The following is a 72,089-nucleotide window of genomic DNA, read 5'->3' as shown; positions in this document are numbered from 1 at the left end:
CGAAACCTGCATGACGGCGATGTCTTTATCGAAATAAAAATAAAATATGGATGCAGCGACAAAATTTCTGTTACGCACGAAAGACACATCTGCGTACAAGTAACGTAACGTGTCGCAGAGTGGCATCAGGCGATACAGAAATTCCCTATTGCTCGAAAAATCAGTGAAACTGAGAGACTGGTTGCATGGTTTAGTAGTAAGGGAAGATGGCACCTGGAGTTCCTATAAACGAACGACTACGCACTGTGCACTTATAGAAGGCGTACATCGGCGGGAAATTTGCCGCCAAACCATTAGAAGAACTGCTGTTAATCGGATAATCGAGGCTTTCCGCGAATACGGTATATATGCTGAGCGCACTTTGAGTAGAAGGGTCACAACTGAGCACGAGGACTGCCTGATTATAGCTGCCGTCGTGAATGATCCCTTTACAAGCGCGGAGGATATCCGCGAACAGCTCTCTATCTCTCTCACGGTATCATCGGACACAATAACAAGAAGGCTGAGTGACCTTGGGCTATAGTGTTTCAAAGCAGCTCAGAAGGCCAGCCTCTACGAGAGGCACACTCCTAAAACAGTTGCACCCTTTGCGGTATGTATTTCCCCCCCCCCCCCCCATAATAATTGTCCACGAGGGTTGCAATGTGGGCTTGTTGGTAATGCATCTTCAAGGGGAGTCAGGTAGCGGGATGAAAAGACGGGACGAAAGAAGACACACAGGGAGACACACAGCGTTAACTTCCAACAATGTTCACTATCGAAAACCAGCTCGAACTTGTACAATCAGCCAACATGAGTCAGCCACGTGAACAGATAAACAATCAGAGCGAAACATTTTTCTAAGTGATATGTTAAGCCATGCGCAAAAATTTCAGTTCTTCAAAGAGAGCCAATGACGGTTTGCTGATACATTAATCCCCTAGGGTATCAATCTGCACTGCTATTATTGTAAGTCTAGTGAGTTCGCACTTCTTTCTACCAGTAATAGTTGTTGATTCGAAGAGAGGGGAGCACTAATGTTGCTTACAATGAAGGGAAAGAAACCGATCTGATACAAGTTTGTCGACTTTATTTTTGTGTTCGTGCCGTCTATTATTAATGCATGTGCCCGAGTGTCCGACGTAATACTTCCCACATGATAACCGTATACGATATATAATTAATGTCTTACAATCTCTAAACTTCTTCCTGTGTTTAGCTTGGCAGCTAGGAGCACTTTTATTCTGCTCTTGTTTTCCTGCACAAGCTGATTAGTTTGTTAGGTGCAGAAAAAAACCACATCAGTGTTACCTTGGCGGGCAATTTTCTTTAGGTTGTGCGACAATCGGTGCATATAAGATATCACTGTTGGTCTTTTTTTTCTCACGGTTACTATTTCCTTCCGCACGTCTCAGAGTGCTGCACTTGCCTAAATATTCCGTCTGCAACTGATGCCAGGACATGACTGGAATAACCTGCTTCATGTAGCCGCATGTCCTGCTGTGTGAACGCTTTGTCAGTGCAGTGATGGCATGATATAGTAAGTGCGTTAGTAAAACACATTTTCGCAATTGCTCTTTTTACCAATTTAGAATGGGCTGAATGATATGAAAACAATGGTTTATTTGTCCTGAGACTGTAGCACCAGCAAGTTAGATATCCTCCGAAGGTAAATTTAACATCAAGAAACTTCATCATTTCTTCTATGGGCACTTAAATGTAACTTCCAGTAGACAACCTGTGTGCAAACGCGTGTGCGTGCGTACATTTTTGTCCATTTGTGCGTGCGTGGGCGCGTATAAATGTTAATTCGGGCGAGCCTATGTCATATCACTCCGTGCGAGTGTGTGCGAACGCGCGGGCGTGCGTACATTTCTGTGCGTGGGTGCGTGCGTGGGCGCGTATAAATGTGAGGCCGGCGCTGGGTGCACGCACGTGGCAGCAGACGACCCCAAGTGGGGTTCGCTGCTGACACGCATGATGACGTCACAAAAAAAAAGTTTAATATAAGAGACATGAAACGCTAATATTTTGGTTTTATTGTTAATTATACTGCGTTTAAATAGATAAGTCGTTTTACTTGACGCCGTGTTTTAAAATCGAAAATGACTGTCGGCGTTTAAACGCGCGTGCACGCAGTGGGGAATCGCTGTGGTTCCTAGTGGCCGTGTTGTGCGTGCTTAGTACTGTGTAGGATCTGCTAGTACGAATAACATTGCTGTTACGAAGATAGGCAAGCTTTCAAGGAACTGTACTGTATCCATGAAGTGGCACTACATATCGCCTGCTATCGATTGGGGGTTTCGAAGAGTCGTGGTGGCACTGCGCCGCCGACTGCATGGTGCCGGCACAGATAATACGTGTATTGCGGCGTGTGTTGCTCGTTTTAGTTGTGAGTGCGTCTTCTGATAAAACTGGATGCTATTTTGCGCTTAAACACTACGTAGAGACATTGCTCACGATCCACTGCTCGAAAATGCATAAGTCGCACACCAGTATGCATTGACGGTCGATATAGCATGCATATATACGTTTCCTCGCTATCTTTCTGTAACCAAGGGACCTTGCAAAATAGGAAAGCATTTTGTCGATGAACAAATTTCAATCATGCATTTCGTGCCTCTTTGGGCACGCAGAATCCTAGTAATTCGGGCAAGCCCACGGTCAGATACCCGTGAGAATTGTGCACAAAATACAAGTACCATACGGGTAAGGAGTGGATGACACCACCATCATCCGTCTGTTTTCGGCGCAACTAATATGAATTGTGACCATTTGGCCCATATTTCAGTTCTGGTGTCAGCAAGTGTTCGTGACGAATTTTGAAGTGCGTGACATGTATACATCACAGTTGACTGCAGTGTAGGTTGCTATTAGGTTTTCGTGCACTGAGACAGAAAATTACTTGTAGAAGGGATACTGATGCGATGGCTTTTTCTTTTTTTTTTTGGAATAGTGATTGTCATTATATAACATGAATGAGAATGCAATACCACTTCACTCTCTGCGCGTGTAAACGTAGTTTTAATATTTTCCGAGCGTGATATATATATGTCATCGTACCTTCGGTCGTAAATTATTTTCTGTGAATGATACCCATTCAGCAGCCATGTCTTCATTAAATTTGCAGTATTTGGGGTTAATAAACATTTAACCCTTGAAAACAAGTCTTATTTGTTGTCCTTTCAACTTTACAACGTCGAATATTAGAACACAAATGCAAGAAAAGAGATATACACTGAGGTAGTGTTTGTCATCTTTCTTGTTTTTTTTTATTGTTCTGCACAATGTTTTCTTAATTATCACGCAAGACCAACTAGCCCGTTCTCATAGAGCATGCTTAGCTGCAACGAAATATTAAAAAAAAAGTTATTGAGCCCTTTGATGAACAACTTCTGCTATAAGAAAAAGAAAGGGGAAAGAAAGAAGGAAAATTTCATCTATAAAGTGACCTCTCTCAATGTAATTAGAAAGTAGGATTCAGGTACTGAATTAATTGCATCAAAATTATATTTTTCTGGTACACAAGCAAGTGTTCATTGCCAGACCTGTCTGTAATTCACATATTTCCTGCATGACATATACCACAATGACATGGTCACTCAGACAGTGTATGTGCATTAAATACAATGTTAAGGCTATTACACAGCAGTAAATATTAAGAATGACCTCTGTTATCATTATGTGGCACATTGTACTCATACTTCTAAAATGTGTAATCACTAATAAAGTTAAAGAATGGCCAGGCTTAGCTTGGTTAAGCCAAGAAAGCGTTGCATATTGTGTTGGGGCCCAGCTTTTCCTCCGGCTGTCGTGACGTCACGTCACGTGGTTGCGCTAAAGGTCAATGGTGGCTGCCCGGCCGCGCCCAAGGGCTGAACTGAGTGATTGCAATATGCAATGCATAAAACTCTAGTGTAGGGGTATGAGCCACCATAGTGGCTCATACGCCCAATGGTGGCTGCCCGGCCGCGCCCAAGGGCTCAACTGAGTGATTGCAACATGCAACGCATAAAAGAAAGAAAAGTATAATCCACATCTGGCAGTGCTCCTAGTGATCTTAAAGGGGCCCTCAAACCATTTTCCAACGAATCATAGGATGGCCTCATTATTAAAGGACATATCAGGAATCTCTTGCCACAAAATTTGTTCAAATCCTTCACATATTAGTGGAGTTAACGCATCGATACATGGCTTTCTCTCTCTTTTCATCTCGGCTAGCAAGCTGGAAGCTACACAGAGAAGAAGCCTAGAGGAAAAAGCCGTGCCCTAAAGTTGAGTGTCTCAGTAGTGAAAGGGCTTGCTGTGGCACCCCATAGCGGCTGCCCTAGTCTATGCCATGCAAAATGCCACTGTCCTCTTGTACACCACGTGTAGACCGGCAGTGCAAAGAATAAATTATTTTCCTCTGTTTTTGACGTGTCATACATGTATAGGTTTTAACTAAAAATAATCAGTAATGTATTTCTGAGAATGCTCTCGCAATCCCAAAATCAGCCAATATGAAGTGCTGGTGGGATCAGCCGCTTGCACTGACGTTGCTTGATGACAGTGCAAATGCAAGAGCAACCTATTTTTTGCTGTCTTTGACATGAGATTTTAAATTTCCTGCTGTGTGCAATGTTATAATACTTGGCTCACATTTTAACAACAGCCTTTACAACAGATTGGCAATATTTTTTTGCTATTGATACGGAACAGTTGTGTGGTTGCACTGAACAAGATGAAGACGACATCTTCCCGATTGATAAAGGGTCACCATCATAGGCTTATGTGTAAATATATTGTAAATAGCCTAATGCATCAGCTACACATAACACTATGTTTAAAAAGTCTCAAGACCCCATTAAATGATCACTTCATCTGGAAGTTTAAAGTCATCAATTGGAATGCGGCCAGCCCTAACAATTTCAGGAGGATCCGATAAACATGAAAATTGTCTGCAAGATAATTAGATGCATTAATGTTAACAGAAAAAATAAAGAATTCGGGAAAAGCTGCAATGAGCAAGCCTGCTTGTTACTGGAAAGATCGCATATAATAAAGACTGGGGAGCACTGTGCTAGTGGGCTTTCCATTTCTATGTATGAAAAAGAAATCGGAGTCCTCAAGGCATACATCAAGTAATGAAATCCTTTTTTTTTCTCTTTCTAATAACGTGTCTGCCCATGTGCATATCATATACATATTTCATGACGACATTGTGGAATAAACAGCTTACATTGGTGCTTGTCCCATGTCTACCCTTTTATTTCATGCCATGCCTGCTTTTTGCATTCATAAATCACGTCATATATGCACAGATGTGTGCATACTTGGTCAGCATACAAGGCTTATATCATCTCGTTTTCTGTTTCTTTCATTCGGCACAGAGAGTGTTCGTGTATATATTGGCAAGTATACCCGCTGAGATAGCGACTAATTCAACAGTAGCCTGCAATCAGCCACGTGAAACCCAGGAAAGCAGGCAAAGAAAGATTCTTTTTAAAAGTCCAAAAAAATAAAGTTCTAGCAGCATCAGTGCTTGAACTTAATAAAGCGGTCAAGCACATGCACTGTAGGAAGAGCAGATTATGAGTGAAAACATTTGCTTTATTTGATAAATCGAATGAACTAACATTTTTTTTTTGCATAGTTATTAGGTATACACTTTAATCTGTACAAAGCATCAAGCTTGAGATTGGTGAAAAATAAAAGTATTGTAAATGTAATCACTCTCTATTATGAATAGAACATTTAAACAATAAATTTGTACACCATCACAAGGTATTGAAATAACATAACTAATTCACATACACCAATGCCTGTCCTATAAAATTTTAATTGCTTGATGTTCGTAATTTGATTGTATTTAGAACCTTACAGTGGGCTTTTTATGTAGTAACCAGGCTCAACAGATCATTTTCATATTGATCATCAGCCTATTTTTATGTACACTGCACGACGAAGGCCTCTCGCACCAACCTCCAGTTACCCCTATCTTGCGTTCGCTGATTCCAATTTGCGCTTGCCAATTTCCTTATTTCATCACCCCGCCTAGTTTTATGCTGTCCTCAACTGTGCTTCACTGCCCTTGGCATCCAATCAGTAACTCTAATGCTCCACTGGTTACCTACTCTATGTATTACATGGCCGGCCCAGCTCCATTGCTTTCTCTGAATGCGAACTAAAATATTGGCTATCCCCTTTGCTGTCTGATCCCGACCTCTCTCTTCCAATCTCTTAACGTTATGCCTAACATTTTTCATTCCACCTCTCTTTTCATGGTGCGTAAGTTGTTCTAGAGCTTCTCTTTAACCTCAAAGTTTGTCCCATATGTTAGCACCAATACAATGCAATGATTGTACACTTTTCAATGGAAGTAGTAAGCTCCCAGTCAGGGTTTGGTAATGCCTGCTGTATGCACTCCAACCCATTTTTATTCTGTAAATTTCCTTCTCATAATCAGGGTCGCCTGTGAGTAATTGACCTGGATAAACGTACTCCTGTACAAACTCCAGAGGCTTACTGGCGATCATGAATTCTTGTTCCCTTGCCAGGCTGTTGAACCCAACCTGTCTTCTACCGATTAATCTTCAACCCCACTCTTACACTTTGTTGGTTATGTCTTCATTCATTGGTTGTAATTCATCTGCGGTGTTGCTGAACAGGACAATGTCTTCTGCAAGGGAAAGGTTGCCGAGATATTTGCTGTTGATCCTCACTCCTAAGCCTTCCTAGTCTAATAGCTTGAATACTTCTTCTAACCATGCAGTGAATAGCACTGGAGATATTGCATCTCCTTGCCTGACCCCTTTCTTGATAGGTAACTTTCTATTTTTCTTCTGGAGAACGAAGGTAGCTGTTGAATATTTGTAGATATTTCCCAAGATATTCACATATGCCTCCTGTACTTCTTGATTACATAATGTCTCTATGACTGCTGGTGTCTCTACTGAATCAAATGCCTTTTCATAATCTATGAAAGCCATCTACAGGGGTTGATTATACTCTGCAGATTTCTTGATTACCTGATGGATGGCATGGATGTGATTCATTGTAGAATATCCCTTCCTGAAGCCAGCCTGTTCTCTTGGATCTCCATCCTAAGGATCTGCACAAATGATCCTGAAAAGTGCTCCATGTGAAACACCAAAAGATGGATGCACCAACTAGGCCTTTCTTTAGATGTCATTGGGACATTAGTCAGATGTCGAATCCTGGCATAGTCTTGATGTTAATAATCACTTGTTTGTTGATGCTACAGTCCCTGTAGCTCTCCAGGCATGCAATGTGTCATAGAGTCACTGTGAAACTTTCAATGCTTTATTGCAACTGCTTATAATACAATGTGTCAATTAGTACCTCCAGCAAAAAATAATGAATCTATCCCTACTTTACAAACCCTAGACAATCTTCCAATAAAGATCTCTATTGGTCTCATATGAAATCCAATAGGAAAACCTACAAGTCCCATATGGCCAAGTGTACAGGTCCTATAAATATTCTTGCCAGTGCTGTGCCAGGGCAGTACAATGTTCTATAACACAAATAAAATGTGTGATAGTGATACAAGCAGTGATATGAACTTGTATTGGACAAATAAACTGCTTTATAGATCCCAATAGATGCAATAGAATTAGTGATCATAACATAAACTTGTATAGGTAGCAGTGCTCGGCAAGAAGCAAACCAAGCGGACGCGCCCAACATAGAGAATGGAGGCACAGAAGGTGTCGCTTTAATAAAGCAATTATATGCATTCCAAGCTGCATATTCGTTGTACTGTAGATGTTGGTACAATTTGTTGTTTCACTGTGTAATTTCCTAGAGATCAGAGCTGGCTGCTAGCACATCTGTAGGAATGTACAGATGGGGCTATGTATAGGCCAAGATTCGTTATGTAAGTGTGGTCCTATGTGTCAGCTGTTTGGCTAGGCAGCAGCAGCAACCACGATGAGCAGAGGCCAGGAGGGTTTGCCTAGAAAACTTCGTAAAACAATTTGGTATACATCATTCCTGTCTACACCAATCTAGAAGTTGAGCTAATACACAAATACAGGCTATTAATTTTATCAGTGTACTAAGTCTGTTTCATAAACCACTACAGGCTATCATTGTATCAGGTCTAGTTTATACTCCAATAGATCAATACAGGTTATCAGCATCATTAGTGTATCAGACTTATCATTTCATTATCCAGTAATATGAAACCTATAGAAACCAACCAAATATTTCTATTCCAATCTTTCCTAAGGAAATATAACACAACACAAGCAGAATTTAGCATAAACACAGCTGTCCAATGTCTTTTGCGAGTGTTTACAGAAGACATTCGCAGTCCATGTGGTAGACACTGAACACTGTGCATTGCATCTATATCTTTTTATTTATATTGTTTATTTAGACATACATTAACACAGATGAAGGGACTAAAGGCAGATGCAGCTGCCTAAGCAAGGCCCTCCTACCTGTACATTACACAGAGGTGGAAAGCAACAAGAACACAGCGAAACAATACAGAAACAGAGAAAAACCAAAATCTGTGCAAAAGGCAACTAAAAAAAATTACACAAGAAGCTACAAATTGTTGGAAATCTATACTTGCATCATTCTCAGTAAAGCCTAAACAATTAGGAATAATTCTGACAAACAACAATGCTGAGCAATTGTGCAAGAGTTTAAACAATAAATAAGGAATATAGAAAGTGCTGACATGACCACAGCAGCACTACGTATCGCACGACAAGCATTATTCAACAGCTTAACAAAAGATAAACTTTTTTTTTTGTTAAGGCTATAAACAAACCTGCATTGGCGAATCATATTAGCACTTTCACGATTTTTGATTGCTAGGTAATCAGGTATTAGGATGAGCAAGTGCCTGTGTCCCATATTTACTTCTGAACATTGGTGTCCTAAGTCAGCTATGCCTAAGATGGTACTGTGTATTATTGTCAGGCAGAGAAGATGAGGAGGGAGTAATATACTGGTCACATAGAATGTTCTTCTGTCTATGCATAGGAAGCATTATTTGGAACAGCTAGTTAACTTTGAGTATGTTAAGCTTAGGAAAGAATAGTGCTGTGTTGGCATTTTGTTCTAGATTTTTTATAATGCAGTGCAAATCTCTTTTTTGTAGAGCTGTGCACTGCACAGCTCTACAAACCTGTCTAAATTTGTCTCAGGAGCAATATCCCAGATTAGTAGCCAGTAGTAAACATGAGAATGAACAAGGACATAATATAACTGAAGTTTTAACCATTATGGCACCAAATTTCGAATATTGTTCATTATTGATATTGCCCTACAGATATTTTCATGGAGCTTGTTTATGTGAGGTGTCTAGCTCATGTTCTCTTCGAAAATAACACCTAACAATCTTTAGGTATGTACTCATTCAATAGCACAGTTAATAAATTTAGTAGAAGCATTGTAATTTGAAAATAATAAAAATAATTTTCCTAATATTCAATTGAAGTAATTTAAATATAACCAGTTTCACAATTCAATCAACAGTCTAGTAGCTACCTTTTCAAGATAGAGTAAGTGCATGTTTATCTGCAAAAAAATGTACTAGTGTCTTTTGCATACAGTAGCATATATATAGCATATAGTAGTGTAGTTTGCATGTAGTAGTTTGCATATATATTGAGGAAGTTGCAGTATATTCACAATATATTTTGTTTATTTATTTATCAAATACTTCAGGCCCTCACAGCAAGCCCTAGCAGGTGTGGCATAACTATACAACAATGCATAATATGAATTCAGCGTAATGACAGCACAAAACATAGGAGCTCATTTACAATGGGACAGGTTGTACAGTAACAGGAGAAAATTTATACAGTGTGAAACATGACTATGAATAAAAAGCAATCAATTTGTCAATAGATTCAATGGTCATAATCACATCAGAAGGCAGCTTGCACCATTCCTCAATTGTACGGGGAAAAAAAGAATACTTAAAGGTGTTTATTTTGGCATGGTGTGGAGTTAGACACTGATCATGATGATGCCTTATACGACGAGTAGTAATGGGCATGAGATAAGGTTGAGGACTCATAGAAAGTTTATTGTTCTTAAGTAAAAATACAAATTTTAGTCTTTGAATTTTCATTCGTGCTTGCAGCGATGAGATGGCATGCTCTTTCATTAAATCAGAGGGCGAGTCTGTACTGTGGTATTTTGAAAAAATGAAGTGTATGACTTTCCTCTGGGTCAACTCCAGTGCCTCAACATTCTGTTTAGTGTAGGGGTCCCAAACTGTACAAGCATACTCTAGTTTTGGTCTGATGAGACTATATATAGTATACTAAATGCTTTATCCTGGGAGGAACATTCTTTAGTTTGTGGTGAAGAAGACCAAGTTTTCAGTAGGAAGACAAGAAAACATTGGTAACATGATTGTTCCAGCTTAAACGGTTTGTTATGGTAACACCGAGGTATTTATATTCATTAACTCCTATATAGGGGATGCGATGGAAGGGTGTATGGAAAGGAATGCACAAGTTTTTTGTTGGTAATCTTCATAAAAACTGTTTTTTTCAGCATTAAGCTGCATATCCTAAATGCTGCACTGTGTGTGAATTCTCTGGAGTTTAGAGTTAAGCAGAACTTTGTCACTAGGACAGTTAATTTTGTTAAACAGAATGCAGTCATCAGCAAACAGTTTAATTTGAAGCGGTTCAGTTATAACACTAACAATATCATTTATATATATTAGAAATAACAATGGGCCCCAGTACACTTCCTTGTGGAACACCTGAAGTAACTGGTAAAGTATTTGAATGATGACCATCAATGTTAACAAACTATATGACGAAACCCATGCGACCACAAATTTAGGAAGTCCATTTAGTTCAAGTTTGCGTATTAATTTTGCTTGAGATGCAGCATCAACTGCTTTTCGGAAGTCTAAGAAAATGGCATCAACCTGCCCTGAGCGGTTAAGCACTGTTGCAAAGGTGTGTGATTTGCGTCACAATAGGACAATCCTTTCCTAAATCTGTGTTGAACAGATGAGAGCAAACCATTGTCATTTAGAAATTTAGTTATATAGTTACTTAAAATGTACTCTGCTAACTTACAATAAGTGGTAGTGAGCGAGATGGGATGACAATTAGAAATAAGCGTCCTATCACCCTTTTTAGGCACAGGCACAATGCAAGCTGTCCTCCAATCAGAAGGCAGCTTTCCTGTGGCAAATGAGGTGCGAAAAATTATGTAGAGATTAGGTCCTATAATAGAGCCCTGTGGTACACGCGATATATATATATCATGTGTGTATAGCATATGCAATATGTATGTATATTGCAACCAGCATGTGCCTGCACACCCACATGGAAATGCAGTGGAGAGTTCCCTTATTTAGGACCTTCTGCCTAGCATAGGTGGGATATTCAACCAGCTAAATTTTTCAAAGACAATGCTATCCTAAACTATATGCAAACTAGAGTGTATGCATATGAGCTTGAGATTTCATAGTTTTGGGCTATAATTTGAACATATCAGAAAGCATTTCTTTTCTCGAAAATGGAAAGATTCAACCTCTAGAATGCCGACCATTAATGTGTGGGCAAAAAAATGAGGCCCAGATGTGGGACATTCCTGGTAGAATAACCTAAAGTCTTAGGTAAATTTAAAGAGAGCATCTATTTGAGAAGAGGACTTGCAGATATCTGACACGCCATCTCCTGATGCACATTCACCGAAAATATTTTGCATGCTGATTCCTTATCCAAATTATGCCCATGATGCTTCATTTTGAAGACCTCACCGAGTACAATGTCTCTTCAAAGTCCACCAGACGTTTTGATTTGGATGTGGGACGTGTGGATCTTTTTGGGACGTCCATGGGGACTTTTTGTGTCATCTCGCTGGAATCAGTCAACCTTACAAACGAATTAAATGACAAGTCATATTTAGTACATCTTTTTTGTACATGTCTGCACCACACAGAGTGTAATGCCAGTAGTGCAAATATTAATTTTCACTTTGAAAATTATTTCCGCCCAAACACATGGTGCATTTATGCCAGCATTAACTCTCACACTTCTGCACTGAAAAAAAAATCTATACTGTTACTCACAACAAATGTTAACCTAGGTATGAACAACAGAACTTAACAAACAAACCTTTTCAATTTCTGAGCCTAAGCTACACTCACCCAATTTGTCCAAGCCATATATCTCCTTTCAATTTTGTTGCAGAATTAGCAAATGATGTTCATTCAACACTAAATTGTGGAGCTAAATTAAGGTGCTCAAGCAGTTTTGGGGCAGTTAATTGCTATATTCATGCTGAAAACTTGGTGGAGAAGCAATGAGTAAGAGAGAGACAATACAAATACTGACTTTTGATTGAAGGTCTGTTTTTGAAACATTGGTTAACATACCAGAAAAACTTGCACATGTTAAGAAAATCAAGACAAATTTGGGCCTCTGTTAATATAGAGGTCTAAAGCACCTCAATGTCTTCCCACACCAAAATTATTAGAAGGATCGCTTGTCACCATAAAAAACACTAGAGGGCTGGCTGACATACTTTCCGCACATTTTCTTTATGTGGAATTGCTCACCGATTTCCTCATCAACATATGTCTCTATGTTGGAAATGCAACAATGTATGTGCAACATGAAACACTCTGCCTTAAGGGTGTGCACATTTTCTTTATGTGGAATTGCTCACTGATTCCCTCATCGACATATGTCTCTACATTGGAAATGCAACAATGTATGTGCAACATGAAACATTCTGCCGTAAGAGTCTATGAGCCATTGCATCTTTGCTTGCTTACAGCGTATGAGCCATTGCTGATGATAATATTTTTTGTACCACTCGACTAGACGCCACATTCTTTAGATGTGAGCCATTGCCCTGAGCCACTTAAGGCTTTGCATCAGGGAATGTGCAAGTGTGACTGAACGAGGACATAGAAAGAAACAGATAGACAGAGACAGCACTACTTTCAACTATAGATTTTATTTTCACAAGCATCGATAAATATATACTGAACGAGCAGAAACAAATGAGACAGCAAAAAAGAACATTTAGTCGTGCATGTCGATGAACCATACACATGTCCAAGGTATGGTCAAAACATAAACTGCAATGGTTACTACGATAAACCGAGGAATCATATCTCTTTTTCAGATATCGACACTAATGGCTTGCTCATGCACCTTTCCTCTAATTTTCCGATTTCATAGGCCTCCACAATCTCCCTTGTCATCCTACTATGAGCACTATACAAAATAGAAGTTCTCCCTAGGGAAAATTCTGACAGAAATATTTTATTGGTTTCTATATAGGTTTCATCTTACTGGATTATAAAACGACAGACCTGATACCCTAATAAAGCTGACAGCCTATATTGGTATATTGGACTACAAAATAGTATGCCTGAACACTGGCAAAACTGATAGCCTGTATTGGTATAGATGTAGATATCGTATCAAGGTGGTTTGTTCTACAAAGATGCATTAATTGTTCATTCTAAAGCGAATCTTTCTACGTGAACAACGTGAACCCTCCCAGATTTTGCTGTTCTTGGTTGCTGCTGCTGCCTTGCCAAATAACTCACACACAGGACACAACTTATACAATGAATCGTGGGCTATATATATATGTATATATATGTTGAAACAGGCATGTTCGTCTTGTCAACATGGGCACAGCATCTGGAAAAGGGCCACTAACACAAGGCAGTCACAGCCCAAAAAATCGACAGAGCAAGACACACACGACCGTCAACTTCTTCCTCCATGCTGGCACAGAACTGGTGCCAAAGTGCTCCGGTACAACATATACATGTATATATAGCCACCGCATCTTTTCTACCCCGACATGTCTGCTCGAGGCCAGCTCTGATCTCTACGAAATTACGCAGTGAAGCAAAAAATAGTACCTAAATATCCTCAGCACAACAAATAAACAGCTTGGAATGCATAAACACTTTATTAAAGCAATGCCTTTCCCACCCTCATTCTCTATGTTTGGCGCATCTGATTAGTTGGCTTCTTGCCAAGCAATACTACCAATACAAGTTTATATCATGATCACCACTTCTATTGCATCTACTGGGACCTATAAAGCATGTTATTTGTCCAATACAAGTTTATATCACTACTTCTATTGCTTCAATTGGGACCCATAAAGCATTTGGTTTGAACTCTCTATTGCCTTGATAGAGGACTGTAAAAAATGTTTATGAAACCTGTATATTTGCTATGGGACCAGTAGATTCTGCTATGGAACCTGTAGGTTTTCCTATTGGCCCTATATATTTCGTATAAGACCAACAGAGGTCTCTGTTGCAATTTTCCCTAGGGCTTTCAAACATGGGTTTGCAGGGACAATCTCGCCAATGAATGCCCAAATGACCCGAGATTACTCTAGTGACCTTATACATTGATGCTCTTTTAGTATCTCATTGATGCATCTGCCAGTTTGACCAACACATGTTCTTGCACACAAAAGTGGAATGGCATAGACAAAGTTATGAGTGCCGGTTACAAATTGCAAAATTAGAGGAAAAGTTCGTAAGCAAGTCATCAGTGTCGCTATCTGAAAAAAAATGATTCCTTGGTTTATCATTGTAAGTATTGCATTGTATGTCTGGACCAAGCCTTGGACATGTGTACAGTTCATCGACATGCACTAGTGAATGGTCTTTTTTGCTCTCTTGTTTGTTTGCGCTTGTTTGGTATATACTTATTGATGCGTGTGAAAATAAAATCTGTAGTTGAAAGTAGCACTGGTGCTGTGTATCTGCTTCTTTCTACGTCCTCATTCATTTGCACTTACACATTTCATCATGGAATCAAACCAACTAGCCCGCCAACATGTTTTAAGGCTTTCGCCTTAATATATTGTAGAATGCCTCTCTGACCACAGACATAGCACTGAAGCTGTTCACTACCTGGCCCAGGTTTTCATATCTGGAATAAAGTCAGAGAGTGATACGATACACATATATCAGGACAATAGTGTGCACTCGTATGCATGTACAATATTTGTCGGGCATTATACATATGTGCTAATGAACAATGCTGCAAAACAAGGAAAGAGAAGAATGTTTGTGCCCTCATTCTTTTGCATCTTTGCACATTATTTACAATAAACGCATTCCAGCTGGCCCAACTTGCAACTGTTCTACCTTTGAAGCCACCGCATGCACAAATTGTGCTGTCACCAGTCTATGCATTTTCCTTACTCCAAAGCATCAGAGAGGATCCTCACTTTTGTGGGCATTCAGAGTGCAAAGCATTTCACAAAAGCCCTATATAACGTTGCCTGATCATGGCAATTGCAGCGTGGCTTTGAGACTTTTGACAAAGGTTATACTATGCTTGGATATAACACTTATCTGCTTGCACAACTAGGCCAACTCACATACATTTAAATACTACTGAGTAAGCACATAAAGTTCAGTGGTTTTGCTGCAGCAATGTGGTGTGAAATGTTGGAGCATTCATTTTGTATTGCTACTAAGATAATTCCTGCACTACTGGTAGTTTCATTTCTGTAAACACATACAACAACAACAAAAAGGTTAATCACTCCCCACCACAATTAAGTCTTGTGTGATTACATGCAAAATATAAGACTATGCTAGCACCTCGCTGTGCAGAAATAAGGCACAGCGCTCAAGTATTACTATAAAAGCGTCCTTCACAATAATTTTTCAACTGCACGAAAAAAGACAAGAGGGGTGGTTTATTTCAACACACATACTTGGATGCAGTAATCCTACTTTTTGCCTTCCTTAATGTAGCCTAAAGAGATGAACAAATGCCAACCTGCCCAACTATTTATGACAGTTCATGATTATGTGTAGGAAAAACAAGAAGGGAGGGAAATAAATAAATAAATAATAAAAAAATAAAGAGATGTATTATAATAATTGCCGTCGATGCCCTGCCTTATTATATGCATCAGTTTATCAATATTTATAATCAGCCTAAGGTAACTATTATAAATGTGCTCTATGTTTAATTATCTTCCTAAGCCACTAAAACCTGAAAAAATATTTGCAGACAATTTCGTTGGCTCCCTAGCACATCTTATTTTAATTATGTAATAATTTTCGATCGTCAGGAGTTCTCTTATTCTTGGTAAATTATCCGTTAATACGCTCACAACTTGCGGCTATCGGAGATTATTCGCACACCTACACATCGAGAGCAATAAAAACGCCAAAAGAACTCACAACAGCTACATATATCCACTGCAACACATAATTGTCTGCAAAGGGGCTTTACAACAACCTTAGTTAGCATGCAGTGAAGCGCTATCGGTCATCCTTTTAAGCGCAGTGAAAAACTTTGTACCGCCTCATACATTCTTGATATTTTATGTCTCACAGGTAGCCACTAATAGCTGTTTACCTGCGAAGTAAGTTTTTGCGGCATATTGTGATGAGTTTCAGGGGCTGTGATTGTATCGGCTTCACCGCGACAAACTTGTTGGGCAGCGAGGGATGCCGTTGGTTTGAACTCTATTTCTTATTGCACTGTACGATGACAGATCATTCGCAACTAAATATAGGAACGATTTACGTAAAGCTGCAGTGTTGTAGTGTCTTCATGCCGGCGAGAAATTTCAATTTCGCCTTTTTTCTTTCTTTTTGCGCACGTAATATTTGTTACGTGTACTGCAGAGAAGCTGTATGTCAAACATGCACGTTTTTTACTCGTTACACTATTTCTAAGAAATGAATCGTTTTAACAATGAACTGCTGCGCATAGTCACACTAATTTCGCAAGAAATCCTTGCAAATTGGTGTTTGTACTACATGTCTTTTGGTGTGTGCAGCGTTATCGAATCCTTTTGCTGTATCCGTATCGTCCGTCAGCTGCAGTTGCCGTTAAAGCTGCGTAACAATGCACCAGTATTCAGACACTAAAACAATGTGAAATAATTTACGCTAATATTTTATGTAACATTTAGCAATTTATTTCTTAGTTCTTTCCTTTCTGTTTATTGATATATCAAGTGCGCTGCTGGTGCAGTTTACCAGTGCGGGACTCGTGAAAAATGGCGCTTTGTGTGCCGTGTTTTGAACGTATGAAGTCATGTTTGAATGTGGTCAGCAAAAACTGGAAATCTTTTTTGGTAAGGTGTTCTGGCTGTACCAGAGCCTGTATCTGACTTTGTTATAGCTTCGTGATTTCTCTGTACCGCAGTTCTTTAATAATTGTATGGATAGCATCAATACATAAGCAACGTATCCACTGGCATGGTTCCTCGGCAAGGTGCCAGCAATTTTTAACGGAGTGTTTCCACGCCTCAAATTCAGTAACCGTTGTGTTGTGGCTTCCTGCTTTGCGTGTCTGACATTCAGGTCGCATACGCTGGCATAATGGGTAAAGACCGCAACTTTTTCGAGATGGGTTATGGTCTGCGTTTTTCGGTGGTTGGAGTCGTCAGTTTTTTTTTCCTACTGTTACTGAAACTTTCACAATCCAATTCACAGGACGTGAAATTGGCAGTTTATTTGTAGCGTGAATCAAACATTGGCTCAATATAAATCTTAGTTTACCTCAAGAAAGAAGTGATTCATGCTTTATAGTATATTGCAGTTCTTCAACCAGCTGATCGACTTACAAAGGCAGACCTGTCAGAATAGCTTTTCAAAAAATGCACCAAACGAATTGGCGGAATTTTGTATTCACATTTCATGCCCATTCGGGCTACTCTGAGAAGCACTTTAATCAATAAAACACGTTGCTTGGTAGTTGGTGCATGATGTTTTACCAGTATTGGGGCGCCGCAAGAGACCAGAGACGACAGAACCAACTGTTAACACCAACCAACTGGTAAGTGAAACTTATATTGTTATCTACTGTAATGAATGCAACTTTATGGGATATCGCTATTGATTATGCCTATGGGCATGATATTATGCCTATACGTATGTGCAGTATGTACGACTGTCTATATAGTCTTGTGTTCTGGAAATAAATTAGTCGGAAATGTGCACCACACAACGTTGGTTCTGTCGTCTCTGGTCAATTGCTGCGCCACATTTCTGGTAAAAAGAACACCTTGGCTTAAATTATGTCACCAGCTCTCAGAAAAAAATTTAGGAATCAAATCTCAGTGTTAAAATTTTTGTTTTGCACAGTTAATTAGGCATTTTAATATGGCTGAGCTATTAAAACAGCAGAGATACATTTTTTTTTAAATAAAAAGGTGCCAAAATATGGGTGTTAGGCCAGCAGTAATAACTACAAACCTAAAGGTATAAAAGATTGATTTGGTAAATATGTAGAAATATTGGGCTGTGCAATGAACTACTATGATTGCCATATTGAAGCGTGTTTCATAAAAAAAATTCTAAAATTGCACCTTTATTGCAAGTTTTTAACAAACAATTGCCCATTTTATCAAACTTAAGTGCACTTTTCAAACTATGCTGGTTCATTGCACAGGTTTGTGTACCAAGAAACAGTACACACCATTTATACAGAAATGCATATGAGAAAAAAATGTCACGAGTGTTCGCATAACAAGATATTATACATAAAAATCAAGTTCTGAAAGAAAAACATTAAATTTTTGAAACAAATGTACACGTACAAATCCACCAGGCTCGTAGCTTGGGGCCTCCTTGGAAGTGACACGGTCTGATTTTACATGAGCTGCAGTTCTTTTATTTTGTACCGATGTACTGCCTTCTTTTGGTGGTTTTGGTCTGCTAAGAACTTTCACAAAAACAGTCTTTCAGCGTAGAACTTTTCCATGAGTCAAGAAATACTACAACTTCGTCTTGAACATATTGTCACAGGTATAAAACTATTTACACGGTGTATTTACAAGGTGCATATGAACAGCAGCCGAGAATCCCAAGAGGCTGTTGCCACTTCGTCGTCTTCACCATTGACGACCTTTCCTCTTTTACCATTGTAACACAACCCCCGGCAGAAAAAGCACCATCCCAGTGCTTCAGATGGGGCCGTCGGTAAGGGCATAGTAGGGCTTAAGCTGAGAGACATGTACGACGTCAGGTGATGTGGAACGGGTAGCGTGACGGAGGTCTCGGGGATTATCTCATATGTGACATTGGTCACTTGACGTAGATCACGGTAAGGGCCTTTGCAGCATGAACGGAGTTTCTCGGAGAGCCCCACTAGGCGGCAAGGGCACCAAAGTAGCACGAGAGAGTCTGGTGAAAAATATTTGTCACGATGGCGATGATTGCAAGTGTGCCGTTGAGATTCCTGCGATGCCAAAAGAGGAGTACGGGCAAACGTGGGCGATGGCGTCGCAGGCATACTTGGTCCTCGAATCCTGTATCAAGGGAGTGAAGTGTCCTATGGTAATACAAGGTCACGACCGAAGAGTAAGTTAAAGGGGGAATACCCAGCAGCATTGTGGTGGGCTGAAATATAGGTGAACGTGACATAAGGAAGCGCCACATCCCAGTCCTTGTGGTCGGGTGAAACGTATTTCGATAACACGTCAGTAAAGGTCCAATTAAGTCGCTCAGTAAGGCCGTTGGTCTGGGGATGATAGGAGGTAGCCAGTTTGTGCTTGGTAGAATATGAGCGTAGGATATCGGCGATGACTTAGGAGAGGAAAGTGCGGCCGTGGTCAGTAAGGAGCTGTCGCGGGGCACCATGAACTAAAATGATATCCCAGAGCAGGAAATCTGCGATCTCGGTCACGCAGCTCATGGGAAGTGCCTGAGTGATGGCATAGCGCGTCACGTAATCAGTAGCGACAGCGATCCACCTGTTGCCGGAGCTGGACTCGGGGGGAAAGGGCTAAGGGGCTAAGGAGTTCCAAACCCATGCGAAAGAATGGCTCAGGTGGAATGTTGATCGACTGTAAGTACCCAGCAGGAAGCGTCGCTGGCTTTTTGCGATGTTGGCAGGGCTTGCAAGGAGCTACATAGCGCCGTACGGAATGTGCGAGGCCGAGCCAGTAAAAACGGTGGCGCACGCGGTCGTAAGTGCAAGCAAACCCAAGGTGTCCGGCAGTTGGGGCGTCATGAAGCACGGTTGAGCGGAGGTGTTGAGGGACAACAAGGACAAGGGGAGGACCGTCCGGATGAAAACTGCGTCGGTACAATATGCCGTCGTTGAGAACGAGCCACCGTAACGATGGATCAGTAGCAGCAGATTCCATTCGGTCAATGAGGGTCCTCAAAGTAGCGTCATGGCGTTGCTCATTGGCCATTTCCAAAAGCTGGGAAATGGAAAGAACACTTGCGGAAGGGTCCATGTCAGCGTTGGCTGGCGTGTGTACAGGGTAACGGGACAAGCAGTCGGCATCCTTGGTTAGGCGACCAGACCTATACACCACCGAATAGGAATACTCTGTAGCCGCAAAGCCCGTCGTCCAAGCCTCCCTGTGGGATCCTTTAAGGACGAAAGCCGTGTTGACGAGAGCATGTTGATCCGTTACAATGGAAAAGGGCCTGCCATGTAAATAGGGGTGGAATTTCGCCACTGCCCAGACAACTGCCAAACATTCGTGCTCAATAATAGAGTAGTTCCGCTCCACAGGTGACAAAAGACGGCTAGCGTATGCGATGACACGTTCATGGCCGTGTTGAACTTGTGCCAAGACGGCACCGATTCCGTGGCCACTGGCATCGGTGCACACCTCTGTAGGGGCTGAAGTAGCGAAGTGTCCTAGAATCGGTGGGGTCAGGCACAAACCCAAGGGGGGGGGCCGGGGGGGCCCGGGCCCCCCCCCGAAATCAAGTGGCATACCCCCCCCCCCCTCCCCACCCACGCCAGCACTCCTTACACATTCCTAAAGCGCCGCCAGATCAATGTTGAGACTTGGCAGCTGTTCATCGGTCAGCATTATGCTACCTTTTTCACTCCTTTTAGATGGCGGTAGTTATCGGCATCTCTTGTAATGTGAAGGACGGTTTTCTCATAGATTCCGCACCCGCGCGATTAACTCGAGATGCGTTCAGTTGTCACCATCTATTCAACCGTCACGCGCATAGCTGTTGCTTTTGTTAGTTCAACCTTCTTTGTTTAGGCTGATCCTGGGACCAGGAGAGGGATGCGGCTGTTACTCAGCTGGTCTGTACTCTCATGGAACGAGTTGCGGCCGGAGAAAACGCCAGTTGCGTTTAACTTATCCCTTTGCTTCATTATTTCCTTGAGTTACGGCTCGCCGCGACGCTGGCAGATGCGCCGGAAGCGCTGCCCGGAGCCATATACACGTGATATGGGTTAGATAAGGTGGGAAATAAAATAATGTGAAAGAGCATCCATCATGAAACCCTGCAATAACCCTTAAACCCATAAGCAAGATGACTGTCGCCCGTTACCTCATCTGTTTTTCCCTAATTGTATAGCACTTTTCGTGTAAAATTGGCAACTGGAAACAAAAATCGCAAGGAGTTGAGAAATTAAGCGATCTACTAAGGAAGAGAGCCAAGGCAACAACCAAACTGCGAGCAAAAGCGAATAATAAAAAAGTTAACCGTTGTTTATGAGAATATTTGTGGATCAACATCTTTTTATTTAAAAAGGAAATAGAGAAAACGCCGCCGGTAGTGGAGAACAATTGCTTGTTTTGAATGACGCTTCTACAGTTATCGGTCGAACCACCTCACGTAGCCGCTTCTCTGCTGTGCTTATGTGGGTGTTTTTCTAACCTTTCGCGGTGAGCGCAGTACGTCTAGAATCGCAGAGTTCTGAGCTCTACGCGGTTGTATGGGACTGGTGGCCGCACAGCGTTACGCAATTCGCGGAACTGTCAAAACTGATCAACAAGGCGAAAATAACTGATGTTCGAAACTATAACATGAGAAAGACGGAAGAAGCCGTAAAAATGGAACGCAGCCTGAAATCAGTAAAAAAGAAACCTGGCATAGGACAAACCATGATGTATGCACTAAAAGATAAGAAGGATAATATCATCAGCAATCTCGAAGATATAGTAAACGCAGCGGAAAAATTCTAAGCTGAGCTGTATACTGTACCCAGAGGAGTCACGATACCTCACTTAGACACAGTAATGAACAGGATACAGAAACTCTCCTATAACTAGCGATGAGGTCAGAAGGGCCCTGCAAGACATGAAACGATGAAGAGCGGGAGGAGAAGGTGAAATAACAGTCGATTTAATCAAAGATGGAGGAGACATAATGCTTGGAAAACTGGCGGCTCTTTATACGAAGTGTCTATCGACTGCAAGGGTCCCATAAAACTGGAAGAATGCAGACATTCTATTAATCGACAAAAAAGGAGACGTTAAAGAATTGAAAAATTATGGGACCATTAGCTTGCTCCCAGTGTTATAAAAATATTTACCAAAATAATCTCCAATAGAATAAGGGCAACACTGGATTTTGTCAACCAAGGGAACAGCCTGGCTTCAGGAAGAGATACTTTACAATGGATCACATCCATGTCATCAATCAGGTTATCGCGAAATCTGCAGAGTACAATAAGCTTCTCTATGTGGCTTATATAGATTACGAAAAGGCATTTGATTCAGTAGAGATACCAGCAATCGTAGAGGCACTACGTAATCAAGGAGTACAGAACGCTTACTTAAAAAGCTTGGAAAATATCGCTACATGCGTGTGGTTTTTGTTTGTTTGAACGAGGCGCGTAGGCGCCATCACTCCAGAAAAGAGGAGGAAGAACGAACTGGGCTCGCGCTGTGAATGTAACCGGTCAGCGCTGCAACCGTTGTTGTAAATATAATCTGTAAATAGTTTCTCGTCTTACTGACTCGTCCTTCGCGTAAGGATATCTACAGAGGTTCTACAGCTACCTTAATTCTACACAAGAAAAGCAGGGAGATACCTATAGAGAAAGGGGTCAGACAGGGAGACACAATTTCTCCAAAGCTATTCACTGCGTGCTTAGAATTCAAGCTATTAAACTGGGAAGGCTTAGGAGTGAAGATTGACGGCAAATAGCAACCATCGGTTTGCCGATGACATTGTTCTATTCAACAACAATGCAGACGAGTTACAACAAATGATTGGCGACCTTAACAAAGAGAGTGTAAGAGTGGGGTTGAATAATAATATGCAGAAGATAAAGATAAATAGCCGGGCCAAGGAACAAGAGATCAGGATCGCCAGTCGGCCACTAGAGACTGTGAAGGAGTACGTTTACCTAGGTCGATTAATCACAGGGAACCCTGATCATGAGAAGGAAATTCACAGAAGAATAGAAATAGGTTGGATCGCAGACGGCAGACATTGCCAGCTCCTGACTGGAAGCTTACCATTATTATTGAAAAGTAAGGTGTGCAATCAGTGCATTTTGCCAGTGCTGACATATGGGGCAGAGACTTCAGAGCAAATTAAGGACCGCGCAAAGAGCGATCGAACGAAGATTGCTAGGCATAACGTTGAGAGAGAAAGAGAGCGGTTTGGATCAGAGAGCAAACGGGCATAGAGGATATTCTAAATGACATCAAGAGGAAAAAATGTAGCTGGGCAGGTCATGTAATGCGCCGGTTAGATGACCGTTGGACCATTAGGGTTACAGAATGGGTACCAAGAGAAGGGAAACGCAATCGAGGACGACAAAACACTAGATGGAGCGATGAAATTAGGAAATTCGTGGGCGCTTGTTGGAATCGGTTGGCGCAGGACAGGGGTAATTGGAGATCGCAGGGAGAGGCCTTCGTCCTGCAGTGGACAAAGAACAGGCTGATGATGATGATGATGATGATGATGATGATGATGGAGGTGGTGCCCCCCCCCCCTCCGAAAAAAAATCCTGGGTACGTGCCTGGGTGGGGTGGTGAGCATGGTGGTAAGGAGTGAAAAGGCGGTGGCCTGAGAGGATCCCCGTGAAAAACTGCACACTTTCCTTCAGGAGATCTGCAAGAGGGCGTGTGATGGTAGCCAAATTTTTAACAAAGCAGCAGAAGTAAGAGCAAAGGCCCACAAAACTCCGACATCTTTTGCGGACCATCGAACAGGGAACTCTTCCGCGACGCGAATTTTCTCTGAGTCTGGTCGGATGCCAGTCGCATTGACGACATATCCAAGAACAGTAATCTCAAAATGACCAAAGTTACATTTCTTGGAGTTGAGCTGTAGACCGGCCTTGCGAAAGACGGCAAGTACAGCTGAAAGACGCTCATTGTGTGTGCTGAATGAGGGCGAGAACACCATAACATCATCTAGGTAGCAGACACAAGTCGACCACTTGAATCCTTGGAGTAATGAGTCCATCATACGCTCAAAGTTAGTCGGAGTGTTGCATAGCCCGAAAGGCATAACATGTTACGGTGGGAAAAGAGGACAAGGTCGTCGATGGTGAAGACAACGAAGTGGCAACAGCCTCTCGGGATTCTCGGCTGCTGTTTATATGCACCTTGTAAATACACCGTGTAAATAGTTTCATACCTGTGACATTTTGGTGGAAATGCGGGGTACGCATCTTTGCCACGGAGCTCTGCAGCGGACGTCTCGCCCAGCCTGCGACCGTGCTTTCAGTGGAAGGCAGCGCATCTGCAGCAGCAGTGCCAACTACACATACCCAGTACGTTGCTCTACCTCAGCCGCAAGACCCCGGCAAGTTCACCGGCCTCGGTGGTGTTGACGTAGAAGAATGGTTGAAGATGCATGGGCGCGTCAGCAAGGTGAACAGGTGGGATCCGACCATAATGCTGGCCAATGTCGTGTTCTACCTTTACGGAACACTGCGAACGTGGTTTTACACACACGAGGAAGAGCTAACCAGCTGGGACTTGTTCAAAGAAAAGCTGTCCGAAGTTTTTGGTAATCCGACCGGGCGACAACTAGCTGCCAAGCAACAACTCGCCACGTGTGCCTAAACTGCTGCCGAGTCGTATGTCTCCCACGTTCAGGATGTCCTAGCTCTAGCATAAAATCGACCTTGTCCTCTTTTCCCACTGTAACAATATTACATTGACAAGTCTGAGCTCCAAAAGAAAACAAGCAAACTACTGGCAAAATGAGGTGTGCATGACTAGTTTGGGACCTGCCATGATCACTGTATTATGGAAACAGTCTTAGAGAGCCTAAATTAAATTGAAAGAGACATATTGACCATGAAGCACAAGCTAGCAGGAGTTGGTGCTAGAGTATTCAAGATGTCCGAGTTATTGAAAAGGCTTCACGAGCCAGAGCACTAGCTAGCCTCCATTCCAGTTTTGTGTAAAACCAAGGATCTCGACAAACCTAATTGCAACAACTTAGTCATTCCAGGCATTAGTGAAGTATCGAATGAGACCGTCTGTTCAGATGTTAGTCTTTTTTGCTAAAATGTTTGGGTGTCTGTTCAATTTCTACTTTTGAGCCCATAAAGGGGCAAATATTTTCCAAACAAATTATCTGCTTTGGGGGCATTTCTACCTCTTGTGGAATTCGGCTTGCTGGATAATTTAACTAATTTCATTGGTCCCTTCAGCGTCGAATCAATGGAAGTCAACTGCATTTTCTTTTTAGTGCATCACAAAAAAATTGCAATGTGGCTTGTCCACAGCCACTGACAGGCTTATTTAATCGCCATTGCTATCCTGGAGCTACACACAACCAAGTCGTGTGACCATATCGTGCTACCATTTTGTTTTGTTCACACAACAGCCATCATGTCACCATTTACGAGCCTTATTCTCTTGAAATACTGGTGGAAAATAACTTTGAGTCATTGTCATTAACTCGAATATGTTGAGCTGAATGTTGACACTGCTGTCATGCCAAACGGCATTTTACATCATTACAATTGGAAACTTTTTGAAAAGTGATCAAAAAGGCTTGAAGCGTGTCAAACTTGGCAGCTGCTTAGCTTCAAGATTTCACTACTTTTCAATGTTTCCCCTCCTTGAATTTTGTGTCAGATGTTCTGTATGAACCCTGCCTGCTGTTTGCTTTCTCAATGCTACAATACATACGTGTAAATGCCAAAGAAAGTGGAAAGAGGAAAGCCCCTGGCACAGTTCTGTTGATAAACCACTTTATTTGAACAATCTGAAAGAGCTAAGTAACATTTTCTCAGTGCAAATGCATAGCTGTATTTGGCAGACCTCTTGAAGATTGAAGCAGCAGCTACTCTTTCATGGCACCTTAAAGTGGTGGGTTTTCATTCCTCACTGGACAAAGAAAGGAAAGAAGAGTGAAATTTTGCAAAAAATAATCACTGTACAACATGAATGCAAGGATATGCTTTAGACTAATGAGAGCATATGGTATCCGTCACCAAATAATTTGCATGCCATCATGAAATACCGTATTTATTCAATTACAATATGGTCACGATTACAAGGTAAGGGCACAGTTGGGGGACCCAGGAACAAAACTTAAGTATGCACACTAATATACGGCGATATAGAGTAGCCAACGAATTATTTAGACATGGCGTGTATCGCCTGAAATACTGTTACTAACCCAGCCAAAGTGCAATATAGCAACCACAAAATGGGGGAGAAGGGAGCCTCAGGACTTGGAGTGCGAGATTTTGCCTTTAGGTGTGGCTTCACGGCAGCGCAAATTCTGCCTTAAGGTGTAGCTTCACGGCAGCGCTGTGGCAAAGCTACACTATAAGGCGACATTCGCACTGCCGTGAAGCTACACAAATAATGAAAAGCAAAATTCATATAAGCCGGGCGGAAACTTCAAAGCTAAGGATTCTAGGGGGAAACCTCGCCTTATATTCAAATAAATACGGTATAGAAATGCCTGTTGGTCCGCGGGCATAAATGCCTGCCCCATGAAATGAACTTATATGGCATTCATAACATGGAACGTTTCTCTATCCGCCACCCGAGAACGCGCTCTGTAGCGGTCAGGCTCCGCCGAGAGATATGCAGTAGTGCAACAGAAATGCAAGTGTTTGCAAGCTATATTACAAAATCAAAATATGATTCTTTTGTTCCTGGTCAAAACAACCTTACTCAGTGCAATATTGGTGCAATTTATCTTATGTTTCTATACAAAATAGATCCTGTTTACACAGTGTGCTTCTACTTACATTCACTATCGCAGTGCTGCATATAAAACAAGTTGTTTTTTCAATGGCCAAACATATATCAGGGTCACTATAGAATTTAAAGAAATAAAAAGGCATATGAATGAACTAGTTGGTAATTCATAATGAGGTGACAGCACAACACGCTGACAAGGGCTGCACACAAGCACAATCTGATACAATGTTTGCATCTATGCCTGTCACTTGTCCCTTGTCGGTTTTGTGCTGTATCGCTTTCTTGGATAACTTTGTCAAGCCGAATGTGCACATGTTCAGCTTGTTCAAGTCACACATTCTTCCAAGTTGTTCCCTAAAAACAAATTTTGTCCATGGCAAAGAAAGCACAGGAGATATAACTGTGCTTTTTATTGTAATGTAAAATAATAATGAAAGGGTATTTACTTCAGGTTGTGAGGCTGAGCTTGCATGGTTATACAATTTTAGAGCTGTTTATAATGCTTTCAGTATAGGATGGTTAGGCAGTTTTATTGAAACCTTGCATTTTGAAGAAAAGCCTTTTCTCAACAAATTAAGCAGTTTTGTGTAAAACAAAAATTAGCAATATTTGTTTCTGAAGCTGAGAAAATACCAATAATAATTCAGCAAGATTAAATATGTGCAGATCTTTCGTTCATTAGGAAGAATATGGAACTTAAAAGGTTATCCCACGGTTTCACAGGCAAATTTAATGGCATCAAGTACTCACATGTTAACTGCAAATGTCATTTGCATGCTACCTGCATATACAAGTAGATTTATTAGTTATAAATATTAATGCCATTAACAATGTAATGATTTTTGATAACTCGACCTTTTAACCCCCTAAATTATTGCAGAAAAAACAAATTTCCTGAAAATTTTTTTAGTTGGAATTCTTTTTCTCTCATTGTGATCCTTAACATACATTTCTCAATTCGTTTTTGGTTAGGAATAACACAAAAATTACAGAAAAGGGCAGCTTTCCCTCATTGCCAACAGTAAGTTGTCTTTGGCAATGGGAGCAGCGCAGAATGGGCTCAACAAGTGACTCTTCATTGGCAATATTGGTACAACTTCCATGGTGCATAGAGCACCGGATTGAGGGTTAAAGGGCTAAGTGATCAAACGCATGCCTGCATAACTTGCTCCTGATGCTTTACTTTCAGTGGCATGCTTCGATGACAAAAAAAAAACCGTTACGGTTCAAAGTAGCGCTCTAAAAGTCATTATTTGCACTGTCTCCATTTTGACACCTTCAGAACTACAGGCACCATTCTGCTTCAACTTGGGGCCCTACACATTTTGCAAGCATGCTTCCAGGCACAATAAAGAATGTTTTGGAGAAAGGAAACTCTCTTTGAAGTGTACTTACTAATGCCGTTTTGTGACATTTCTTGCAGTTTTAGCCAATAAAAGCAATTTTTTTTTAAATTCCAATTTCAAGCTTGCTACACTGACCTCATGTGTGACACTATTATACCTTCCAGTTTATACAATTTTGTAGTGAAATTCCCGATATTTAGAGCTTCTTTACAGTTTTTGTCACTACAAGTATTCTATATTTGATTTCACAGTTTAAAGCATAATTAATTTAAAATGTATACCATGTGTCCCACACAACTTGTGCCGAAGCTTAAAAGAAGTGCCACATAGCTGGTCAGAACCAAGGTAATGTTTGCTGTTGCTTGGAGCAAGTCAAAAAACTTTTTTTGTATATTGGTTAATTACTTAATTCATTAATTACTCAACTTCATGAAATATTCACAGCAAGAGTGTCAATGAGAAAATTGTAGACCATCCTGAAAAATCTACAATCCAGCTTTCTGCTGCAAATATATGCTACATAATATAAGTTTTTTTCCAAGCCTGAAAGAAAGCCTGCAAAACACGAAAGTGCAATGCAACTAGTCGTGTGGCACTTTCCACTGGCTTCTTTCGTTGGTCCTGTCAGGGTAGAATTAATAGAAGTCAGCTGCATATGGGGCAGATAATTCTAGCAGTGACTGAAGGGCACACATGCTGGATCACTCTATCTCACAGAATAAAGTCCTAATTTTTTTAAGAGCACTGAATATTTAAGTAATAGAAGTGTTTACTATATTTCCCAAAATTTTAGCATTTGTTAGCTACGACTGAAGTATATTCAAATTCTGAGGTTGGTTGGCTGGTCTGCAATGTTACGTATACACATGTGGTCACGCTCTAAAAGTAATGGCAATAAGAAATGTACCTTAGCCATTTATGCCATTAATTGGAGCTAAGTGCAACACAGGTATTAATGTGACCTGACCTGGTACACTAGAGCTAAAATACTGTGAATTATGTGCAAGACCAAAATCACCTCATGCAATCAAGCTACACAGGAGCACAACCACAGCTCATACTCTTTTTGACTGTTGGACTAGTGCAAGGCTTCTGTCAAGAGTATGGAAACACTGACAAAACGAAATGCAGGTACGAAGCAAAATGGCACAACTTTTGTGTCTGCATAAGAGGATTAAACACACCATAATGAAAATTAAATGTGCAGCAGATGAAGCAGCACAGGACACGTCAACAAACTAAGACGTGCACTTCCCTACTAAAGATTGCAAAGCCATCATTGATATGCTGTTCTAGATTAACAGCTTTCCTACCTGCTGTGGAAAGACACTCTGGACATATCTTTTTCGTTATGTAAACTAACAAAATGCAGAAAAATGATAAACAATGGAAAAAAGCTGAATTTACACTAGTTGATGTCACCATATGCAAAATATACAGGCAATTCTACCACATAAAGCAATTGTCTTGCAACTAAAGCTTTTGAAGGGACTGACAACCACCTGTTATGATGCCTATTTTCTTGTATGTAACAAAGTTTTGAGTGCCCAATCCTGCTGCAGTAATGCTGAAAACATATTGGAACACTTCTCTTTAATGGTAATTTTTAGGTCCAATCATTATTATGTACCACTGGAAACAGCGGCAAGCACAATAGTAATTGTATGCTGCTGAGGGAGAAGCCAAGTGTAGCCTGCCCAAAAGAAACTGTAATTTTTTTATCAAAGCAATCCATGCGGTTCATGCGTCCCAAGTTGTTTGGTTATTACTGTCAGCATGCTTTCGTATTTTCTGTCGGACTGTTCAGGCTATTTCCAAATCAATGTTTTGAAAATGAAACATCACACGCTATTACTTCCGATGGTAACAAGCGGTAGGAAATGCCAATAGTGCTCTTCTAGCAGTGCTTGGTGCACCTTCACAACAGCCCCATTTTGTATCCCAAAGGGAGACAACAGAACCTGGGGAGATTCACTCACTAACATACAAAAGCACCCATGCACACCACCGTGCAAAGAGGAATGCCACAGTGCTGAAGGTCCACTCGTCGCCATGAGAGCAGCACTGATTGCAAATTTGAACAGTGCTTGCATCGCTAAATACATGAAAAGAAAGAAAGTGCAAATGCCTATGACCTATATCGACATTATTAAATATAAGTATGTTACAGTTAATGACAGCTGCCTTATGTGTATCAACACTTTGTTAATTTGGTCACATGCTGGGACTGCAATGCAGGTTCAGAGCTTGACAGTCAAGTGCTGTGGCATGCAGCTTTTGGCAACTCTCAGTGCATATTAAAAAAAATTTTTTGCAACTAGTACTTAAACTTCAAACATCCTGTTGAATTCTCCCCATATAAGAACATTCGTATCTTACACCAAGATCTTATGACACATTTTAGTTGGTTGTCAGTCCCACTAAAATGGTGGAGCGCAAAACACATTAAAAAACGCTTAAACAAAGAAACATGAACTTTATGCACTCTTCTCTCAATGAATGTGTCTCCCTTAATTAAAAAAAAATGCATACAACAAAAGCTTGGGATCTTGAATGGAGAAGTAGTATTGTATTCCTCCAGCATCACCTCAGATTCATTTAGTTAACTGCTTTAGCTCTCATTTTTTCTTTTACAATATCTAGGCATGCCTTGGAACATAGAGCTACTTTCCCATTCAAATTTTCTGCCCATTTTCCAAGACAATGTACATGGTAAATTTTAGAACATGCTCCACAGTTTATAGTTTTGCCTACTGTTGTGTCTGCTGGCTGCCTGCAGAGACAATGCAAATTGTATGTGGTATTTCTTTGTCGCACATGAACAGTTAAGGTATTCGTTACTGGAAAATCATCTATGGTTCCTTTTTGTAGACATTTAAGCAAGTGGCTCCGTAACATGAACTGATTAATATTTAATTGTGATGGGTCTTTTCCTGATGCTATGTAATACATATTAGCTATGGCAAACAAACCGCAGTCAAGTGTGGTGCCCTGATTCTGTGCCGGTTTCGTCAAGAAAGTTATGGTTGGAGATGGCGATTTTAAAATATGACAAACCTGTTTAATGGCATCAGGAGGAGTGTCTTGATCTATGGAATCATAGACAAAGATTTCATCTTGGGAAGCGCCTATGTTGGTAACTGTAAGCTAATGATCTGGATTCCGAACATGCAAAATTTGAACAAACATACCAGTGACCTGAGAGAAACGTAGCCTTTGGCCTAATAGAACATCTTGGAAACCTTGCACATTGGGAAACTTTCTTTTTGTTAGATACTGGGCGATGTTAATTACACTATCCGACAGTGAGCCACCTCGCATCAGAGCATTTAAGTCGTCTTCAGTAAGTGAATAACTTTTGTAAATTTGCAACATGTCAGCTTTGATAGTAGCAAGGGTTATTCTGCTCTGCTGTGGTTGGAACACACGCTTGACAGCTTTTACCTTTTTAGGGCGCCCTCTTCTCGCCTTAACCACAGGAATAATAAGCTTTGTATTCACTGTTTTGCCTACTACATTAGCAGGGCTCGCTTGAACGGTAGGCTGTGTTTGGTTAATTTTTGTTTGCAATGTTACAGGAACTTGATTTTGTGTGAATGTGTTCAAATTTCTGAAAAAAGCCTCACATGAAGCTAGCTTTTCCATTAATTCCTGAGTGCTGCAATTTGCCAGGACGTTCGCTACAGCTTCTGACATATTACAAAGTGTCTCGTAGGCATAACAGTACTTTTGCTGAGGAGTGTCAAGTTTAATGGAAGGTAATGGTTGAACGCTGCTTGTTACTTTAGATCCTGTCAGGCACGTACCCAGGGGGGCGCCCGGGGGGGCCCGGGCCCCCCCCCCCGAAATCAAGTGGCATACCCCCCCCCCCCTCCCCACCTACGCCACCACTCCCAACACATTCCTAAAGCGCCGCCAGATCAATGTTGATACTCGGCAGCTGTTCATTGGTCAGCATTATGCTGCCTTTTTCACTCCTTTTAGATGGCGGTAGTTATCGGCATCTCTTGTAATGTGAAGGACAGTTTTCTAATAGATTCCGCACCCGTGCGATTAACTCGAGATGCGTTCAGTTGTCACCATCTATTCAACCGTCACGCGCATAGCTGTTGCTTTTGTTAGTTCAATTGACCTTCTTTGTTTAGGCTGATCCTGGGACCAGAAGAGGGATGCGGCTGTTACTCAGCTGGTCTGTACTCTCATGGAACGAGTTGCGGCCGGAGAAAACGCCAATTGCGTTTAACTTTTCCCTTTGCTTCATTATTTCCTCGAGTTACGGCTCGCCGCGACGCTGGCAGATGCCCGGAAACATATACACGTGATATGGGTTAGATAAGGTGGGAAATGAAATAATGTGCAAGAGCGTCCATCATGAAACCCTGCAATAACCCTTAAACCCATAAGCAAGATGACTGTCGCCCGTTACCTCGTCTGTTTTTCCCTAATTGTATAGCACTTTTCGTGCGAAATTGGCAACTGGAAACAAAAAATCGCAAGGAGTTGAGAAATGAAGCGATCTACTAAGGCAGAGAGCCAAGGCAACAACTAAACTGCAAGCAAAAGCGAATAATAAAAAAAGTTAACCGTTGTTTATGAGAATATTTATGCATCAACATTTTTTATTTAAAAAGGAAGTAGAGAAAAGGCCGCCAGAAGTGGAAAACAATCACTTGTTTTGAATGACGCTTCCACAGTTATCGGTCGAACCGCCTCACGTAGCCACTTCTCTGCTGTGCTTATGTGGGTGTTTTTCTAACCTATCGCGGTGAGCGCAGTACGTCTAGAGTCGCAGAGTCCTGCGCTCTACGCGGTTGTATGGGACTGGCGGCCGCACAGCGTTACGCAATTCGCGGAACTGTCAAAACTGATCAACAAGGCGAAAATAACTGATATTCGAAACTATAACAAGAGAAAGACTGAAGAAGCCGTAAAAAATGAACGCAGCCTGAAATCAGTAAAAAAGAAACCTGGCATAGGATAAACCATGATGTATGCACTAAAAGATAAGAAGGATAATATCATCAGCAATCTCGAAGATATAGTAAAAGCAGCGCAAAAATTCTAAGCTGACCTGTATACAGTACCCAGAGGAGTCACGATACCTCACTTAGAAACAGTAATGAACAGGATCCAGAAACTCTCCTATAACTAGCCATGAAGTCAGAAGGGCCCTGCAAGACATGAAACGATGAAGAGCAAGGGGAAAAGGTGAAATAACAGTCGATTTAATCAAAGATGGAGGAGACATAATGCTTGGAAAACTGACGGCTCTTTATACGAAGTGTCTATTGATTGCAAGGGTCCCAGAAAACTGGAAGAATGCAGACATACTAATCCACAAAAATGGAGACGTTAAAGAATTGAAAAATTATAGGACCATTATCTTGCTCCCACTATTATATAAAATATTTACCAAAATATTATCCAAAAGAATAATGGCAACACTGGATTTTATCAACCAAGGGAACAGGGTGGCTTCAGGAAGAGACACTTTACAATGGATCACATCCATGTCATCGATCAGGTTATCGCGAAATCTGCCGAGTACAATAAGCCTCTCTATGTGGCTTATATAGTTTACGAAAATGCATTTGATTCAGTAGAGATACCAGCAGTCATAGAGGCACTACGTAATCAAGGAGTACAGAACGCTTACGTAAAAAGCTTGGAAAGTATTGCTACATGCGTGTGGTATTTGTTTGTTTGAACGATGCGCGTAGGCGCCATCACTCCAGAAAAGAGCAGGAAGAACGAACTGGGCTCGCGCTGTGAATCTAACCGGTCAGCGCTGCAACCGTTGTTGTAAATATAATCTGTAAATAGTTTCTCGTCTTACTGACTCGTCCTTCGCGGAAGAATATCTACAGAGGGTCTACAGCTACCTTAATTCTATACAAGAAAAGCAGGGGAGATACCTATAGAGAAAGTAGTCAGACAGGGAAACAATTTCTCCAAAGCTATTCACTGCGTGCTTAGAAGAATTCAAGCTATTAAACTGGGAAGGCTTAGGAATAAAGATAGACGGCAAATATCTCAGCAACCTTCGGTTTGCCGATGACATTGTTCTATTCAACAACAATGCAGACGGGTTACAACAAATGATTGGAGACCTTAACAGAGAGAGTGTAAGAGTGGGGTTGAATATTATTATGCAGAAGATGAAGATAATGATAAATAGCCGGGCAAAGGAACAAGAGATCAGGATCGCCAGTCGGCCACTAGAGACTGTGAAGGAGTACGTTTACCTAGGTCAATCAATCACAGGGAACCCTGATCATGAGAAGGAAATTCACAGAAGAATAAAAATAGGTTGGATCCCATACGGCAGACATTGCCAGCTCCTGACTGGAAACTTACCATTATTATTGAAAAGTAACGTGTGCAATCAGTGCAGTTTGCCAGTGCTGACATATGGGGCAGAGACTTGAGAGCAAGTTAAGGACAGCGCAAGGAGCGATCGAACGAAGATTGCTAGGCACAACGTTAAGAGAGAGAAAGATAGCGCTTTGGATCAGAGAGCGAACGGGTATAGACGATATTCAAATTGAAATCAAGAGGAAGAAATGTAGCTGGGCAGGTCATGTAATGCGCCGGTTAGATAACCGTTGGACAATTAGGGTTACAGAATGGGTTCCAAGAGAAGGGAAACGCAATCGAGGACGACAAAACACTAGGTCGAGCGATGAAATTAGGAAATTCGCGGGCGCTAGTTGGAATCAGTTGGCGCAGGACAGGGGTAATTGGAGATCGCAGGGAGAGGCCTTCGTCCTGCAGTGCACATAAAACAGGCTCATGATGATGATGATCATGATGATGATGATGATGATGGAGGTGGTGGGCCCCCCCCGAAAAAAGATCCTGGGTACGTGCCTGGATCCTGTGCTCGAAGTCATGCAGCTATGGTCAAGAAAATGTTCCTTACGCCACCTCTGTGGAATGCATGCTTTATCAAACAATTCCCTTCCCGAAAATGAGCGAGCCGCCATAATATGTGCACATGGCAAGCCATACTGACCATGGAAAGTGCATGTACAGCTGTCGAAGCTTTGTGCTACATTGTACTCCTTGCTTCCTAATGCGACAGAATATGAATTACTGCTTTGGCTAACCTGGTAATTTGCTGTCTTTAGTTTTTCATACTGTTCAAGTATTTTATCTTTGGCCTCGACAGTGCAGCTATGAGACAGTTCCATCTGAAATTCGTCTATGCAAGTTACATTAAGGTTAAGTTTAATTTCTTTTAGTTGGGCAAACTCCAGAGATATGCTGTCATTATTAACATAGTTAACCAGTTCTGCTACAGCTTCAACTAAATGCAACGATGGTTTAAGAAAACTTTTCAGCTTCTGATTATGACTTTCAATGCGGTTATTTGTGTTATTGCCTAAAGTTGGAAGTTCTTTCCTGTAAGCATGCACCCATATCTGTCTACACGAATGCCACTGTTGCATGTAGTATGCGACAAAGTCTTTGGGAGCAATTTGCATTAGGTGTGGCAGCTTATCATAGTACTCCTGTAGAGTTTGAGAATAGACTGGTTCTTTCAAAATTGGAAGAAGTAGTTTGCGTTGAGCCTTTGCCTTCTCATCAACATTTCCATGGAAACAATTCAGCACATGCCATGTGCACAGCAATATTGTACTATTTGGAAGGAGAGAACTTAAAATGCGAAGCTCATTCATGTCTTTGTCTATCATTACTACTTTGCAGGCTGCTATAACAAATGGGTTAAAGTCTACAAATTTCTCAAACATGGGCCGAACAACTGCTGTAGTTTCATTCCGCACAAATGCGTAGCAAACACATCTTCCATGACCACGACCATCTTCGACAAGAATTGAGTACAAGACATAATTTTTCCTGTTAACTTTATAAGTGCCGTCAACAAATATTACCTCAGGATACTTTTCAAACATTTCACGCATGTGGCTAGTTTGAATTAAGATAAGCTGGAGGTTGTTTTCATTATTCTTTTCATAGTGAATAAGCCAGTCGGGATTCTTCTCAATTAAGCTTTCTATTTAATGAATCAACATTTCACCATGTGCCTCTTGAGTTCGAATAGGAATAGAATATTCCATTTTATAGTTGTAGACATCTTTCGTTGTTAATGTCTTTTCTGTTTTCTGCCTAACCAAGTTCTTAAAATCTTTTGGAGCGACATTGCACTTGACTAGGTCATACAGTTCTGCCTTTTCTGTACTGCTTAGAAGCCTTTTCTGAGGATAGATGTTATACAGATCAAGGCTATGGTTATGTTTGTCATTTAGCTGGCTTATTCTGTAGTGCAACGCCGGTTCTTTACAAAGGACAAGTGAAAGACATTTCGCAGTTAGTGCTATTATATCTCTGGTTAGGGCGCTTTCCAATTCCCCGCTGCCTAGCAGGACTGCCATGAATACACCGATAAGTGATTCTGAGAAATTCATAATCTTTACTGTCTGCTGCAAAGGGGTTCTTATTTGACCTGCTCACAGAAACTACATGTTTCCCTTCCTTGCACCAGGCATCAAAGCATTCCTTAAAAGAAACAAAATTGTCAAATGTGCTGTTTAAAAAAATTCGTTTTGCTCCTGCTCCAAGTAGTACATCAGAATTACTTGCGCATGTCTTGACAGAAGCTGCGGCATCAGAGATGGCAACACTGCAGCCTGGCATCAAGGCTGCCGAATGCTTACTTGGACCTGCATTGAGCACAGCCTGAACAGAACTGTCAGTCGTAATGCCACATTTCTGTATGGAGACAGCCTTATCACTGTCAGAACTAGATTTAGAAGACAAGGCTAACTGACGACTGCTGTACCGCTTTCCGGCATTGGACTTGGCCCTTTCTGAAGTACAAATAGCTCTGTCAGGCACACTTTTACGGCTTTTGCAGCCAGCAACCTCGACCACAACACCACACAAGACAGCTGCAAAGTTTACTGTAGTGGCCTGCAAACAGCTTTGCTGCTGCTTGCTTGTCAAACAGCTGTCATGGGCACTGTTGTGTGGGGTTGTGGCTTGCCCTTGCATGTTTGCACCTGAGGCTGCAATAGAAGCGGGTATACTGAATTGCTGCTTTGCCCGCCTTACTACTGCAGGCAAAGGTGCAACTCCCTGCAAGGGCTTGGCAGCTGTGTCAGCAAGTACTCTGCGCCGCCTGCCTACTGCTTGGCCGGTGCCTTGTCTTTGCTTGCACAGTGCCGCAGCCTTTCTGCGGTTCCTCCTTGATGTCACCAGAGTCCACTCACCACCATGGGAAACGTGTCCTGCCTCAGCCACGCTCTCTGTGGATAAGTGAGGAGAAGGACTTGCCTGTATGACTCCTCCCACGACCCTGAAACAAGTGGTGCTAGCACCTTGGCTGATGCTCACTGGCTTAGCAGAAGGAACATGGCCTTGAAGCCTCACCTCTTCCTTTCCCCTTCTCGGTACCCTTGAACCATGGGTCATGGGTGAAGGCAGGCTGTCCCAGGTGCACCAGGTCTTGCTGCCCTTGCGGCAAACGCGAACACCGCCAACGAGAGCAAAGCCAGGACCCTGAAGGGCACAAGGAAGCTGGTCGGTGTTGCACGCCTGCAAGGAAGCACGGCTGGTCACCTGCGCCGGTGTTCTTGGCTTCACCCACGATGGCTTGCTTGCTGCAGGAGAAATAAAGTTAGCTTCAAGGGGAGGAAAGTCGGCACTGCTAAAGGCAGGTGCTGCAGGTGGTTCTGCCCAGCCACTCCAGTAAGATGGCGACTGCCTGTCCTTGTAGTTGTGCAGGATTCGGCCCCTCTCCACAGTGGCAGCCAGGATGCGGGCCTCCCTGTAGAAGTAGTCTGCCAACAGCCGGTTTCTGTGGCGGCTCGGGTGCACACCATCCCTGGCAAGGCAGCTTGCCCAATCTTCAACCAAGCCACCCATGAAGTGGATGTCCTGCTCCTGACACAGCTCCTGCAGCGCGGCGTTCACCTCTTTGTACCTTTCGTTCATGCGGCGCAACTTAGGCGACTGTGCTTCGCGCGTGCGGTACTCATTCTGCCCGCGAGGGAGAATGGCAGAAAACGCAACCTGCGCCATGGGATTGCTTGCAATTATGTCACGAGCTAAGCGACGGTACTTGTCTATGTACACGTCCACACGTTCAACAGTGTTGTTAGTGCCGACGTGCACAATGACAACGTCAAAGCTTCCTAGCTTGTTGACAATCATTGGAAGCAAGTGCTCAATCTTTGCCCCCCTGTGCGCGCTGACCTCAACAGCCAGGTCACGGCGCGACGGAAAATACTGACCGACGTATTTCACCATCGAATCGCCAACCAACAAAGCTCGAGTCATGGTGACCAGGAGAGCACAAGCAAGCTATTCAAGACTTATCAGTCAATACTGAATGCTACACACTAAGCAAAAATTATCTAAGATCAATAAAACCTGAAATAAATGCGGCCAGAAGTGCGTTAAATCTCAAACTAGAATGTTTCGCATCAAAAAACCGCTGCTACACTGAAAATCTGACAACAGAAAAACACAGCAAATATGACTTAAATACTGAAAGGAGGTTGCACAAAACTACACTAAGAATTACAAAAAGAACCGTATGATAGTGGTTCAACAGAAGAAAACGAGATGTTTCACGATTGCGTTGACGTCGTCGAGGAGGACAGGATGACCAACAGCCTAGCTCGCTCAACGATCACTGCACTATGAAAGCGCAACCATGGCGCAACTTTAGGGTAACATCATGGCATAGTGAAAGTAGAGGAATGCGCTAGGGTCACGCGACCTTGATGTCAATAATCACTTGCAATATGAATGTGTAAGCTGTCAAAAATATTTTGAACGTCACCGCATGCGGCGCAAATACATTTATCTTAATTATGAATTTATGTATGAGAATGCATCACTCTACCGTTCTCGTGCGCAACAGTGTCGCAGCGCAACCCAACAACATTGCGCGCGCGCGTGTCGCGTTAGCGCCGAGCGCGCGCGTCGTGAAGCGCGTGCCTGTCATCATTGTTGCAGCTTAGAAAATGGAACTCGTGACCACAAATAACTAAATTTGCGGATTCCCCGCCATGCAAAATCGACGGTGTGCGAACGACTAACCAGATTCTATGTACAAGTATACGTTTCGAACTGCGTTTATTTTCACTTTTTCTCTGTTATTAAATGTTTTTCATCATGCTATATGTCTTATGTTACGTGTCTTTTTTTTTTCTTTTCGCGCTCCCTTCATCCCTTCTACATAGAAACTCGCGTTTTGGCGGTAGTTCGTCTTCGCCCTCGCCATTTTGTATTGTGGTGATTCGATGATCAATACCACGAAGAATTACCATGAGCATATGATGGTGCAGGCGGCCAAGCAAATTTCGCGATGACACTAAAGCGCCGAACGTTTAATTGGGCTGCTGGAAAAATATTAAAGAATGAACATCATCAGGAATTCATGTACAGCGCACACAAAGGAAGGAGTCATGCCGCCGTAGAATTGCCTTTCGCAAACTTTGTTTTCCCTTCATTTGGAGCTTCAAACCTCGGGTTCAGCCACATGGATGTTTCCGCCGCCACCGAATACTTCATTATTAATTAAACCAAGCGAATAACTTGTCCTGTCAAGTTTGTTTTATTCTTGGGTTTTCTTCCATGAGTGCATGACCATGTCCTACTCGTATTGCCCCTAGAGATGGAGCTGTTGTGGCTGCAACCGCTGACTCAGACGTTGTTTTTGATGTATTGATTTGTGTTCATTGAATAAATCATATAATAATCTTTATTTGCACTGTACAGTGCGCAGGCGAGTGGCAATGATCAGATTTGCCGCTTCTTTTTCACCATGTTGTGTTTTTATCCTGCCATATTTGTCCTGCCTCATTGACGACTTGCTGAAAGTAATAAGTTGTCCCATGTCCTGGAATTTTGGACATTCCCCGTGCGACCATCTTTCCAACTTCACCGCTATGTACCAGTGTAACTAAATGGGCAGCATATTAAAAGAAATTCAGAAGGCGGCCCCAATTCCAACTTTCCATTAGCAACATTGAGAGGGCACGCGCCGTTTTATTAACATGCGCATTTATGGCACTTCCTAACATCTTTGCTGCATTATAGCAGTGTTTTGATTAGGATTAAAGCACTTGTTGAAATTCTGACGTTCTTTCGAGATACCATTTTTAATATTGCAGCCAATTGAGTTACGCTAGTGCATTGCGGTGGAGTTCAAGAGATGGTCGCAGGGGCGAAGTTCAAAATTCTTGGCTATGTTCAGCCCAATTTCTTTCCTGACTTTTCGAACTCTAGCTGTGTCTAGCCCTGCCATCCGTTTTCTGGATTCTGTATCATGTTAGTGAACTGTGCATACGCCCCCTGCCTCGCGTCTCGGCGAGGGTCCTATATGCGTTCCATTATGAGCGAATAGGCTGTAGTAGGCTTTACTGTAAAACAGTCCTGTAATACAGAGAAGCATACAGAGTGCATTGCGGTGAAGGTAGGTGAGAATTTGCGCAAGTACTAAGCATTAACAGCGTGTATATTTAGTGCGTTCGGGCTGCGCCTCCAGGACACCAAAAGGGCAACGGTGACGCCACAGCTGGAACCTGGGTTGGTCTGTGGGTTCAGGGCTCGCCGAAATGCCAACCTACGGTTCCACCTTTGATCTTTCCGCTGGCCCTTCCGTGCTTGGTATAAAGATCCTTCGCCGCCCACTTTATTTTAATAGATGCTCTCCTGAGGTCTCCATTTGCCGGTATTTATATTTCTTTCACGCCAACTTCACTGTAATACATTCATGTACTGAGGTGAAACTTACTAAAGCGCATTGGTCATTACGGGACCCATATATAAGGCCCTCGCGGACTATGTATCATCGCTTCGTTTCCAAGGGGATGCCATTAGAGATCATAATCATGGGTGACATATCGCTTCCTTGGCTTTGTTGACGGGCACGACAAATCTTTTTTTTTTTTTTTGCGTCTAGAACGTTATGCGCAGCAAACGCCCACTCCGTTGGCGACGCGGAAGCACTGATGCAAGGAAAACGGTGTAGTAGAGATGTTCCGAGATACGCGGAGGGCAACCAATTTTTATGAACCCTAGCTTAGTGTTACATGACTGCGCTTGCCACTGTCGTTGGTGCAAGTAAGCACCTAGCACACTATGCAAAGCAGCCGGTCACCTTCCGATTGCAAAGTCAGTGAAAGAGGTAAATAATGTTTGTATTATAAATTTGAGTCACAAATGGGCTCTGAATATGTCCCACGACTGTTTTTAATGAAAAAATAACTTCCTTCTTGATATGTACATCTGTTCATCCCATTATAACAACAGGTTTTCGACTATAGGCATCTCTATGTGCCTCAATCCCTACTGTCATTTTAGTGCTCCCACTAGAAATATAATTTTAACGGAAAATTATCTGACACCTTTTGACTTGGAGTTTAGTACTGTGCCTGGGGTATAGCTTCGAGAAAATGCACAATAAAAAATAATTTTAAAATTTTATCAGCCCTAATGGTGTCCCATACATTTGTGTACTATGCTCTAAAAAGTTTGTTATTGTTCTTCTCCACTCGAAAGCACTTGTGCTGATAGTACTGTTTGTCAGTTGGAGGATCGCTCATCACCTGCTTTGAAGCCTCCCTTAAAATATTCTGATACACTAGTTAAGTTCTACTCTGTTAATGAGATAGAAATGAAAGTGTAGGCTTTGGATGGTAACATTTTCCATTTAGCAATGAAGTATAAATGATGTCCAGAACATGCCTCTCGGGTAATGCATCAGTGAATTAGTGAGGCAGCACTTCTTACAATTCACAGATTAAATGATGGAATACTTTGCATGCAATGCAAGGTCAAAAACTGTGGCTAGAAATCAGTGCACACTTTAGCAGTATGCTGAGCTGGGCTAGTTAGTGCATGCTGAAGGGAATTGAACAGTGCAATAGACAAGACATATTTGCATATGACAGCACTGTGCCTATTGTTTACACTATATGTCCAGTCTTTTGTGCTGTTTCATTTACTTCAATGTGTAGACCTTCACTACAATAATAATGCTAGCTCATTAAATTTGGGCCGTTAGTAACAATGTGAACAAATGCACTATGCATTTCTTGTTTTTAATGTGTGTGCATGCGTGTGTACTTTGTGGTTGTTACAAGTCTCTTTGATTACTATTAAAATTGGGAGATTACAGACAAACTAATTTTTGCTAACCAACCTTTATAGGAGTGGCAGACATCAGAAGTTGTGCTACCTAACTAAATTAAGTGACTAATAACTAAATTTAAGCAGTCATGTTAGGAGGCATGTTAACATGAAAGTGTAGATTTGAATACGTTCGGTAGTTGAGGAATAACCATTGCTGGAACTTCTGTGCCTTATTAAACACACTACTTTCTTGAAATAAGCTCAAAATTTGAAACAAAATACATTGCTCTTCCAATGAGCAGTTTTCATTACACCATTTTCTGTCAGCACATAAGCATATTAACTGGAAGACTTTGCAAAACTTTGATAATTATTTAACCTATTGGCAATTATTCCACAAATTCTGATGTCCACTGCTACTATGTAGCTTGGCCTGCAAAAATTATAATTTGACTCAAATCCTATTTCTCATAACGTGAAACAGACATAGCAGAAGCACACAAGATGAGTGTGTGTGTCAACGTGTGCATATTGTAGAAAACTTAACACTACGTATTGTTAGGAATGGCCGTACGGGGTGGCAACGTGCCAGCTTTCAGCCCGCTGCACGTGTTCCAAGCCCACCAGACAGGGAGCCCTTCCGAGAACTGCGGATGACCGGCAGCCACGTGGCGCGCGGTCAGCTCAAGAATGTGGTACTCCGCCGTGCCACCCGAGACGGAGCACAGTTCTACGAAGCCCTCAGTCGTCGACTCCGGAGCCTTCGTGTGTATGGGCTCGAACTTGAGTGCATTAGTGTGTGTGAGCCATACTGCGGGGCGGCGGCAAGTTTACAATGATTGGACGAACATTCCCGACCATTCCTGCTCCCTCCACGCCGAACGATGACGTCGAACTATGACGTCAAGCGGAGAGCTTATAAGCAGCGTTTGCCGGCTGCTAGAGTGTGCTCGTGTCGTGCTCGTTGTCGGGAGCTGAGTGCTCTGTCATACTAGAAATGTACTAGTGAGCTGTGTGCTCGTAAACTGTTTGCTGTATGTTAGTTTTGGGGGCTCCATATGGGAGTCGCGCTAGACAGCCAATGTATCCTGCTTAAACTGTTAATATGTAAATAAATCCTGTTCACCGAGTTCCTGTCTACGACCTTCATCTCCTTCAAATGGTGGCAGCGGCGAGATAGTCCGACGACTCCTACATCTGGTCGACAGCGGTAGGACCGTCCGACGAATCCTACAGTATACAGGGTGTTCTTTTTTAGCTGCACCAATTTTTTTTTTAATTTCATGTGGTAGATAGCACAATTCTAACCCTTGATCTAAACTACTTGATAAAGTGGGAATTACTTCCACAAGAAATAAGAATGCCTAACTGAATAATTAATTTTATTCTAATTAACTTCTGGTTTGTTACTTTATGGCACCTATTTCAATTGACAAATTGCAGCTGGTGAGATTGCAATGCGTATCCACTTGGAACACATTATCAGGACTAGCCCAGTTTTGAGATATGAATTTTCAAATGTCCAATGAAATGCATTGATGTTCCAGTTACCTTTGTGCGTCAATGCATAGAACAGTTTTTATAAGAAGTAAGTGGAACAAAAGTGAATTTTTACGGCAAGTTTGATGCCGCATATCTCGAAACTGGTGCCATCCTCAGAATTTGTTCCCAAGTAGATATGCCTTTCAAACTCACTAGTTACGTTTCGTAGATTTAGAATGCCGACAAAGAGAGGGTGATGCAAACGTAGACATGGCCAGCAAGGGTCAAAGTGCAGTGTCTGTTCTTATCAGCTTAATATCTGATATGGGTTCTATTTGGACCCAAGCTATTAAACTTATTTTTGCAAGTTGCCGGAGTGCTTGAAGCCTGCTTCACCAATACTTTTGTGCAATATTTTTGTGTGTACCTTAATGTGGCAAATATGCTGCAGTGAGGGTTGTCAATGCATGTGTGAATGTACCACTGTTAGAGCATAGGAAAAATAGAAGTAAGAATATTGGGCCTCTCAAATTAGCAAATTAGTTAAAAGACCAGGAGAATAATTTAAAGATACATTTAGAGACGTGTATCTGCCTTAAATACTGCATCTTTAAAATCAACATCGTGATCATCAACCTGTTTTATGTCCACTGCAGGACGAAGGCCTCTCCCTGTGATCTCCAATTACCCCTGTCCTGCGCCAACCGATTTCAGCTAGCGCCCGCAAATTTCCTAATTTCATCGCTCCACCTAGTCTTTTGTTGTCCTCGATTGCGTTTTTCTTCTCTTGGTACCCATTTTGTAACCCTAATGGTCCACCGGTTATCTAACCTATGCATTGCATGGACTGCCCAGCTCCATTTCTTTCTCTTAATGTCAATTAGAATATCAGCCGTTTGCTCTCTGATCCAAACCGCTCTCTTTCTTTCTCCCCTTTAACGTTACGCCTAACATTCTTCGTTCTATCACTCTTTGCATGGTCCTTAACTTTTTCTCAATCAAGCTTCTTTGTCAGTGTCCAAGTTTCTGCCCCACATGTCAGCACCGGTAAAATGTGCTGATTGTACACCTTTCTTTTCAATGATAATGGTAAGCTCCCAGTCAGGAGCTCAGGATGTCTGCCGTATGCGATCCAACCATTTTTATTCTTCTGTGAATTTCCTTCTCATGGTCAGGGTTCCCTGTGATTAATTGACTTAGGTAAACGTACTCCTTCACAGACTGTAGAGGACAACTGGCGATCCTGAACTCTTGTTCCTTTGCCCGGCTATTTATCATTATCTTTGTCTTCTGCATATTAATCTTCAACCCCACTCTTACACTCTCTGTTAAGGTCCTCAATCATTTGTTGTAACTCGTCTGCATTGTTGCTGAATAGAGCAATGTCATCGGCAAACCGAAGGTTGCTGAGATATTCGCCATCGTTCTTTACTCCTAAGCCTTCCCAGTTTAATAGCTTGAATACTTCTTCTAAGCATGCAGTGAATAGCATTGGAGAGATTGCATCTCCCTGTCTGAACCCATTCTTTATAGGTATCTTCCTACTTGTGTAGAATTAAGGTACATTAGCGGTCTGTACTCCTTGATTGCGTAGTGCATCTATGACTGCTGGTATCTCTAGTGAATCAAATGCCTTTTCATAATCTATGAAAGCCATATAGAGAGGCTTACTGTACTCTGTGGATTTCTCGATTACCTGATTAATGACACGGATGTGATCCATTGTAGAGTATTCCTTCCTGAAGCCAGCCTGTTACCTTAGTTGAATGAAGTTCAGTGTTGCCCTTATTCTATTGGAGACAATTTTGGTGAATATTTTATATAATACTGGGAGTAAGCTGATGGGCCTATAATTTTTCAGTTATTTAATGTCTCCCTTTTTGTGGATTAGTATAATGCTTGCATTCTTCCAGTTTTCTGGGACCCTTGCGATCGATAGACACTTCGTATAAAGAGCCGCCAGTTTTTTAAGCATTATGTCTCCTCCATGTTTGATTAAATAAACTGTTATTCCATCTTCTCCTGCCACTCTTCCTCGTTTCATGTCTTGCAAGGCCCTTCTGACCTCATCGCTAGTTATAGGAGAAGTTCCTGTATCCCGTTCATTACTGTTTCTAATTGAGGTATCCCGACTCCTCTGGGTATTGTACAGGTCAGTATAGAATGCTTCCGCTGCTTTTACTATATCTTCGAGATTTTTGATGATATTTGATGATACCTTGCTTATCTTTTAATAGTTATATACTAATATTAATATTATACTGTATATAATATTAATGGTTATATTTTAAAACAAAATATAACGTAGTCTTGGAAATTGCCATGCATAAAACCACGCTTAACAAATTATTCAAATGTATGGTGATATTCATTTCTTGCATTCTTTGCCACTTGCTTAGCAACTGCACAATTCCTTTTTTGATAAATCTTGGAGAAGTTTACTGGAAGAAACAGATAAATCCACTTAAATGTCCTCAGGTGTTGAGAAATTTTTCATGTTGACGAAGTGGTCTGAGGGTTCCACCGTATGTGAGGAGGGAGGGACTGTCAACCAACACATCCCACTCAAGCACAAGCTATCTTCCCTCAGATATTGTGGGATCTGGCATTGTCATGATGAAAAGCAATGCTTCTTTTAATTTAAGAACTCTGCCCTTCTCTCCTAGATTGTTGTGCATAACTGATTGAATAAGCAACAGTAGTTTGCATAAATTGACTATTACATTGTTTTTAGTAAAGGATTTCTTGGGGAAAGGTTTATAGTCATTGTTTTTACACAGCTGGCCACTTATGGGAGGCAGTGATAAAGGTTGCAGTCACTGAACTTTTGTAGAACTGAAATGTGTTGTTGGTTAATATATGCAGCTTTTTAGAAATGGTCTTGAGTTCAGACATCTATAGATTGAATAGACTATCCACATACAAAGCACTTCGATGGTAGTTCTCATTGCTTTTCTTAATTTTGTTAGAACTACCAGAGGTTATCTTGCCACTTCTTTGTTTGTGCTCCTCAAAAGTAAAGCGAAATGAGTGAAAAAAATTTAATGTAGCAGGCAAGCAAAACCTTTCAGTTGGAATGTTATTCCAAATGTCAGAAAAATATTTTGAATGAATCTCTGTGAGTGAACATCTGAATTGCTTCATGCTTATGCAATCCGTAAGGAGTCATTTTCTTAGAGTGTAAAAGAATTAAGATGAGTTGGAGCACACTTTTGCAGAAGCAGTGTCCCCTTGTTTTTAGTGGTGTGTGGATGTTTCAGATCACAAATATTGAATTGAATAGTATTTGCTGTTTGATTTGTATTTGATTTATGAATTGATTATTAAAAATTATGGAATAATAATTTATTTTGATTATGTAAAGAATAACATTTATTGTGGCCTCAAAGAAGAGAAGAGGTAGGAACTGAGGACTATTCTGAATAAGTCTGCTGAAAAGAGGCTGTGGTTGCTATACATGAGCGCTAGTTCTTGAGCAAACACAGGGGTCACAGTTGTTTGATTTTGGCAAAACAATTTATTATTTGGCCACTTGCATGATGTATCAATCATTTTAAAACAATGTGCAGTGCTTTAGTATTACACTTTTCTCCTTGAACAAACTCAACATTTTGCGTGGCTCCAGATGTGCTATTCCAAATTTCTTTTTTTCATTACTGTCATTGCCATAGCATACCACGATAACTAAAAGTAGTTGCTTCTCATTTATGCGCTCCTCAGTTGACTGGACATCTATTTTGCAAACAGCATAATATGCATTTATATGTGCCTGTAAACAAGCCATGTAAATAATGCCAACACACTTCATTTTTTACAACTAGCACTCTACACTTACTTTATATTTCAGCAACTTTAGAAACATTTTAAATTTGATTCAGTATTTGGAGGTTGCTTTCCCCAAACATATGTATATGCAGTAAGAAAATTTCATTATTTGAGCACCCCTACTTATTTTCTGAAATGACACTATTAAATTATTTTAATCTCCATTGAGGGAGGGAGATAAAAAAATGGGAGGGGCTGTTACATCACTTTTTGTGAAGTCAGACAATGCCATTTGGTCATGCAGCCCAAGCAACTTCTCCATCTTTGTAGGTGCTGTCAGAACACCCATGTATGTTTTCTGTTTCTATGCTACTGTGCACCAGCTTTGCGAGTCTGAGTGCATCACCTCTGTGGCCACAAAGCTCAGTATGAGCAACTGCGATGTATTTTAATGTTACCTTATGAAGAAATGGAAACTACCTGATTTCGCTGCACTTTGCATGCATAGTACTACGATACTGTGTAACTTGACAACAGATAGCTTCTTTTGTGTGCACAAAGAACCTGGAAGTGTGATAATTCCCACAATAATTTCATTATTTTTAGTATGCAATATTTTACCCAACTTTGTCACTTGCCATTGGTGTTTGCAGGTGTGCTACACATTTTAAATGTGGTACTACTAAAAAATAGGCTGAAACCTATTTATGGATGGTGCTGCATGTTAATTTTACCTGGTAAGAGGGAGTGCAGAACTTAAATCTGTTTATTGAAAAAATGTTTGAGTTCAACACAAGGTTTAGTAGACTTACATGGTAACAACTTGTGAATGGGGTGGGGACGTGGCCATAGCAATTGTTCTGTCTCTAAAGTGCTACCTAGACAAGAATAGATACATGGTAATTGAACAAGGATTCTCGCTGAAGCCATCGTTTTGACAAAGGGACTTGTCTTCATAAGGCCAGCAACTGCTACAGATGAACAGGTCACTTTTGTGAGTATATATATAATGAAAGTTTACAAGAAGTTGCAGGCATGAAATAAGATGGAAATTATTTGCGTTATGTTGGCTTATTTTGAGGAGATAACCTTATTTGGTATTTACAAAATGTCATTGTTAACACATACTTAGCATTTGTAGCCATTTTCATGGCTACTATACTGAACTGTACCCCCTTCAGTCACGAATGATGGTATTCTGCCAGGACATTTTTGGAGCTTGCAGGTATGAATGTTTCAGGTGTCCAGAGTTCGAAAAAAAAATTCCCCTCTCTAGGAATATTATTTTGCAAAGTCAATCGCGTCCTCATATGGAGACATCGTGACTCAATACTTTCTATCGCAAGTTCACTATGCCACTTTAAAGGAAGAAGGGGCATTATCTATTCAGGGTTGTGTGAGTGGTGCATCGACTGGTTGACAGGTTGTGATATTTGAAGAAGTGATCCTGAGCTGCGATGCACAGAAAAACATCGCATTTCCAGCAGTGGCCCTGGTTTCTACCACACACTTCTCATACTTGCTTTGCTAAGGAAACGGCAACTGGACTTGCTGGGGCCAGTGGTCCTTTGCATCCTACCTCACACAATCGCATCATGTTTAGAGCAAGGATGGTGACTCAAAATGAGCTATTCAGGTTGGACATTAAAAGAAAATGCTAAATTGCAGCACAGACAAAATTCTCAAATACAAAAACAGAAAACAGTCTGTACTGCTTCTGCAGGTCAACTTCGCCCAAACAAAATTCTGTTGTTCTGGGACCAAACTAGGAATCTCTCGTATCTGGACAACCATTCGAGGAAGCGACATAATTGCCAGACTGACGTTGTTCGTTTCATGGTCCGGAAATGTGAGCATTTACCACCTTCATGACGAAACAGTGCGTACGACGATTTGTGCATTTAAAAAATGCCACCACTTAAAACTAAAAGGAACACTGAAAAACACAGTTTAATTCTTCGACGGTGAACTAGATTGCCCAAGAAGTCCAAAAAGTGTCGGTGGTTTTAAGTTTTCGCACAGTGGCTATGGGTCGCCGGCGTGGTAAAAAAGATTGAGTAAGTCACAGTGTCTCCGAATGGAGACTCGGATGAAAACAGGATCAAAACTATTCAGTAATAGAACTATGAGTATTGTGCAACTGTTTTTCATTAAAAGTAGCTCTTTCTTCGCATAAAACAGGGTTTTTAACCGTTCTGAATGTTTGAGGCTGCTGCAAAAGAGAAATTTGAGCAGCGACAAACCAGAGCTTCCGTAAAACATGGAGTCGTCCGTCTTCAAACATCTTTTTCTCTAGTACTGTTTCGTCGCTTCATCAGATGGCGTTCATTGCATTTATGTATGCTTCCCATATTATCCCCACCAGTGTTCAGTGTCACTCCTTCGCTTTTTGATGAAAAACGCAACATAGAAAGTCGTATCTTCATATGGAGACACCGTGACTGAAAGGGGTACCGTACCCATAACAGCCATGTAACCATGATTGGATGTAGTAGCGAACAGGAAATGGACGTTCAATGTGTAACTATTGATCAGGTTTGAAGGGCTTCGCAAGATAAGTCCAAGGAAAATGTGGCAGGAGAAGATGAAATAACAGTTGATTTGATAAAACATGGAGGAGATATTGCACTGGAATCTTGCAGTCCTTTATTCACAATGCCTAACAACGCTAAGCATACCAGACTTTAAAGAATGCGAGCATAATTACAAGAATGGAGGTGTTTAAGAATTGGAAGAACTACAGACCCATTTCTTTAGTCTCAGTATTGTACAAGATATTCACTATCAAATAGAATAAGGGATACACTTGACCACAATATTCCATGATGGATCTCATCCAATAAGACATTTGAGACCGTAGCCAACCTCTCTGTATGACATTTGAAAAGTACACATTTGGTTCAAGAGACAATAGTGGTCATGGAGGCATTGCAAAGAAGTAGAAGCATACATGTATGCCTTATTGCAGTAGCGTAAAGTCACGCTTTCTCAGTGCATAGTTTTAGGCAAGCACCCTGAACAAAGCTTATGGAAAACTTTTGAAGACATTATTGCCATCCATAAATATTCTGAAAATTTTGTCGGCATGCCTCCACTATCGCTGCACAGCTGTAAAATCATGCATCTATTCTGCCTGTGATTTCGTTCTCTTAACAATCATATTGTACGTCATCATCTGTTTTTTTCTGCACCCAATTGTACATCCAGTATATATTGATATCAACATGCAATAAATATTGGTTCTAGTCAGCACAGTGTTGGATCTCCTCTCATTGTCCTGTTTTTAGCACTGTTCCCTTCAAGAGCTTTATTAATATTTTACCTTCAGGTACCACATACAAATAATAGGAAACATGGAACAGCAATTGATTTCTTTGAGCAGTGTTAAGGTTGACAATTTTGCCTCCTTCAGGAACTCCGTTGAATAAACTTCATCTAAGCATCTGCCATCCTGGTGTCCTTTCACTACAAGATTTCGAAGGTTATGGTCAGATACAGACAAAGGAAACTCTGTTTGGGTCTTGGGTGCAGTAGTAAATTTCTTAGCATGACTGTGAAAAATTTACGAGGTGCCCAGCATAACCAATATAATCCTGACAAAAGTGTATGGGAGGCTATGCTTGTAGTATATGATGTCTAACAATGCTGCAAGGCAGTGCAAATGCCATAGACATGCATGCATCTTTGTGACATGCACTGCTGTGTCTTAACACCTTCAAAACAGTTTCACAAACTTTTTTTTAGCAATACCCGACTCAACGTTGCTAAATTTTCTAAAAGCCATACTTTTACGTACATATACCACTGCTCACAATGCTTTTGTCACCAGTTGCAAAATGATGCATTCAGCTGCAAGTCGTCGTTGCATACCATAACGCCATATGAGACCTTTCATTTGCATTTAAAGCAGATGGTATAGAAATAAAAAACAAGTGCAGAGATCATGTATCTCTTTGCATAGTATGTAAATGTAATGATTCAGGAAAGCTTTGCTTATAGTGTATTGCAACAAAGGCAATGGATTTGCTGCAATTTAGCACCTAATAGACCAATCTCACCATGCCTAGCACGCAGATGCATGCTTTTTTCCTGCCATGTTACTTGTAGTTCTTAGGAGAATTTGGAACATGGTGGGAAGGCACTGCGTAATAGTTATAGAGTTTGCATATTCACCAACATGAGTTTTGTGGAAGCAGTGGTGGTGGTCAGAGTGCATATTCAGCGACTACACTTCTGGCCAAGTTGAGGGGCTGGAGACGTGAAAGTTCATTATCTCAATGTGAATGGCATGTGTTTCAAAGCTTGCATCTGTTAACATGCACCAGCTATGTGAAGCAGATTCTTTTCTGTTTGCGGCAGAAAATACTCAAGGAAGTATATAAAGGAAGAAAAAAAAAAGTTGCTCTCCTGTGACGCTTTGCATTAATATCCAAGCTTGACAATACCAAATTACGACACCTTGCATATAAATGGTGGTGGTCATGTGTTTACATTTCAGGAGCGACTCGACCAGGGATATAATCTGCATGCATGTTTAAATATAAGGACATGCATTGAAATTTGCTTGAAGAAAATGCTTTTGCAATGGTTAATATCACATACACTATGAGGAACTTGGAAGCAGTAAGCTTTGAATGGAATAAGGAAAGCAGAAACTTCAAACAAGATGGATAGAGAGACAGACACAGGACTCTCTTTCTGTCCCGTTTGAAGTTTGCACTTTCCGCTATTAGACTGATAATGAACCAACTGGCCCAGCAAAGGATTTTCTTAAATGGTAAGCTTTATGGCTTATTTGACTTGCTGTTTTCAAGCACTCTAATAGTTGTACGAAGCAACAAAGTTGGGTAGCACGATTTTTGTTACAAGGTGCTTGTTGGCACGTTTTCTTGATTCATTAAAGGACCTTAAAGATCAGCAATAATGCCTAAATGTGACCAGTTGAATGCAAGGTTGTGAAGCATTGGTTATGCTTTCTATTGCATTTTTCTTTTCCTGCAGAAAGTGTAGAAATGCTTGGGTGAACTGTTTTTTTCTTGAATATATGAGCGTGAAGTTAATTCTTTGTTGAGCCCGAGTGGTTACAATTTGCTTATGTCACAAGACGCACTCACTAATACGCAACTGTAGCCCTGCAGTTAAGGTGCTGTCTATCAACAATGCCAGGAGTTCAAGAAAGCAATGTTATCTAACCTGTTAAATGAATGGGTAGCTTTTTGATGGTCAGGGATGTGGCTAGGACTATTGTATAGCAGATGAGCGCAGGTATACAGACCGAGCAATGCATGTTTGTTCTTGTTTACAATGGCCAAGCCTGGCCATGTGAGCAGCACTTCATATTGAATGCTCATTTGTCCAGTATATTTATCTGGTATTGCTGCATGTCTTCAAAGCCTCTCTTACTTCTAAGACTTCACTGCACATGACTGATCCTTTCATTTGTTCACATCTTTATGCCTTTCACAGCATCGTCGTGTCCATTGTGGTGCAAATGCATGATTGCCACGTTCCATCTGCCTAAGTTTTACAAGCTGCACTAGCAGCCACAGCAGTTTTTCACGAAATCAAACCAACAAAAAAATTTTACTTGCTTTTCTGTCAGGCTAATTTGCTGTAGTCCTTAAACATGTGTTCCTGTGGCCAGCTGTTGCCTTTTTGAAAGAAATAAAGACTTAGAGAATGTTTTTCCTTTGCATTTCATTGCAGCATACAGGGACGCAACAGTTTATTCCTTTACTATGATGTCACAATGCTTCAACGAAAAAAACTGTTGCCTATGATCAAAAAGACTCGGTGGATTACACATTTCATATGCTCTCTGTTCACAACTCAGCTGTAGTACAATTACCAGCATGCACCACAGCTGTGGTGGTGTAGAAAAAAATGAGACCAGTCTACTTTGCCTTTTATAATTTCATGAAGGGCATTCCATCAGTCTCGCCCCATTTCTTTTTATTAATAAATTATGCCGAGTAGGTTTTGCAAATGAACCGTCTTTTTCCAGGGGTACATTATGTGACTGCTTGTATTAGAGGATTATTTTTCTTCAAGCTTTAACAGGGACCAAGTTGCAAAGGTAGCATATATTATATATAATATGGCCAGCCCCAGTGATAGCAGTTCAGTAGCATCCGCACTTAGATGAAAGGTAAAACTAGTAAATTAATTAAGTGGTTGGAAAATACAGCACCTGATAAAATATCTGGCTAAATGCGAGGTGTGCACCTGTGCTCTTGTCCACACATCCAAATCACATAAGGTACACAATTGGACATGCTTCACTGTGGAGCTGCTAAACAACAACACGAGTGTGATTGACCATGTATGAACAAAGTAGGGTAGTTCTGATCCAATCCTCATATGTAAAAGACAAATCAAGTAACAAGGAAGTTCTTTATATAGTTAAATATCGTGAACATGGTTCAGAACAGTAGATGTGTGGTAGGACTAATTCGGGCTCGCCAACAGCAAACCAAACAAAAAATAAAGTACAAGACTGGAATGTAGAGTGCAAGTTGCACAGACGTACACTATGAACTGCAACAGCTGCTGCAAGGTATAGGTTGTGCAAAAGAAAGGGAGATACCTGAGGCTTGTGCTCAAGTTGAAGGGGTCAGGAATGCCGATCCACCAGCTACACGATCATCCAGCTCGGCAACAACCAGCAGAGCCAGCAAGTGAAAGGGCAAAAGTATGCAGAAGCATGCTTTTCTCTAAATCAGATTACTGTTTAATTGATGTCAAAAGCATGACTTTAATTGTGCACAGCAGTAGTGATCAGGCTAGGCTAGCGCGCAGTTGGCACGCATGTTTCAAACATGCCAGAGTGCATCGCAAACCAAATTTCGCCATGCAGTCTGGCATGTTGCCATGCATGAGCAACACACCTGAGAACTTTCTTCGACATTTCACTTGTTCAGCTTCCTCAATTTCTTAAAACATTGATGACTACTGTTACTGTGGCACATATTTCAACAGTGGCAAAGGCAAAATTTTTTTTATAGGGAGAGCAGGTGGATGGGCTGCACCAACATGACTGCGGACGGAAAGGGGGCTGTATGTGTGTGTGTGTGTGTGTGTGTGTGTGCGGGGGGGGGGGAGTGAGGGTTTGTGCCCAGTTTGCTACCCACTGGCTTTGCCACTGCTTCCAGATAGTCCATGAAGACGACTTTGTCCCAAAATGTGGACATATCAGATAAATTGCACAAACCTGGATTCTGTATTTCTTTAGCCGAGGGGAACAAATGTCTTTTCTTATGGGATTGTACAAAAATACTGAAGCGGCCTGTATGAACTTGAGGCAGCCTTCTTTTTACTATATGAAAAAGCAGACTACAAAGCCAGAGAAAGCACAGGGGAAATTGTGTTTCATTGAAATGTAGAAATAAAGGAAATGAAAGTGGATGAAAAGACAACTTACCACAGGTGGGAGCTGAACCACATTATACGTACTGTGCTATACCAGTTAAGCTGTCATGAGGGCCCTCCCTTGTTCACTTTCTTAGGTATTTGTGTACACATACAAAAAGAGCACTAGTAGTGCTAGCCAGGACCACTCGTAGCCAACAACAGCACATGTGGAACATCCCTTTTTAAGAACAGGAGTCGCATAGTAAATCAGCTTTGCAGCAAGCAACTGGTCAAAGGTATTTTCTTTGGCTGCCTTGATGCCATGAGGGAGCATTTAAGGGCTTGTTGTCCAGTTGCCTAATCCTGAAGTCGTACAATTTGACATCATCAGTTAGAGATGTTCCACATCCCCTGACATGGCCGGGAGAAGCAGTGCTGGCCAACCCTCCACGGACTACCCCTTACACATACAGATAGCCAAGTAAATGGGAGGACGACCACATCATTAGCTTAATTGGCAATGCACAGTATGGGTGTTCGGCTCCCACCTTCAGCAAGTTATCTTTCTATCAACTTTCACTTCCTCTTTACTTATTAGTTCTACATTATGATTTCCCCTACATATTGTTCAGCTTCACTGTCTGCTTCCTTCACAACATTGTAAATAACAGAAAATTGGGTCCATCAATTTCCTTTATTCTTTGTGCCTTGTTCTCTACTGCTGCTGATAGTTTACAAAATCTCCTTCACAATCTGTCCTTGTGTGAAGAGAAATTCAATCACCGGACAACACCCTGTTTGAGAAAAGTCCAAAGTGATCGACAACTTCTTCGGTTTGGTGCTGAAAAAGATTTGAGAAAAAATACTCAGTAGTCATCCAAAACATATTTTTACACAATGCCTTAAAACGTTTTAGACAAGAGGATCATGCTAAGGGATAAAACTTATCAGAATTTTGTTATAGAGATCAAGAGATTACTTTAACTGTGAGGTTTTGACATGTAACTTAACTGTGGTTTACATCGTAGGTTCTAGTTTGTTTTGACAACCGGAGATTCCTTAAAGTGCGCCCAAAGCTCAAATGCAAGTGTTTTTACGTTTCGCCCCCATCAAACTGTGGCTGTTAGAGCCGGGAATCAAACCACTGAGCTTGTGCTCAGCAGGGCACTATAGACACTGAGCTGCTGCAACAGATACCAAGGGATGACCGAAACAAGGCTTGCGAAATTCCACAAGGTGAAGAAAGACTCACGGGATGAAAAATTGGCATTTTCTTGATTGGCATGAGCCTAGAAACTTACACATTTGCATACACCCACCTACCAGTATAGTGTCTTTACATTTCACATCTACGTAGTGCAGGTTCTACAATGACAAATTCCTGATTCGAGCTTAAGAATAGCGCGAAAATAAAATCCAAGAGAAGGACAGGACACAAAGCTTGATTCCTACAATGAATCTACGTCGTGTTTCCATACAAGTTGCGAAGAATGTTCGTGCAAGCAAGGCGCCTCAGATAACAGCGTAAGAAACAACAATGCTAGTATACATATCAGTTTAGGCAACAAGCTGCATTGCATTCTGGCTTCAAGACAAACTTAATTTGACAGCAAGATTGAGCCCGAGTAGAACACGTTCCTATATACTGGTTTTCATAGTTTAGATTAGGGTTTCTCAACATGTGCATTTTGAAGTGTTGCGAGCAGGTGCAGAATGTAGATGCTGTAGCCTTCTTTGGGCTTTCTAGCAGGTTCTCAAGCAAGTCGTGATTCACAATCGAGCCGAGAAATCCGTGATTAGGGAAACTGTAGAGTAGACGAAAAGTAGAGGTAAACGCTGCATTGAGTGCCATAAAAATTTGCGACAGCTCACTTACTCGCGCATTATGCAAAGCCCCAAGAAAGATGGGGAAAAAAAAAAGAAAAGTCTTCACGATCAACGTACTCAAGTAAGCGACAGCAACAAACGTTTAGAAATATTTTAAACCTTTCTGTCATAAGAGAAGAAAGTGCCGCCAAGCTGAAGACACACATGAGCTCCATTTACAACAACAAATTCAGCAAACAAGAGCAACAGCACTGAAAAACAGAACAGAAGCTGCACAAAACCACGTTATGAACCACAACAGGCACTGCAAGGTATAAGGAAATGAGTTGCTTTAGGCTTGGGCCCAAGTGTCGCTCATGATCGCAAGCTCAGGCACATTTCAGTTGTCCCAGCACAACTAACTAGCATATTTTGCTACACAATACAGTAAGGAACCATAAATTTATGTTTTAACTAAGCTCAAAAGTGGAAGCAGCGCGCACAAACTGTAGCAAAATTGTTAACCGGAACACGCCATACTTGTTTAAACGTCACAATCATGTGGTCAAAAATGTGACATCACTTCCGTGCATGGCAGTAGCATTTTGGTATGGGATTTCGCCTCTACTACGCGTGTCACCAGTCACCGCCTTTTTTAAAAACCCATATGGGTCTCAAGAATTTTCCTTTTCGTGTACCCTCCTTGATCTTGCGGGTTTCTACAGAACTGATTTGCCAATAATTGGGGTTAGGAGCGGGCAAATGGTCAACGGCCCTGACTTTGACTGCCTCGATGCCTTGGGTTAGCAAACGAGTTTATTGGCTACTAGCCTGCTTCTAAGGTTACATGCAATTAAAATAATTTACATTTACTAACACATGCAGGATCGTCCTAATACCGTATGCTTCCATGAACTCATGCACTGCCCAAGGTCATGACACGCGAAAAGCACAGTTCACATTAGCAGGCCTTGCAAAGCATGCCAAGATGCACACCTTGAAATTTATTTGAATTGTTTGAGTGCTCCCTAATATGGTCATTTCATGGGACATTAAAGGAAAATACAAAGCAGACTGCTAAGTAGTAGTGGACTATACTACTATTTGCAAGCGTGCTAAATTCTTACGCCTCAAGTTTCTGTTCCACCTCCTTAACGGGGGCTACAAATTACACAGTGGTGCATATGTATCTTTCTCTGAACAGCGAAACACTAGAACTAAACACCTTAAACATTTAATTGAATACAGGTTCCACACAGACACATTCAGGTATTTTTTCTTTCCTCAGACAATCAGTGATTGGAATTCATTGCCTAGTGATATAATTTGTTCATCTGATGATTTCCTTCCTATGCTGGAAAAATAGGTCTGAGTACGCATCTTGATTTATAAGTATCGCCTACAGACACTGCAAAATGTTTGTAATTGCTTTGGTGTACTTTTTTTGTTGTTTGCCTTATGCTTCTGCATTTTTGTTCATTAACCTTTAAGGGCTGACTCAGGAAGGCCACACCCTCTTATTGTATTGCTCAACTACATCTTCTTGTAAACTACAATATTAACAAGTGTATAAGTTTGTCATTCATATTTTGATGCAATGTATTTTCCCATGTCCTACAACAGCCTCGAAATGGAGGCCAGCAGTGTGTATGAAATAAATAAATAGATGCGGCCTATTAAAGTAGCATTCCATAAACCTCACAGTGCTTGTTTCGTGCCAACAAGACTTAGTTTACGAGGAAATTGCGTCTGAAGGGTCCGCATACCTAGAGAGGAATTCAAATCACCTGCTCCTGAGCAGGGAGTGGCGACGTTGCATACGCCACGACTGCCCTTTGCTTTCATCGGTGAGTAAAACAGCGCCCTACGGATGGTGCTACAGTTTTCTACGCAAAATGCGTATGTGCGGCCATGGAGCAACCGACCCAAGACCGAACATTGGATTCACCACTGCAGCTGCTCTTGGTCAAGTGGCATGGACTGTTCAGACATACCACGACATCACATGAACATAAAATTCTCTGCGACTTGAAGTTTGTGCAAGTTTCGTGAGCCAGAAAAGCCAGCTCAGCACTACATGATAACTACTGAAACACAAAAGCGTGGGCGATGCTTTCAAGGGTAACCTCAATGGGTTCTTTTTTCTAAAAATCAAATAGAACTAGACAAGAAGCATTTTCTTTCATGTTATAATGTAATGCAGCGATCTTTTTATTACTAGTAGATGAGTTCCAGTGACAGAATTTTAATGAGGAGTGCCTTCATCATCTGGCTAGTACTTGAATGTCTAAGGGAGTGTCTAATTGTGTCCTGCATTTACTTCAGTTTCTCAATTACAAAAGCTCTATTCGCAGTAAAATTATTACAATATCATCGAGCAATGCTCAAGAGACGGGCCGCCACGAGAACGAAGATGACGTCGCAGCTCTTAGTGCGAGCGAGGGTCGGCCTGGCTGCCTGGCTCCAGAGTAACCTGTAAATAGCCCCTTTCATCTGTCTTTTCACACGTAACATTCTGGTGGAGGTGCGGGGTACTTCAGAAGCCGCCGCCTTCTCTCGTCTCGTCACTCTTCTAACCTCACCACCCATTCTCGCCCACTTCGACCCTGATGCCCCTGCAGAATTGCGTACAGATGCCAGCGGTCATGGCGTAGGTGCCGTCTTAGCCCAGCGTCAGCGTGGACAGGATCGCGTTATTACTTATGCGAGCCACCTCCTAGCACCATCGGAGCGCAACTATTCCATTACGGAATGAGAATGCGGAATGCCTTGCTGTTGTCTGGGCAGTTGTGAATATCCGTCCTTACCTTTACGGTCACCCTTTTTCCGTAGTCACTGACCATCATGCTCTCTGCTAGCTTTCATCACTAAAAGACCCTACAGGCCGGCTTGGTCGATGGGCTTTGAGGCTACAAGAATTTTCATATTCCATGGTGTACAAGTCTGGCCGCCTGCACCAAGACGCTGACTGCTTGTCGCGTTACCCGTTGACAACTTTGACTCCTCCAATACTGCCAGTGCTTCACGACGCACCAATGGCAGGACACCTTGCCGTATCTCGAACCTATGACCGTGTACGTCGCCGTATTTTTTGACGGGCCTTGCCCGTTCCGTACGATGTTGCGTCGCCGCTTGTGAACTTTGCCAACAATGTAAGAAGCCTTCCCACCGGTTACCTGCAGCCGCTCGACATCCCTACCAAGACCTTCCATCGTGTCAGCTTAGACCTTCTCAGCCCATTTCCGGAATCCGGAATCTACATCAGGAAACAAGTGGGCTGCAGTCGCAGCGTAGTACGCAACCCGCTCTCTTCCGACCAGTTGCGCAACTGATGCTGTGGACTTCCTCCTGCATGATATAATTTTGCTGTATGGTGATTCGTGTCAATTGCTAACAGACCATGGCCGTACGTTTTTGGCCAAAGTCATTGACGACATCATGCGTGCCTGCTCAATACAGCATAAATTTACCACCTCCTACCACCCCCAAACGAACTGCCTCACTGGGCGTTTGAACCGCACCCTTACAGACATGCTATCCAAATACGTTTCAGATGACCACCGTGACTGGGACCTCGCTCTATCTTACATTACCTTTGCGTACAACTCTTCCCATCTCGAAACTGCTGGCTTTTCCCCGTTTTACCTCTTGTATGGCCGAGAACCGACGGTACCACTCGACACTGTGCTTCCACCCGCCACAGCTTCAACTAGCGATTATGCCCGTGATGCAATCGCCCATGCTGACCATGCTCGCCAACTTGTGCGCCCTCATCTACAAGTGTCTCAAGGCAAACAGAAGCATTTACCCTGTTTATTTACCCTATGCTTTCTCTGAATTCATTGCCTATTTTCACCATCTCGTCAAAGAATGATGGCTCAGCTCGATACGGGCTATCAGCTTGGAAGATAAGAATGTCCGAGGAGGCCTAAGGGAGGCTCGGCAATTGTGGATACTGTTCAGAATTGGCTTTAAAAACATAGACGGTTTTCAGCTAAATGCATAGGAAGGACAGTTCATTTGTCATAAAGGTGCTTAGAGTAAATACTCACTTGTGCACTAAACATGAAAGTTTTAGCAATCTAGTATATGCTCCTGACAGTGCAGCTTGCCAGCAAGCGCTGCAACATTTGTCACAGCAGAAGTGCAACGAGGGGACAGATGGGGAATAGGCACCCTGCAAAACAGTGCAGTTTGCGGCTTTGAAGCTGGTCGGGGCACAGCATGGCATTGGCATGTTCAATAGAAGCATCAACCTTTTGAAAGGCGGGAGCTGACGCATACGCTTTCCATTCCGCGTTGTGGTACTTGTTAAGTCGTCAGTCCTCACATCACTGGCAACTGCGCTTTCCATGATCATATGTTGACATTTCTCATGGAATTGTCATTCTTCTGCCTGTCTGTGTAGAGGTTAAGATGTCCTCTTTGCCACATTAGGGCGAGAAAATTGTTTAATAAATCAAGATTAACATAAAATACATGTTTTCTTTAGATTGTTGCTCTGGGTGATCTAGTGCTTCACTTGAAACAATTTTTGTGTTTCCATCGCTATGAATGTTCGCACTGAAGCAAAAAAAAAAAAAAGACCCATTCTGTCACACCAAAAATGTGTGCAACAGTGTACAACATTTATCTACGTGAAAGCAAATAATTTTGCTAGTGGCTCTCGTACCACGAGACAAGGGTGTATGAAAAATCATGCCAACCATTTTGCATTGTGCTGTGGGTTGTTCTATGAGATACCTCTCAGCTGTGGCAAGTTCTATGTGGACCAAACCGCCCAATGCCTAAATGACTATTTGAGGGAGCATTCAAACAATTTAAATAAACCGGATGGTGCAGCGCACATTGCAAGGCCTGCTCATGTGAGCCGTGCTTTCGCACATTGTGATCCTGGGCAGAAGTAGCAACAAAACAGCACATGAACTCACAAAGGAATATTTTATCAGAGAGATTGTGCACATGTCAGTCGCACTTCAATTGCCTTAATTCCCCAGAAGAGCACTTGTTTAATGCCGATTTTTTTAGCATTACTAGACAAACTAGCACTGTCACAACATTCGCCTCTTGCATGTGCACAAAATTTGTACCCTATCTTCCATCCTTTGAATCATTAAGTCAGTTGGTAGTTCGCACTTTCATGCGTCCTTCCTCTATAAATATCTTTTTGCGCACAAAAAGAATATGCGTCGCAGATTTCACCAACTTGCCCAAGACGAAGTCCTAGTCAGTCTCAAAAATCTCCTTCAGAGATTTTCTTGTTGTGATGAGAATTTTTGTCCATGCATGGCACTCTGTTCGAACAAAGTGACAGGTGGTTGACAACTTCACTGAAGATGGGAGAAAGGAAAGGTTATAGAGGCAAAAATTGTCACATTATCACCCAGATATGTTCCCTAACGCAATGCCTAAAAAGATTTTTTTTGTTGGACGAGAGGATCAGGGTAAAGCTCAAGACCTATGAGCATTCTATTGCACAGACAAAAGGATTAACCAAACAAGCCCTGCAAAGTGCAGCAAGGTCAAGGAAGATTCATACAATGGAAACTTGGCATTTGCTTGAGAGTGGCATGCATGGACCTGCAAGCCCACACCGGTCATATTAGCATGCATTTCCCATCTATAACAACATGCAGGTTCCTGCAATGAACCTACGTCATGTCTACAAACAAGTTGCGAGGAACATTTGCGCAAACCTGGTACCTCGCACAGCGCCATCATAAGAAGCAATACTAAATAACAGCTTAGCAAACTAGCTGGAAGAAATTAAAGAAAATTTCTCGGTCTTCACGACAGCCAATCTTTACAACAAAATTGAACCAGAGTAGAACTATGAGTGGCTGGGCCAAGTTTTGCAATATTTGTTTTCATAGTTTACATTCACGTTGCTCAACATGTGCCTTTTGAACTGTGGCGAGCAGGTGCACAAGCAAGTCGCCATTCGCTAGCCACCAAAATCCGAGGTAAACAGGGAAACAGCATGAAGAGGTAGAGGTAAATGCGACATTGCCTTAAAAAAATTGCAACAGCACTTACTCGGGCAATATATGCAACAGCAATCCTACGAAGGATGAAGAAGAAACTTTAATAGAGAATGGTCCGGCAGTTTTTGTTGTGGTGGCCTCAGGTGGCGGCTCGAAGTCCTTGAACTCGAGCGGCAAACTCGAGCGGCAAACTCGAGCGGCACCTTCGGCTTGCCGGATGGCCCAGAGCTGCGGTCTGCCAACTCTGAACTTTTGAGAGCCGCCTCCCAGCGGCGGCAACGCCGATGGAGAAGGTCCCCGGCGGCCCTCGAATCCGGGGCGGCGTCGGGAAGAAGCGAGCTTGAGGCTTCCCGCACTCTGGCTGCAACAAGAAGCGTTTAGAACGCGTTTAAACGTTTTTACCATAAGAGAAAAAAGTTCTGCCATACTGAAAGCCAACATGTGCCCCATTCACAACAGCAAATTCAACAAACAAGAGCACTGAAAAACGTAACAGGAGCTACATAAGACCACACTACCAACCATAAACGCGCTGCTCCAGCGTTGCGGCCAAGTGTCGCTCGTGATCGCAAGCTCGAACACCATTCGATTCTTCCAGCGCAACTAGAACAACATTCTAGCACACAATACAGTAAGAAACCGTAAAATTGTGTCTTAGCTAAGCTGAAAAGCTGAAGCAGCTCCAGCAGCGCGCGCAAAACTATAAACCGGAACACGTCATACTTGTTTAAACAACGTCATCATAACTCTGACGTCACTTCCGTGCGTGGCAGCAGCGTTTTAGTATGGCCTTTCGCTTCTACCACGCGCGTGTCAGCAGCTTACGCCTAAATGTGAATGCGGGTGAGCCTGTGTCCTATCTCTATGCGTGTGCGTTTGTTTTAGTGAGTGCGAACGCGCGTGTGCGCGTACATTTTTGTGCGTGTGCGTGCTTGGGCGCAACAAAATGTGCATCCAGGTGAGCCTGTTTCGCATCTCTGTGTGTGTGCGTTTGCGTTAGTGCGTGCGAACGCGTGTGCGTTCGTACGTGTAGTGCGTGCGTGTGTGTGTGCGTACATGTTGTGCGTGCGTGAGCGCGTATAAATGTGAATGCGGGCAAGCCTGTGTCGTATCTCCCTGTGTGCACCTTTGTTTTAGCGTGTGTGAACGCGCGTGCGTGCCTACATTATTGTGCGTGTGTGCGTGTTTGGGTGAATGTAAATGTGAATGCGGGCGAGCCTGTGTTCTATCTCTGTTTGTGTGCGTTTGTTTTAGTGTGTGCGAACGCGTGTGCGTGCATACATGTTGTTCCCGCGTGTGTGCGTGCGTGGGCGCGTATAAGTGTGAATGCGGGCGAGCCTGTGTTTTATCTATGTGTGTGTGAGTTTGTGTTAGTGTGTGTGAACGCGCGTGCGTTCGTACGTGTTTTGCGTGCGTGTGGGCGTGCGTTCTTTCAGTGTGTGCAAACGCGCATGCGTGCGTACATTTTTCTGCGTGCGTGCGTGCTTGGGCGCATGTAAATGTGAATTCGGGTGAGCCTGTGTCACATCTCTGTGTGTGTGTGCCTTTGTGTTAGTGTGTGCGAACGCGCATGCGTGCGTGTGTGCGTGTGTGGGGGCGTATAAATGTGCATGCGGGTGAGCCTGTGTCCCATCTCTGTGTGCGTTTGTTTTAGTGTGTGCGAACGCGTGTGCGTGCGTACATGTTGTGCGTGCGTGTGTGCGTGTGTGGGCGCGTATAAATGTGCATGCGGGTGAGGCTGTGTCCCATCTCTGTGTGCGTTTGTTTTAGTGTGTGCGAACGCGCGTGCGTGCGTACATGTTGTGGGTGCGTGTGTGCGTGCGTGGGCGCGTATAAATGTGCATGCAGGCTATCCTATCTCTCTGTCTGTGTGTTTGTTTTTCCATGCGCGAACGCTTGTGCGTGCGTACATTTTTGTCCATGTGTGCGTGCGTGGGCGCGTATAAATGTGAATGCGGGTGAGCCTGTGTCGTATCACTGTGTTTGTGCGAGTGTGTGCAAACGCGCGGGCGTGCGTACATTTCTGAGCGTGCGTGCGTGTTTGGGCGCATGTAAATGTGAGTCCAGGTGAGCCTGTGCCGCATCTCTGTGTGTGTGTGTTTGTGTTAGTGTGTGCGAACGCGCGTGCGTGCGTACAGGTTGTGCATGCGTGTGTGCGTGCGTGGGCGCGTGTAAATGTGAATGCGGTTGAGCCCATGTCGTATCTCTGTGTGTGCGTTTGTTTTAGTGTGTGTGAACGCGTGTTAGTACGTACATGTTGTGCGTGCGTGGGCGCGTATAAATGTGAATGCGGGCGAGCCTGTGTCGTGTCTCTGTGTTTGTGCGAGTGTGTGCGAACGCGCGTGTCTGCGTACATTTTCGTGCGTATGTGCTTGCGTGAGCGCATGTAAATGTGAATCCGGGTGAACCTGTGTCATATGTCTGTGTGTTTGCGTTTGTGCGAGTGTGTGCGAACGCGCGTGCCTGCGTGGGCGCGTGTAAATGAGAATGCGTGTGCGTTTGTGTGTGTGTGTGTGTGTGTGTGTGTGTGTGTGTGTGTGTGTGTGTGTGTGTGTGTGTGTGTGTGTGTGTGTGTGTGTGTGTGTGTGTGTGTGTGTGTGTGTGTGTGTGTGTGTGTGTGTGTGTGTTTGAGCGAGCCAGCCAGCGCGCTAGCGTGGATTTCCCCGCTTACACCTACTCTTGCGGATGAAAGGGGTGTACAGTTTACTTAAACCCATATTGCAATATACGAAACAAGAATGAGTGGCATTACATTTATAGCATTATCTCTTACTAAAAGCGAAATCAATGCAAAAAACTGAGTGCCCTTCGACTCTGTGAAGAAGGATGACCAGCGAAGCTGTGTAGGTGGGCCTATTAATGGCGAACTGCACCTCCGGCGCGGGTCGGCCCGGCTTTGCACTATCTTCGGGATCGGTCCACGTATGAGGAGCGCTGCACGCCTGCTTCACCTCCGTTGCGGGTTAGGCCGGTATTGCACTATCTTCGGGATCGGCCCACGTATGGGGAGCACTGAACACCTGTTTCCGGATAGGCTGCCATTGGAATATGAACGTGGCAACGTTTACCGCTAGAACGTTATCTGGTGAGGTAAGTCTAGCAGTGCTACTGGAGGAATTAGAGGGCAGTAAATGGGATATAATAGGGCTCAGTGAAGTTAGGAGACCAAAACAAGCATATACAGGGCTAAAAAGCGGGCACGTTTTGTGCTGCCGGGGCTTAGCGGAGAGACGAGAACTAGGAGTTGGATTCCTGATTAATAAGAATATAGATGGTAACATCCAGGAATTCTACGCCATTAACGAGAGGGTGGCAGGTATAGTTTTGAAACTTAATAAGAGGTACAAAATGAAGGTTGTACAGGCATTTGTACGACCGGCGACACCGAGACGTGCACCTCCCGCCTGGTTTTTTGGTGCTTCTATGGTCTCCGTAGCGTCAGGTCGGCCTGACAAAAAGACTGCTGTCACTTTACACAGGCCCATACCGTGTGCTTCGCGCCGTGACTCACGTCAGCCACGAGATCGCCCCTGGCGCCCCATCTGCTTCCCAGTCCAGTGATATCGAGCACGTTACACGACTGGAGCAGTATCACCCTCCCAGTGATGATGTTCAGACGCTCCTGGACGTCGCTTCTGCCGCCGGAGGATTATGCCACAGGCGTTTGGTATTTGATCGTCTGAACGCGGCACGTGGGCGCCATCACTCGAGAAAAGAGAAGAAAGAACGAACTTGGCTCGGGCGCTGTCAATCTAACCGGTCAGCGCTGCAACCGCTGATGTAAATATAACCTGTAAATAGTTGCTCGTCTTACTGACTCGTCCTTCGCGTAACAATATTGTGTGCTTCCGCAACTTCCCTTTTTTTTTGTTCCCTACTATTCAGCAGAATAACCCTCTTGTGATAATCGCCAGTTCATAGTTTGCGCTCAGGTGTTGTGTGTTGTTTTCTCGCTAAAATCCCTCCGCGTAGCATTGTTGAGTATGTCGAACAAACTAGTTCATTGCGCAATTTTCCTAAACCTGAAAACAATTGTGAACGAAAGTCCATGAGACATTATGAAGTATTCTGTCATGACATACAGATTTATACAATTTTAGCCAATGGTAATGAAGAGCTTCATTTTTGGAGTTCACTTAAATAATGTATGTGATGCATTGTGACAGTAGGATGTCCTGGAGACGCTACGGTGGAGATATGTGAACATTTTCAGCTTATTCCTGGTTAATTTATCGATAGATGCCTTCATAATGAGTTGGAGAAACTGCACAATAGAATGCTTTATATCACCTGTAATAATTATGCTGTGATAAAATGTAGACGCTAAGCTTAATGTTTCAGAAAACCTCAAGAAAAGGCTTCAGAATAAGTATGATGGGTAGGTGACCTTATATTTGGCTCTCCTCATAGTGAAGTGCAGACGCATCACCTCCTCCACACTTAATAAAATCTGTGGGCTCGCATTGACCATGCCTTCACTGCACAGGTTTCTTCGGTGCTCCCAGGCTTGACAAGTAACACTTAAGCACCTCTCATGCACGTGATTGCTCCAAGGCTACAGTTGCTAACTAAAGTAGCTCCCACACGGGATTCTGTAACTCTAGATCTAACTGCACTATCACATGCAGTACTATTGGTCGGGCATGGAGTCCACATTACATGTGCACAACTTCAGATTTCGTAGGCAACAGATCACTTCTAACCTGTTAGAGTAACAGAATGGGTGCTAAGGAAAATTTACCCAAGGACTTAGGCAGGAAAATTAGGTTTTGTGATGAGATAAGTAAACAACAATCGCTTTTCATCGACTAACTCAAAGCTGGCAGGGGTACTGCATTTGACATGATTGAAACGAGCTGCAGTGCGGCATTGTAACCGTGGAAGCCCTTACAATGTCCCGCTCTCTGCATTACACATATATGCGCGTCCGTATACAGACTGGGATTTAAGTTGCTCCCACCAACTGTTTTTATTCAAGAGAGCCAAATTCGTGGTTCAGCAGACATCATATGCTGGCAAACTCACTGATGAGTCAACTCTCTCAGATCGTCTCATGAGTCTGAGTGAGACCAGCTGAGTAGTATTTTGGCGAGTTTGAGCCCGAGTGAGACCGGCTGAGTAGAATTCTTATAAGCTCAAGTGACACCTAGGCATAATTTTGGCGAGTCTGAGTGAGTTCCGATTATTTTTCCAGCATATATATGGGCCATGTACTTTTGGAATTCAGGTACGACACTAGCACATTGGTTCAAAATTAAGCTTCTCGCCAACTGACTATTGCAGAAATAATCATGGAGCTAGAGAATACGGATACACCTTAATGATGCACCGTGCTGCACATGTGCAACGAGTCCATGGGTGGGTGGGTGTTTTGTAAACTGAGGGAGTTTCGCCCCTTCCATGGCTAATTTCCATACCTTTCTCTATAGTATATTAGTGCGATAGCAATTACTTGGACACCCCAGGCCAATTTTCGCCGTCGCCGAGATGTTCGGTTTAAAAGTGCGATATATAGTGGCCCGCTGCGTCCTATATGCTGCGCGGTTAATTGCGAATGTGAGGGTGCGAGAGTGAGCTGAGAAGCATGACAGCTTTATGCACGCTGTCCACGTTCCGTGATCACGCGCGCGCTAGGGTAGGACAGCGCGTGTCTCGCCCGGCCGCACCCGTGCATCGCTGTCCGCGCGCGCCTGAGCGCATGCACCGCCCGCGCCTGCCATTTTAACGCGACAGCGTTAAGGAGCTCGTGTCGTAGAAAAGCCGGTGTCGTCGGCGTTGGCCGTGAGCGGAAAAGAGCGGATTGCAATTCATAAATAAAACCAACTTGCAAGATGGGCTGGGAAGGAATCGAACCAGGGTCTCCGGAGTGTGAGATGGAGACGCTACCACTCAGCCACGAGTTCGTTGCTTCGAAGCGGGACTAAAGCGCCTAGTGAATGCGGTGTTGCCTTAAAAACGTGCCGCAGAAACGTATACTGCGGTGTATATCGGTAATTATGAGCATGTAAATGACAGAAGTCGCAGTTAAACGCGCAGCAAAGTACGTTTCCGCTACATTTCTTCTGCGCTTGGCGCACACGCAAAGCCATCTTGCGGCAAACACAGAAGACCCCCTCCTCGCAATGTATGGCGTTGCCCCGACAGGTGGTGCGCCACTCGCCCGCTTCTCCCCTTCGTCTCGTTTGAGCACATTGGGGCCGCGCGGGGACCGGTGCGAGGATGCCCCAATACCCTTGCGTTTAATAAATTTTCTCACTCTCTCCCCTTCCAACTTCCAGCGTGCGTACCTCGAACCCTCGTGTTTAGGCGACGCGACTCCTCTTTCTGCTCACAGCACGATTCCTAAGCAGCGTCCGATGCGGGACGCCTCTGACGTGACCGCTGCGCCTTAGCGCGTCTGGCGCGAAAGCGTCCCCTGCGATGTGTGCCGTGCTGCTGGCGAGGAGTCATGCGTCTGCGTGGTGCTCCAAAGAGAGATAGAGGACGATCCCATCGAGGCGTCCGCCCCATGATCGCGTCCGCCTTCATGGCGCGTCGCGGCCCGGCTGTCCGTGCCGATCACGACGTTTTGCTCGCGTAGATCGTTTCTCCCTCCGAGAAACCAAGTTCTTTGGTTCACTCCGCTTGCTCAGGCACACGTTTCGTCTTTGTGTGACTCAAGAGCAGGCCGAGCGAATGAGTGGGCGGTGCGAACAGGGTGCGATAACGCTATCGCGTTCCACTCTTGAAGGCGAAGCTTAAGCGTCCTCCAATTTTTTAAGCAATTTGCGGCTGGTGTAAAGGTGGCAAGCCAACGTGGCTGATGGTTTCATGAGTGTTGGAAGTCGCGTTATGTATGTTTTGGTCAAAACAGCGGCTTCTTTACAGGGGCCAAAATTTTGGGTGATAAGCGCGGCACGTACAAAAGAATCCAGTATTTCATTGTAACAAAATTTGGATGTAACGAAGTAGAGTGCTAAATGTTGCCTCTTTGTTACATCAAGGTTCACTAAAAAGCCAGGAAAAAATTGAGAAAATCAGATGGACGCATATGGAATTCCTAACTCTACCCTGAAAATATTTGCGAAAACGTAAAAAAAGATACTCTGCACGTTTCTATAAATCCCTACCTGCGGATATTCCACTCATTTAACCTAATTAATGTGCTGCCTTCTTAGTTTACTCACGCAGCACACGTAACATTGCGAAATTTGCTTTTAGAAAGCACTGAGGAGGAGGAAGAAATAACTTTATTGCGTGCCCTGCGAGTTGGTGGGGAGGGCCACAGGCCCCGCCTAGGTGACGGCCAGGAGTTCGTGGGCCCTGGTGGCATCGTCGGCCCGCTTGACGGCCCATAGTTGATCCTCGAGGACGGGGCTGAGCAGCGCGGCTTCCCACGCCGTGCAAAGTCTGTTGCTAGAGGCCGCGTTCTCGTTATTGCTATGTATCCCTCAGCATTCCCATAGTATATGCTCCAGAGTGGCTCTGAATTCACATGCGTTGCATTTGTCGTATTGATACGTATCCGGATATATAATGTGCGAGAGCGCAGGATTCAGATACGTCCTAGTTTGTAACTGTCGTCATGCTACAGACTGCTTTTTTGTAAATTTTGGGTGAAGTCGCGGAAATATGCTCTTCTGTAATACATAGTGTTTCGTGATGTCATTATAAGGGGTCATTCTGTCATCTCACTTCAACTCATTTACCGCACCGTGACGTCCGGAGGGCGCCGGGGTGTCACTTGCGACTGCGGCTCGGTCCGTAAGCTCTCGAGCCGCGTGCTGTGCCGCCTCGTTGTTGCCGTCCTGGGTGTGAGCGGGTGTCCATGTGATGCCTATCTTTCTTTTGCAATTTTCGCCTCCTGCAAGAAGAATGCGTAGTGCCTCCGGGGAGATTCGGCCATTGGCAAAGTTTCTACTGCCGTCTGAGAGTGGCTGACTATCACGGTTGCGTTAGTCGGAGCTACTGCGAGCGCTATGGCTACTTCTTCCGCGGCCTCGTTACTTGTGGTTGCGTATCGTCGCGTACGTCTTACACTGTTTCTCGCTATCAATTATGGCTGCTGTAAACCCCATCTGCGACTGTATCAAGCCGCGTCTACGAAGACTGCGTCCTTGTCGCTGCCGAATTCTTCTGTATCTGCTTTGCTCCGTTATCTTGTCTGTCCTTATTGTCTTCTGAGTGCATGTTCTTTGGTATGGGGGATATTACCAATGCTTCCTCCATCTCTCTCGGGATGCCCACCTTGACACCGCCCTGTGTGTGCTAACGTATTCTAGTCTCTCTAGGATGCGTCTGCCTGCTCTAGTCTTAGAGATGCTTTCGTATTGTGCCGTATATTGCGCTTCAATGAGCTCCTCTATCGTGTTGTGTAGGCCTAATTGTAGCAACTTGTCCGTGCTGGTGCTGATCGGTAGCCCTATGGATAGTTTGTATATTTTCCGAATGAGACATTCTAGTTTGATATTTTCCGCGACCTGCCATTTCAAGTACGGCGCTACGTATACTATTCTACTTATTACGAAGGCCTGTATTAACCTGATCGTGTTTTCCTCTCTCATCCCCCTATGTTTGTTTGCTATCCTTCTGATTAGCCTCATGATTTGCGCTACAGTTCCCTTCACTTTTCTGAGGGTTTCTCCGTTGTTGCCCTAGGCTTCGATGATGAGCCCCAATACCCTGATCCTGTCGACCTTGGGTATGGGTTTCCCATCGGCCGTCTTTAACTGTATCTCATCTCAATAAATGAGATCTTCCCTGCAGTTGCCTGGTTTGCGACCTCTGCGAGTCGGTCTGTACAGCAACAGCTCCGATTTCTCTACCGAGCAGCATAGCCCTGTCCCTCTAGATATCGTTCGATTGTTTCGACCACTGTTAGAAGATTAGGGTAGATCGACAAAGGCAATTCTCTGGTTGGACCTAAAAAAGCATTCGATAACGTAACACATGCAGCGATACTAGATAGAGTAGGAGAACTAGGACTGGGAAAATGGAAGTACGATTACGTACGCAATTCTCCAACGGGCAGAAAGGCAAAGATCACGATAGCAGATCTAGTTTTGGAGGAGACCGAGATAGGCAGTGCAGGTACGCCACAGGGCTCGGTATTATCCCCAATGCTATTCAATCTGGCGCTAGTCGGGCTGCCAGCCAAGCTACAAGAAATCGAGAGACTCAATCATACCTTATACGCAGACGATATCACCCTATGGGTGAGAAGCGGAATTGACGGGCAAATAGAAAGCACTGAGTCATATAATTTTGCGGGCAGAAAAAAAATTGTAGGCTCTACTACCGACGCACTTCCTAGGCTATTAAATAGCTACAGTTTTCAGGCAACATACTGTCTCCATAAGTGGTTTCCTCACGCAGTAAACTGTACTGCTCTTACACTTTGTAATAAAGCACATAG

General features: G+C 42.8%; 1 long non-coding RNA gene and 1 pseudogene across 2 annotated transcripts; one reads left to right on the top strand and one right to left on the bottom strand.

Moving 5' to 3' along the window:
* Positions 1-25,869: 25,869 nt before the first annotated feature.
* On the bottom strand, positions 25,870-62,878 carry LOC126539971 (uncharacterized). Of its 2 annotated transcripts, XR_011892928.1 has the most exons (3): positions 62,748-62,878; positions 27,604-27,634; positions 25,870-26,022 (listed from the first exon to the last, which is right to left on the bottom strand). It is a non-coding gene; the product is annotated as an uncharacterized lncRNA (long non-coding RNA). The 2 variants fall into 2 exon arrangements; XR_011892929.1 differs by lacking the exon at positions 27,604-27,634.
* LOC126540016 (U2 spliceosomal RNA) lies at positions 44,061-44,242 on the top strand (annotated as a pseudogene).
* Positions 62,879-72,089: the final 9,211 nt, after the last annotated feature.

Source organism: Dermacentor andersoni, chromosome 2 (genome assembly GCF_023375885.2).
Source record: "Dermacentor andersoni chromosome 2, qqDerAnde1_hic_scaffold, whole genome shotgun sequence".
NCBI classification, from domain to species: Eukaryota; Metazoa; Arthropoda; class Arachnida; order Ixodida; family Ixodidae; genus Dermacentor; species Dermacentor andersoni.
The sequence above is the reverse complement of the archived record's forward strand: the minus strand, read 5'-3'. Positions and strand labels throughout refer to the sequence as shown.